The sequence below is a fragment of the Triticum aestivum genome, chromosome 3D (genome assembly GCF_018294505.1).
Source record: "Triticum aestivum cultivar Chinese Spring chromosome 3D, IWGSC CS RefSeq v2.1, whole genome shotgun sequence".
NCBI lineage: Eukaryota > Viridiplantae > Streptophyta > Magnoliopsida > Poales > Poaceae > Triticum > Triticum aestivum.
In genome coordinates this window covers 16,409,288-16,481,376 of record NC_057802.1, presented here as the reverse complement: position 1 = coordinate 16,481,376, position 72,089 = coordinate 16,409,288, and the positions used below count along the sequence as shown (strand labels likewise).

Here is a 72,089-nt window from a genome sequence, read left to right as displayed (position 1 = left end):
CCCTGGACGAACACGAGGCACTACAGGCTCCGTTGCATGGAGGGTTGCGTTTTCCCGGCGCAGGCGGTTACAAAACCCGGGAGAGGAAGAAGAAACTGGAGCAGAGCGAAATGCAGAAGCTAAATGCAAGAGTACAAAAGCTAGAGGAACAAGTTGAGAGCTACCGAGCTGCCAGAGCTACCCCAGAAGCTACCCCGCCATATTAGCGGAGAAGCAGCGTGGCTTCCACCGAGCTCGTTCAGCAGCCTAACTTCATGGCTCCTAGCTACCCCATGGTGTTGGGGAACGTAGTGTTTTAAAAAAAAATCCTACGATCACACAAGATCTATCTAGGAGAAGCATAGCAACGAGCGGGGAGACTCTGTCCATGTACACTCGTAGACCGAAAGCAGAAGCGTTTAGTAACGAGGGTTGATGTAGTCGAACGTCTTCGCGATCCAACCGATCAAGTACCGAACGCACGACACCTCCGCGATCTGCACACGTTCAGCTCGGTGACGTCCCTTGAACTCTTGATCCAGTTGAGGCAGAGGGAGAGTACCGCCAGTACGACGGCGTGGTGACGGTGATGATGAAATTACCGGCGCAGGGCTTCGCCTAAGCACTATGATGATATGACCGAGGTGTGTAACTGTGGAGGGGGGCACCGCACACGGCTAAAATATCAACTTGTGTGTCTATGGGGTGCCCCCTGGCCACGTATATAAAGGAGGGGGGAAGAGGAGGCCGGCCTAGGAGGGGCGCGCCTATAGGGGGAGTCCAACTAGGATTCCCAATCCTAGTTGGAGTCCCCTTCCTTTTCCAAGAGGGGAGAGAGGGAAGGAGTAGGAGAGGGAGAAGGAAAGAGGGGGGCGCCGCCCCCTCCCTAGTCCAATTCGGACCAGCCCATGGGGAGCGCGCGGCCTCCCCTTGTGGCCTTTCTCTCCTTTCCACTAAGGCCCATGAAGGCCCAATACTTCCCCTGGCGAATTCCCGTAACTCTTGGGTACTCCGAAAAATACCGGAACCACTCAGAACCTTTCTGATGTCCAAATATAGCCTTCCAATATATCGATCTTTACGTCTCGACCATTTCGAGACTCCTCGTCATGCCGTGATCTCATCCGGGACATGGAACAAACTTCGGTCATCAAATCACATAACTCATAATACAAATCGTCATCGAACGTTAAGCATGCGGACCCTACGGGTTCGAGAACTCTGTAGACATGACCGAGACACATCTCCGGTCAATAACCAATAGCGGAACCTGGATGCTCATATTGGCTCCTACATATTCTACGAAGATCTTTATCGGTCAAACCGCACAACAACATACGTTGTTTCCTTTGTCATCGTATGTTACTTGCCCGAGATTCGATCGTCGGTATCACCATACCTAGTTCAATCTTGTTACCGACAAGTCTCTTTACTCGTTTCGTAATGCATCATCCTGCAACTAACTCATTAGTCACATTGCTTGCAAGGCTTATAGTGATGTGTATTACCGAGAGGGCCCAGAGATACCTCTCCGTCAATCGGAGTGACAAATCCTAATCTCGATCTATGCCAACTCAACAAACACCATCGGAGACACCTGTAGAGCATCTTTATAATCACCCAGTTACGTTGTGATGTTTGATAGCACACTAAGTGTTCCTCTGTCGGGGGTGTCGTGCGACATATGCCAAAGGATGGTTTATCATGGTGGGGGAGAGTAAGACATCGCCGGTGCCTGGAAACGTGATAAGGCGTAGAAATGTACGCCGACGCATCTTACCCAGGTTCAGGGCTCTCCTAGGAGATAACACCCCTAGTCCTGCTCTGCGGGGTCTCCGCATGATCACTATCTCAACAATGGTGGCTACAAGCTCGCTCCTTGAGCTGTTTCTCTAGAGGAGGAAGGAGAACAAGGCTAGCCCTAGCTTCACTCTCTCTATATGTGTGTATGGTCTCTAAGAGGCTGAACCCTTTGCATGGGTGCCGTGGGGGGTTTATATAGGCCTACCCCCCAGGGGTACAATGGTAATTTGGCCGGGTGTAGGACCCGGCTGTCAGTGTCTATGGTCGCCGGCTTCTCCGCCGGCCGCTAGGGCCCGCCGCCTGGTGGGTCCCGCTGGCTGTGCAGTACCTCACCGACAGGCCGCGCCCGCCGCTTGCGGGTCCTGCCGGCTGCTAAGTACAATGGCCGTGCCACTGATGATGCATGCTTTGTCAGGGAGAGCATGGCTACAGTGCCGCCGCCTGGTGGGCGTTCACTGTAGCCACTCCCCGTCTCTTCTAATTAATGGCGCACGAACTCCGAGGGAAGGGGAGGGCCGCCTGGTGGGGAGTCGGCCTCCCCTGTGCCGACTGGTCAGGAGTCGGTCTCTCACGGACAAGTAGGGCCCGCCACCTGCGGGCCGTACTGACAGTCCATAGTGGGAGCATGGCCTCCTCTGCCATGGGTGATGTTATGGGCTACGTGGCAATAGTGCCGCGCCGGGCGAGGGATGTCCGCCCAGTACGCTGCACTGTGGCCACGCTCTGCCCTGGATTCAGGGGTGGCAGACTGCAGTGTAGCCACGCCCTGTCTCGTCGTTATAATGTGGTGTGAACTTCAAGGGAGCGGATGGGGGCCGCCTGCTAGGAGCCGGCCTATCTGGAGCCCGCCTGTTAGGAGTCGGCCCACCTCATGGCTGTCTTCTGGGAACTGCCGCCCTCTAGCAGCCGTCCGGTTGGACCAGCCGGCCCTGAGAAGGCGGCTCTTCGTCTTCGAGGCTTGAGGGGCGCAGCCGGCCCCGATGTCTTGAATCGCCACGGGGAGCAGATGAGGCTACTAGTGGTCATTTACTCCGACAGTAGTCCCCGAAGCTGGTGGGGCGCCGCGGCTGAAGAGGCGAGGAGCTTCAGCAGCTTCCTACTCCGAGTGGTCTGATGATGTTGCTTCGTCCGTCTTCCGAAGCGCCGACTGGGAGGAGCCAGCCGCGACCAGGCGGGCCACCTGATGATTTCGAAACGTCGTGGCGGGAGCCAGGTGGCGCGCCAGCCAGGCGCCAGGCCCGCTGCCCGCTGCCTACGCACCACGCGGCGCTAGCCAGCCGGGCCGGCCTGCTAGCCCACGCGCGCGACGGGACGTTGCCGCAGGCTGGGGCCCGCCACTACCGGGCCTCGGCGTGCGTGCAGATCCGGTGCGGCCGAGGCTAATGGTTGGGATTCCATGGCGCAGTAACTACACGTCGTTACTGCGTGGTTAATGCGGGGTCGTGGGGTCATGGGCGCAGTTAATCCCACGACCCCCCACGTTCTCGCCCCCTCGGCTTCGCTGCCTGGGGCTATAAGTAGGGGGAGGAGGGGGCGGCAGACTCACGCGCGCCCTCCTCTCCCTTCTCCTTTCTTCTTTTTGCTACTGCTGCCGCACTCCCGCATCTTGCCGAAGTGCTCCTGTAGCCCCATAGTCTCCGAGACCATCTTTCCTGCAGCGTCGCTGCTCCGCCGCGAGCTCGTGCGCTCGTTGCTGCGCCGCGCCACCGTCGGGCCCAAGCTTCCATGGCGCGCGAATGAGCCGGCGCCTGGGACGGCTCCAACGTCCACGAGGATCACCTCACCTTCCTCCGCCAGACGCGGCGGCTGCTCGGCTTGAACTATGTGCGGGTACGTCCTCCGCCCGAAACAGACATCTCGCCGGCGGCGGAGGACGGCGAAAGCGTCGTCTTCGGGTCGCATTTCCTCCGCGGCTTTGGCCTGCTGGCAAGCAGCTTCTTCCGCTCCTTTCTTAAGTTCTATCGGCTCCAGCCGCACCACCTTACGCCAAACACGTTGGTGTTGCTGTCCGCCTTCGTCACGCTCTGCGAGGGTTACCTCGGCATTCTCCCCACCCTCGAGCTCTGGGGGGAGTTCTTCTACACCAAGCTCGGCACCGCCATCAAGAAGGAGGCGGCTCAGTGCGGAGCCTTCGTCGCGGTGCGGCGTCCGGGTGCCGGGAACTGCTTCCCGACCATCAACTTGTCATAGTCGGTTAAGCTGTGGCAAAAATCTTACTTCTACGTCAAGAACGTCCATCCGACCTCCGACTTCGTCAACCTGCCGGCTTACAAAGCCGGCCCGCCGGCTGAGCCCCGCACCAATTGGACCTTCAAGCCGAGGATGCCGTCGGCCGCCTCCACTGCCGCCATCGCCCGGCTCAAGGTGATGACAGAGTCGGAGGGCCTCAAGGCCTCGGACCTGCTGACCGCCTTTATGGTGCGCCGGGTGCTCCCTCTTCAGGGCCGGCCTCACATGATCAGCCGGATGAGCGGGCATCGAGACCCGTGCTGGATGTGCACCAAGGAGATGCCGGACACGGAGGTGGCCCGGCTGGTGAACTACATTTCGAACTGCAAGCTCTCGGAGGGGGAGTGGCTGTTCGGCAAGCGACCATACTCCCGCGTAGACCCGCCGCCCGCGGTGAGTCCTTAACTCTTTTTTCTCTTTACTTGCCGGGTTCTTCTTTTGCCGCCTCATCAGTCGGCCACAATGCAGATCCTCACACTCCAACCGGCAGTTGACGCCTTGGAGCAAGGTCAGGAGTACCTGCCGGACCGGTCGGTGAGCGACATGGACGACCCCGACTTGGGGGCGGCCGCCATGGAGGAGGACGATGCCACATGTGGTGGTGGCGGAGGAGGCGGCGTCGAGGACTGGCCAGACAACGAGGAGGACGAGGCCGAGCCGCACCGCCCGCCTGGCACCGACAAGACGGGCGCGGGCTCCTCAGCTGCGCCGACAGCACCAGGCGGTGCGCAGAAGCGCCGAGCTGGCCCACCGCAGTTCGGCAGCCGTCCGAAGAAGCCCAGGAACACGGCCGCCGCGACCAGGTGGCAGGAGGGCCCCGAAGCAGCCGCCGACGGCGTCTGCATAAGTTTTTGTTTTCTCTTGCTTTTTTCCTTTGCCTTTCTTGCATTCTTTTTCCTGAGTTTCCTCTTATCTTGGTTGAACAGGGCCCCGCTTAATCTTGAGCGGGCTGCCTCCGCCTCCGTGATCGGGGTGGCGGAGGGCGCCACCAACACCCGTCGCGTGGACCCACATGCCGAGCTCCAGGCGGCGACGGAGCGGAACGCGCAGGAGGCGCGCAAGGAGCGGGAGGAGGCGGAGCGGCAGAGGGTCGAGGCAGCCAAGGCGGCGTAGGCGGAGGCGGACGCCGCGGCCAAGGCCCAGGCCGACGCCGCGGCCAAGGCCCAGGCCGACGCCGCGGCTAAGGCCCAGGCGGACGCCGTGACCAAGGCGCAAGCAGAGGAGGTCGCACGCGGCCGGACTCTGCAACTCGTCACCCCTCTGCGCTCCGCGCCGCCCGCGCTCGAGATCCCGGCGCCGACTGGAGGAGCCGGCAACGACCAGCCGGTCATGGAGAGGGGAGGGGGCGACGTCATCATCCTGGGGGCGGAGGTGCCCCCGCAAGTGCCGACTGCCGACGCGCAGAGCAGTCGGCCTGAAGTGCCACCGGCGCCACCAGCTGGCAATGACTTGGTGGTGGCCTCGACTCCGGTGGTCCGCACTCCGGGGCGCCGTCGCTCGTAGAAGGCGGCGTCAGCGCCGAGGCCGCTGGACTTCGGGGTCGCAAGCTCTTCAGCCCCTGACGTCGAGGCCAACAGCGCCGCCCCACCAGAGTGGACTCCTGGGGGCGGGACGAGCGTGCTGAATCGGGCGGCAAATGACATCCAGACCCATCTTCGAGCCCAAGGCGACACCCGCCAGCAGTACACAAAGGAGTTCTTGGCGACGCATACAGCCATCCGGGTATGTCTCTTGATCGCTTGTTTTTTATTCTTGCAATCTTCTTGAAATCTTCCGTGGGGGCGCGCCAGTGCACCCACTGGGTGTAGCCCCCGAGTTCCGGGCCGGCTGCTGAGCAGACGGCTCGGAACTTAAAGATAAGTTCTGAGTGCTACCTTTTCTTTTTCTTCCGTTGTCTTCGTTGCAGGACTACCACAACATCCGTGCGACCGCTTTCAACTCCCATGTCCGGGAGCTGGCCAAGCGGACTGCTGACTTGGCTGACAGCCGGAGTAAGCATTCTGTCCTTATTCTCGCGGGGGCATGCCAGCGCACCCACGGGGTGTAGCCCCCGAGATTCGGGCCGACTGCTGAGCAGTCGGGCCGGATCTTCCAGCAACTACTTCTTTCTATTGTTGACTTGCTGACTGTCTTTTCTTTCTTGTCTTCTGCAGGAGCCAACGCCACCTTGCAACAGTAGCTGGGCGAAGCTCAAACCGCACTGCGCGCCAAGGAGGAGGAGTGCAGCAAGGCAGCACAGGAGCGTGAGCACCTGGTCAAGGAATTGGCGGACCAGACGGACCAGCACATGGCGGAGCTCAAGAAGCTCAAGGAGGCGGAAGACTCCCTCATGGATGAGTTCGAGACTCAGCGCTCGAACTGGGCCGAGAGGGAGGCGATCCTCACTGCTGGCTACGGCGAGATTGAGGACATGATCGACGGTAGACTTCTTTTCCTTTGGACTAGCCGCCGAATGCCTCAAGAGTCGGCTTCCGACTTCTAATCTTTGTTCTTCTTTGCGCAGACTTCTTTCCTGGACACGCCGTCGCCGCCAGCCGGGCCATCGAGGCTCGCCGTGACGAGCGCATGAGCGAAGGAGTGGAGATCCCGCCCAACACGCCCCGAAACATGAACGAGCAACTTCTCGCTGTCAGGGCGCGCCTGCAGCCGGCTCACCGTATGCTCCACCGCCTTCAGCATGCCGGGTCCCAGCTGATTTCCGCCCTCTGGCCAGATGTCTAGGCTCCACGCACCCCCAGTCGGACCGCCAACTGGTTAGAGGTGGCAATCAACCACCTCGAGGCTTGGAAAGGCTCCTATGCTCGAGCAGGCACCCGGAGAGCCTTGGAATTCGTCAAGGCGTGGTATCCTGGGCTGGACTTAGCCCAGTTGGCCACGTTCCGGCTAGAGTCCCGTGAAGAGGTGGCGGCGGTGGGGCCTGCGCTCACCCGACGTGCGGCGGCGATTGCTGAGTACATTGATACCAGTGTCTTCCTCCCTGAGTTGGACGAGGAGGGCGCCGAGGCGCCGCCGAACTGGTTCGGGCTGAACCCGAACGACAACGAGGACTCGATGGAGGAAATCGCCTCCAGCGACGAAGGCGAGGACGAGGAGGGCGAGGATGGTGAAGACGACGTGCCGGAGGATGTAGCGGATGGCCAGCCTCAGCTCGACCGTGCCTCGAGCAACGAGCCACGTGCGAGTGCGCCGACTACTCCACCAACCGGCGCAGCCGACTCCACCAACCTGCCGGACCCGCCTGCTGCTCCTCTGGCCTAGGCGGCCAGTTTTAACTTTTCCTGCTTTTGTAGTTGCTCGAACAAACTTTGTTAAATTTGCGCAGTTCCACCCGCTGGGGGTGTATTCAAACTCTGTTAAATGCTGGCCGAGGGCCTTTTGCTATGTAAATTAATTTCGCCGAGTTCTAACTTGCCTTGCTTTTTGTTCTTTTGGCTTTTTCCTTTGCCGCCTTCCCTTGGTTGCCGCCTTGCCAGCCAGACAGCCGCTCTGCGGTCTGTGGCTAGGTCAAGTACTTGGCCATTTTTGGGAAGGCAAGTACTTTTGGCCGTTTTAGAACGTAGCAAGTTGAGTAAGAAGCCGACCGGCCGGCTGCTGAGCAGCCGGTCGGTGAGGCGAGGAGCCGGCTTGGGCTATGTGAGTGCTTTGGTCCTTAGACATTTTTCATGTGGGCATCCTTTCCTGCCTTTAACTCTTGCTAGTCGGACAGTCGCTCTACAAGCTGCGGCTTATAGCAAGAGAGGGCTTAGATGCCGGCACATTACTTGTCCGACTGCAGGTAGCACCGACATAGTACAAGGCGGCAAGCCCCCGGGTCGACTGGTCGAACCCGGTGCCAGGCAGAAGAATAGAATAACACATTCATAGGCATAGAACTTATCATATAGATAAAAAGGGTAGCCCCCGAGTGCTCCTCGAGGGACCCGATGTCTTAGTGCTTAATACGAAAGGTAGCATGGTACATACTGCATCAACTGTAAAATCTTCGGAGGAGGTTTGCATTCCATGGACGCTCCAATTCCTTGCCCGAGTCATCTCTCTTGCGTGCTCTGGGCTTCTGTGCGTCGATGAGGTAGTAGGAGTCATTGCCCAAAGCTTTGCTGATGACGAAGGGGCCTTCCCAAGGGGCCGAGATCTTGTGCTGGCCAGCTGTTCGCTGGATCCGCCGGAGCACAAGGTCTCCCTCTTGGAAGGATCTTGGCTTGACCTTCCGACTATGGTATCGGCGCAAGCTCTGCTGGTAGATGGCGAACCGGGTGAGTGCTAACAGTCGACCCTCTTCCAGCAGATCGACGCTGTCTTCTCGTGCTTCCTTTGCCTCCGCCTCCGTGTACATGGTGACGCGAGGTGAGTTAAACTCAATGTCAGTTGGGATGATGGCCTCGGCACCGTACACGAGAAAGAATGGAGTGAAGCCGGTTGACTTGTTCGGAGTGGTGCGGAGGCTCCAGAGGACGGCCGGCAGCTCGTCGATCCAGCAGCCGGCCGACCGCTCCAATGGCTCGACCAGTCGGGGCTTGATGCCGGAGAGGATGAGGCCGTTTGCTCGCTCGACTTGGCCGTTTGACTGCGGATGGGAAACGGACGCTAAGTCCAGTCGGATGCCCTGCGTCGCGCAGAAACGGTCCAAGGCTCCTTTGGCAAAGTTTGTGCCATTGTCGGTGATGATGGTGTGCGGTACACCGTATCGGACGGTGATATCTGCGATGAAGGTCACAGCAATCGGACCGTTTAGTTTCTTGATTGGCTTTGCTTCAATCCACTCGGTGAATTTGCCCACGGCGGCAAGCAGATGGGTCATGCCGCCGCGTGCTGTATTGCATGGTCCCACCATGTCCACCCCCACACGGCAAAGGGCCAAGTGAGGGGGATGGTCTTGGGTGCAGAAGCCGGCAGATGTTGCTTAGAGATGAATTTCTGGCACCCCTTGCAATGCTTGACCAGAAGAAACCATGGCGGAAAGCTTTGGCGACAAGGGATCTGGAGGCCGCGTGGTGGCCGCACTCGCCTTGGTGGATATCTTTGAGGATTGCTTGGCCCTTCTCTGGTTCTATGCAGCGCTGGAAGACCCCAGTCACGCTGCATCTGACAAGCTCTCTGGTTACTATCGTGTAGGCTCCTGCTCGGCGCTGCACTTGCTGGGCCGAGATCTCATCAGCCGGTAGCTCTCTGTTTACCAGGAATTTGGGGATGGGCTGCGCCCATGATGGTGCTTCGACTTCATGTACTGCTATCACGGCCACTTGGACTAGGGCGGTTGGGTTGGGAGGCGGCGGGTTGGAGTTGGTTGCCGCTTCCTGCATCGTTGGAGTCCCCGGGCCGACTGCTGCAGCCCCCGGGCCGGGTTGTGAAGTCCCCGGACCGGGTGCGACTGCTGCAGTCCCCAAGCCGCTTGGTGAAGTCCCCGGGCCGGCTGCTGCAGCCCCCGGGCCGGGTTGTGAAGTCCCCGGGCTGGGTGCGACTGATGCAGTCCCCGTGCTGCCTGCCGAAGTCCCCGGGCCGGCTGCTGCATCCCCCAAGTCGGATCCGACTGCTTCGGGAGCAGCCGGTCCAGGAGCTTCTTCTCAGCAGGAATCACAAGGGACTCGGCCAGCCGGCTGCTGGCTGCAGCACAGGCGGACGACTTCTCATAGTCTCCATTGATCGTGATAATGCCCTTGGTTCCTGGCATCTTCATCTTGAGGTAGGCATAATGAGGCACCGCCATGAACTTGGCTAGAGCGGGCCGGCCTAGGAGCACATGGTAAGGACTCTCCAGGTCAACCACCTCAAACCAAATTGCTTCACGGCGGAAATGATCCTTGTCTCCGAAGAGGACGTCTATCTTGATCTTGCCGATTGGTGAGCAGGAAAGGCCGGGCACAATGCCATGAAAGACAGTCCGACTGGGCTGGAGCTGCTTCTGCTTGATGAACAACTTCTCCATGGTATCGCGGTAAAGAATGTTGATGCTGCTACCGCCATCTATCAGGATCCGGGAGAAATGAGCAGCTCGCCTCTCCGTTGCAAGGGTAGCATCCAACACCAGGGCATATGAACCCGGAGAAGGCATCACTTTCGGGTGGTCTACACGGCTCCAGCTGATAGGCTTCTTAGACCAGTGCATGAACTCTGGGGCCTTTGAAGCAACGGCGTTCACTTCGCGGTGCTGCTGACGTCGGCTGTGTCTGTCGTTGGCCACGCTGGTGAAGACGACGTAAGCACCATGTTCTTCAAGGTAGTCATCTTGGATCACGCCGACTGCTAGGCGGGCTGCCGGCTGCTAGGGAGGCGGAGCAGGCGGAGGAGGCAATCCTTCTCCCTTGGCAATGCGGACGAGCCAGTGGCATTTCCGAGTTGTATGGTTGGACGGCTTCGCGCCGCTGTGGAACTTGCAGGGAGCATCGAGGATCTGCTCAAAGGAGAAAGCAGGCAACCAAGCTGGTTTTCCGCCCTTCTAACGCTTGGGGCCGGGTTGTCCTTCAGGCTGCTGGTCTTCAACTGTTGCCACCTGCCGGCTGGTGGAAGCTGGCTGCGGGGCCTTGCGCTTGTTGTTGTTCGGCTGCTGCCGCCGGCTGTTGTCAGCAGCCGGCGTCCTAGGAGCCGGAGGGAGCACCTTTCCGGAAGCGTCCACTCGGAGCTCCGACTTCATGGAAGAGTCGGCAGTGGCGTACTTGTCTGCTATGTGTCGGAGTAATGGGCCACGGGTAGGCTCACCCGAGACCCAGAGCCTTTCAAGACATCGGGGCTGGCTGCGCCCCTCAAGGCATCAAGACAAAGTGCCGCCTTCTGGTGGCCGGCTGGAGGAATAGCCGGCTGCCCGTAGACGGCCGAGTTCCAGAAGCCGACTCCTAGTGGGCGGCTTCTAGAGAAGCCGGCCCCTAGCAGTCGGCCCGTGGTGCCCGCGAAGTCTGCACCCTCATCAAGAAAGACAGGACAAGGAGTGGCTACAGTGTAGCCCATCCCTCCCAGATCCAGGGCCGGGCGTGGCCACAGTGCTCCGCATAGGCGGAGATCTCCGCCCGGCGCGGCACTGTTGCCACTCCACCCCTGACATCATCCCTGTCAGGCGAAGCCCTGCTCCCACGACCGCCTGTCGGTACGGCCCGAAGACGGCGGGCCCTGCCAGGCAGCGGGAGCCCGGAAGGCGGAGGAAGCCGGACTAGCCGGACCTGAGGATGGCCGAGTTCCAGCAGGCAGCCAACTCCCCCCTCAGGACCCGTGTGCCATTAACCAGACAAGATGTAGAATGGCTACAGTGATTGTCCGCCAAGCGGCGGGATTGTAGCCACGCTCACCCGACCAAGCCTGCATCATTAGCATCACGGCTACAGTGATCAGCAGCCGGCAAGACCCGCGAGCGGCGGGAGCGGCCTGTCGGCTCCGTACCAGACCAGTCGGCGGGGCCCACCAGTCGGTGGGCCCCAGCAACCAGCGGAGAAGCCGGAGGTCGGAGACGCTGACAGCCGGGTCCTACACTCGGCAAGATTACCAATGTACCCCTGGGGGGTAGGTGAAAGATCGTGGATGTCGCCTAGAGGGGGGGGTGAATAGGCGCTTTAAAATAATTACGGTTGAGGCTTGAACAAATGCGGAATAAACCTAACGGTTAATTTGACAAGCACAAAACCTAAAACAACTAGGCTCACCTATGTGCACCAACAACTTATGCTAAGCAAGGTAAACAACTAAGTGATAGCAAGATATATGACAAGAAACAATATGGCTATCACAAAGTAAAGGGCTCGGGTAAGAGATAACCGAGGCACGCGGAGACGACGATGTATCCCGAAGTTCACACCCTTGCGGATGCTAATCTCCGTTTGGAGCGGTGTGGAGGCACAATGCTCCCCAAGAAGCCACTAGGGCCACCGTAATCTCCTCACGCCCTCGCACAATGCAAGATGCCGTGATTCCAGTAAGGGACCCTTGAGGGCGGTCACCGAACCCGTACAAATGGCAACCCTTGGGGGCGGTCACCGAACCCGTACACTTTGGCAACCCTTGGGGGTGGTCACCGGTACCCGTCAAATTGCTCGGGGCGATCTCCACAACCTAATTGGAGACCCCGACGCTTGCTTGGAGCTTTACACCACAATGATTGAGCTCCGAACACCACAAAGGTTGGGGCTATCTCCCCAACGACACCACGAAGCTTCACCACAATGGAATATGGCTCCGAGGTGACCTCAACCGTCTAGGGCGCCCAAGCACCCAAGAGGAACAAGCTCAAGGGTACCAAGCACCCAAGAGTAATAAGCTTCTCAACTTGTAACTTCCACGTATCACCGCGGAGAACTCAAACCGATGCACCAAATGCAATGGCAAGGGCACACGGAGTGCCCGAGTCCTTCTCTCTCAAATCCCACCGAAGCAACTAATGCTAGGGAGGAAAATGAGAGGAAGAACAAGAAGGAGAACACCAAGAACTCCAAGATCTAGATCCAATGGGTTCCCCTCACATAGAGGAGAAAGTGATTGGTGGAAATGTGGATCTAGATCTCCTCTCTCTTTTCCCTCAAAAACTAGCAAGAATCCATGGAGGGATTGAGAGTTACCAAGCTCGAAGAAGGTCAACAATGGGGGAAGAACACGAGCTCAAAGGATAAGGTTGAATGGGGAAGAAGACCCCCTTTTATAGGAGCTCCTGAATCCAACCGTTATGTGCTCAGTCCGCGCACGAGCGGTACTACCGCTCAGGGGAGCGGTACTACCGCCCGGGCGGTAGAACACGGAGAGCGGAGCAAAACAGATGGCGAGGCAGAGCCGTATGAGCGGCACTACCGCTGGAGCCAGCGGTACTACCGTTGGCCGCAGCGGTACTACCGCTGGGACCGCGCACAGCGCCTACCACGAGCACAGGGAGAAGGAACAGAGAGGAGGGCCATTGAGCGGCACTAGGGGTGGTGGTAGCCGCGGTACTACCGCACATGAGCGGTACTACCGCTCCTACTGCCGCTGAACCCGACACGAGAAAACCACGTCTCGAGTCGAGGCGGTACCAGCGCGGAACCGGAGACGTACTACCGCTTATGGCCATGGGCGGTACTACCGCTGTGGGACAGCGGTACTACCTCTTGTGGCGATACCCGGTACTGCCGCTCCGGCCCAGCGGTACTACCGCTGGCGCCATCCTAAAGCCACTTCCATGAAAACAAGTATACTCCACGGAAAACCAGAACTACCATAACTTCTGCATATGAGCTCTGAATTGAGCAAACTCAAGCTTGTTGGACACAAGACGATGAGCAGCATCAAAATAGCAACCGAGAAGAGGCAGGGGAGGTATGCCTAATATATAGAGGAGAGAAAACTCCAACCGAGAAGAACCGGCAAAACCTCCAACATCGAAAACATCATAGAATATGCATGTTAACTCCGTTTTCGATGAACTCGAGCTTGTCATGAAGATGATCAAAAACTCCAAATCTCACAAGGAGAAAAACCAAACAAGAACCAATAAAGATGATGCAAGGATGCAATGGTTTGAGCTCTCTATGAATGATATGATCAATCTACTCATTGAGAGCCCCCCTTGATAGTACGGCAATCGATCCTATAACCCGGTCTCCCACAACTACCATGAGACCGGTAAAATAGAAAACCTATCAAGGGCAAACATTTGCCTTCCGCATAGTCCACTTGAGCTGGATGATGACGATCTTGACTCCCTCAAATTGGACCACCTTTCTTGATTGCGTTGGCTCGGCGAAGACTAGTGGATTGCTCCCCATACTCCACTATGGGTGAGCCACTCTTCGGCACATCTTCACAAGTCCATTGTCACCACAATGGACGGCAAGCTTCAAGCACTTGATCTCTTCGTGATGCTCCACTTGAACTTGCACACCGCAACCTAACCCCACAAAGAACTCTCATGAAGACCATGAGTTAGTACACAAAGCGTAATTAACAATGCTTACCATACCATGGGATCGCTTGAGCACTCTCGGTACATCTTCTATGCTTTGTGTGTTGATCAACTTGATTCACTCTATGACTTAGTCTTGATCAACCTTGAATCTTTCCAACTCTCTTCATTTGGATGATGTCTTGAAGGTAAACATGAATGATCACACACTCTTATTCTTCAAGACATGCTTGCAATAAGCTCAACACTCACATGACCAATCTTTGGATAAATCCTCGAATAGCACCTTGGTCGACACAAACTCTCCTTGAAACCAACACATGTACTCCAAGAAAAGCCTATGGACAAAACCTTCAAATATAACTCAAGGCAACCATTAGTCCATAGAGATTGTCATCAATTACCAAAACCAAACATGGGGGCACCGCATGTTCTTTCAGTAGGCCTATATAAACCCCCCAGGGCACCCATGCAAAGGGTTCCCAACCTGTTAGAACTAGACTCACCATAGAGAAAGGAGAGAGCTAGCCTTGCTTTCTTCCACCTCTAGCAAACAGCTCGAGGAGCACCATTGTACTCACTAGTGCCTTAGTGATCATGCGGAGACCCCGCAGAGCAGGACTAGGGGTGTTATCTCTTAGGAGAGCCCCGAACCTGGGTAAAGTGCGCCAGCGTTCGTGTCTACGCCTCATCCCGCTTCCAGGCACCGATGACGTTCTACTCGCTCCCACCATGATAAGCCATCCATTAGCATATATCGCACCCAACCCTCAACATTTGGCGCCCACTGTGGGGCGAGGTGCACCGTCGTCCGGAGACCTGTTCTGGACGGGAACCCTGTTCCTCCCTGGCGAGCGCAGCCAGCCCGGCACGCCAGACGGAGTCTGCGCCGACGTGCTGCATGGCGCGGAGGTCGCCTGCACGGCGAGCTGCCTCGCCGATCTTGTTGGCGAGGTTCGCCTCTCCGACGAGCCCGCGTCTGATGCGGGCACCGATGGCCCTGAGAGTCGCCTCGCGAGCCTCCTCGATCAGTTCCACGTCACCAGCGAGCCTGCTGTAGATTTGGAGTCTGTTGGCTCCACCGACCGGATGCTTGTCGACTCCGACACCGCGTCACTTGACGCGTTCCCCACCAACGTGGTGGTCTACGACGAGCCGCTTTGTCGTGCGAAGAGCGGCGGAAGCACCGTCACGGAGGTGCTTGTCATCGTCCACAGCGAGCACTCCGGCGGAGGTGCTCATGACCCGCTCGATGCGGCGTTGCAAGACCTGACGGTGCCCATTCCAGAAGACGCCGACGCCAAGATGCTGGAAGCGCGCCGCGCCCAGCTCATCGAGAGCGCCAAGAAGCTAGCCAACATGGGACGCCTATCGGAGGCCTACCAGCGCGAGATGGACCGCGCTGTGGGTGGCACGCCGGCTCCTGGTGGGCCTAGCCGCATCGGCACGGTCTAGCAACGCGGCGTGGCCATCGGCAGCCTGTTCGGGGCAGACCGCCCCGTCTACGCCACGCCCGCGGAAAACATACGAGCTGCACAGGCGGCAGCAGAAGAGCTGGACAAGTTCGAGGGCGAAGAGCGTCGCCAGATGGCGGAGCGCGTCCAGCGACTCCTCGACGCGGCTGCTGAGCAGCATGAGGCCGGCTGTCGTACTGAGGTGCCCAACCGGCAAAATGACAATCCGCCTCCCCGCCGAGACCAAGGCGCGACATCCCGGACGCCGACTGGTGGCGTCCGCAGAAGAAGAGACAAGGAGCCGGCTGCCAGCCGCGGCCGGACTCGCATCACTATCGAGCGCGACCAAGACGGCCGCCCAAGAGCAGTGGAACGACGGGATGACTGTCCGCCTCCTCCCCCCGCAGGGAGAGGCGTGTCTCCCCGCCGCCTGTTGAGCACCCGACACTCGGCGACCGCCTTGGCCGCCGAGAAGGAGTCGGAGAGAACGATGCCCGCCACCGGATCGACCGTCTCAACCGATCCCTGGCGTTTGAAGAAGAAGATGAGCTGGGTCCGCCTTGTTTCGGCCCCCGCATTCGAGATGAGCCCTTCCCCAAAGGGTTCACGCTCCCGAGAGACACGCCCAAATACACCGGCTCCGTAAAGCCGGAGTACTGGCTGGTCGACTACTCCACAACCGTCAGCATCGCAAACGGCAACAAGCGCGTTGCCGTGAAGTACGTTCCGCTCATGCTCCAGGGCATGGCCCGGACATGGATGAACAGCCTGAAGCCCCGCAGCACCAACAGTTGGGTCGACTTCACCGAAGCCTTCGTCCGCAACTTCACCAGCACTTACAAGCGGCCGCCCAAGCCCCGCCAGCTCTCCTTGTGTGTCCAAGGCCCCAATGAGTCGACTCATGACTACCTCACACGCTGGGCCGAGCTCCGCAACTCTTGCGAGGGCGTGCATGAGGTGCAGGCCATCGATTACTTCACCGCCGGGTGCCGAGAGGGCACCCTTCTCAAGCACAGGCTTCTCTGCGACGAGCCGGCGACCCTCGACGAGCTGCTGATCATAGCAGATAAATACGCCACAGCCGACTCCTCCATGAAGGCAGAGATCCAAGTTGATGCGACTGGCAAAGTGGCTCCTCCAGCTTCTCAGGCCCCGGCTGGGGACACCAGTCAGCGTCAACAACCCAACGAAAACAAACGCAAGGCCACGCAGCCGGCTTCCACAAGCCGGCAGGTGGCGATAGTCGAAGACCAGCAGCCAGAAGGGCAGCCTCCATCCAAGCGCCAGAAGGGCGGCAAGCCCAATTGGCTGCCCGCTTTCTCGTATGAGCAGACTCTTGATGCACCTTGCAAATTTCACAGTGGCACGAAGCCGTCCAACCACACCACTCGGAAGTGCCATTGGCTCACCAGGATCGCCAAGGGTGACGGCCTTCTGCTTCCTCCGCCTGCTGGGCAGCCGCCTCCTCCTCCACCCCAGCAGCTGGCAGTTCGACCAGTCGGAGCCATACAAGACGAGTATCCTGAAGAGCACGGAGCTTATGTCGTGTTCACCAGCGTGGCCGACGATAAGCACAGCAGACGGCAACAACAGCAAGAAGTAAATGCAGTAGCATCAGAGACCCCCGAGTTCATGCATTGGTCCGAGAAGCCCATCAGCTGGAGCAGAGCCGACCACCCGGAAGTAATGCCCAATCCCGGCTCCTATGCCCTGGTTCTGGATGCCACTTTTGCCACAGAGAGGCGAGCTGCTCGTTTTTCCCGAGTTCTGATAGATGGCGGCAGCAGCATCAACATCCTATACAAGGATACTATGGAGAAGTTAGGAATCAAACAAAGGCAACTTCAGCCCAGCCGAACTGTATTCCATGGCATAGTTCCTGGCCTTTCCTGCTCGCCAATCGGCAAGATCCAGATAGACGTCCTCTTTGGAGACAAAGATCACTTCCGCCGAGAGCCAGTCTGGTTTGAGGTGGTGGACCTTGAGAGCCCATACCATGCACTGCTTGGCCGGCCTGCTCTGGCCAAGTTCATGGCAGTCCCCACTATGCTTACCTCAAAATGAAGATGCCGAGTTCCAAGGGAATTCTGACCATAGCACGGGATTATAAGAAGTCGTCCGCCTGCGCAGCAGATAGCAGTCGGCTGGCCGAGTCCCTTCTGATCGCGGCTGAGAAGCGGCTCCTTGACCGGGTTGTGGCGATGGCAGGCAAGCAGCCGGAAATGCCACCCAACCCCAAGGAGTCGGAAGCCGAGGGCTCGTTCAAGCCGGCCAAAGAGACAAAGAAGATACCCCTGGACCCGGAGCACCCGGAGAGGTACGCTGTCATAGGTGCAAATCTTGACAGCAAATAGGAAGGCGAGCTCGTCGATTTCCTCCGTGAGAATCAGGATATCTTTGCATGGTCTCCCAAAGACATGCCGGGTGTCCCGACGGATTTCGCCGAGCACAAGTTACATGTCCGGTCTGATGCCAAGCCAGTCAGGCAGCCCTTGCGCCGCCTGTCAGAAGAGAAGAGAAGAGTCGTTGGAGAAGAGATAGCCCGGCTGCTGGCAGCCGGCTTCATCATGGAAGTGTTCTTTCCAGAGTGGCTGGCCAACCCAGTCCTTGTACTGAATAAAAACAAGTAGTGGCGTATGTGTATTGATTATACCAGCCTCAACAAAGCCTGCCCCAAAGACCCATTTGCTTTGCCGAGAATTGACCAAGTGATAGACTCCATAACCGGATGCGAGCTGTTGAGTTTTTTGGACGCATACTCAGGGTATCACCAGATCAAGCTGAACTCGGCCGACAGGCTGAAGACCGCCTTCATCACACCGTTTGGAGCCTTCTGCTACTTGACCATGACATTCGGCTTGAGGAATACCGGCGCCACGTTTCAACGTTGCATGCAGAAGTGCCTCCTCAAGCAGCTCGGCAGGAACACCCACGTTTATGTGGACGATGTTGTGGTGAAGACGGAGAAGCGTGGAACGTTGCTAGAAGACCTCAAGGAGACCTTTGAGAACTTGCGCCGATTTCAAATCAAGCTCAACCCGGAGAAATGCGTCTTTGGAGTACCAGCCAGTCAGCTTCTTGGTTTCCTGGTCTCAGAGCGCGACATAGAATGCAACCCCGTGAAAATCAAGGCCATTGAGAGGATGGAAGTGCCCACCCGACTGCTGGACGTGCAGAAATTCACCGGCTGCTTGCATCCATCAGCCGCTTCATCAGTCGGCTGGGCGAGAAGGCTCTTCCCCTGTACCAGCTCATGAAGAAGACCATTTTTTTCGAGTGGAACGACAAGGCGGATGAAGCTTTCTTTGGGAGACCATGGTGAAGCGGCGCGGTAAACCATGCGAACGGGCGGGTTGATGTAGACCGGGCTACAGGAGCGGCGTCTTGCGCACGTCCATTGAGCAACAATCAAGCGTGATCCCAGCAAGCTGATATAAACCGGGCCACAAGGGCGGCGTCTTGCGCACGCCCATTGGGCATCATGGTGCAGTATAATTTCACACGTGTAGTGGGTAATTTAACGTGCACATATAGAAATAATACAGGGGCGAGTAATCATGCTCGGATGAATCAAATACGGAATCAATAACTCCCGAACCTACCGCGTTTTACACTTTGAGCCCGAACGCTGAAATCGCCGTCCATCTTGTCTCCCGATTTTTAAAGCCACGAGTAGTGCCACGTCAGCCTGCTACCACCGTTCGTCCTGAATGAAGCTCGGCCCGAACGCCCCTCCCTCTCACTCTCTCAGCGGACCTTATCCTATCCGTTCCCCTCCCCACCTTGCTCGCCGCCGCACAAATCGACACCATAGCCGCCGCTAACCATGCGCCATATCCGGCCACCGCAATGCAACTGCGTGCCGTCGCCTTCGTACAACATCTCCCGCCCGACGACCATTGCCTCCGCCGCGCAGCAAGAAGCCACACAGTTCCCGCGGCGGCCTCGCGGGGAGGAGCACGGCAGGCCCTGGCGGCGGCCTCGTGTGCGGGTCAGGGCACCACACCAGGGAGACGGGTCTCGCCCTCCACGGGATCCCGATGCGGGGTGGAGTCGCGGTGGAGGTGCTGCTCGTGGGGGGAACGATGGCCTGCCTCGCGCGAGTGCGGTGGTGAGGATGTGGGATGGCTGCGGCGGGCGGCTACGTAGCGGGTGGCAATGGAAGCTGCCGAGTCGCGACACTAGAGGGGGAGGGAGCGGCTAGTGATGGGGGCGAGGGCTGGGGGTTCTCCTCGTCTCACGCGGTCGCTGAGGGAAGCCAGCGGCTACTTCTGTTTCCGTTGGCAGCCGCTCCCGTTTCTGATATGAGTGGATCCTGCTCCCGCTCGCCCCTGGTCAACCTCCTGCGTCGGCGCGCCACTGTCGCCTCCGCCGACTCCACCCATGGGTGGAGGAGATGGCCGAATCGGCCGCCGTGACGTGCAAGCGCGGCCTGCTCCTGCACAACCACCAGCGCCAGTGGAGGAGCTGCAGCGGGGAGGTGTTCATCTACTCATTTTTGTCACTGGAATAAGGTGCGCCTGTAATGACGTCTGATGATTTTGCTAGGAGTTAATCTACCTGCTAGATGATGAGTACGACCTGCTAGATGATGAGTACTATGAGCTTTTTGAACACAATTTGGCATGATGCTTGTGTATGAAACAGTCCCTAAAAATTGCCACGCTACACTAAAATCAGAGTAGCACACACTTTTGACGTGATTTAGTTACTAGATTTGCCTTGTGAGTAGTACAGAATTTTAGGATTTTGGTCTAATAATACATGGCAATTTCTAATCATGATGTTTAGCAAAACATGGCAAGTTCTTAGATTATTTACAAATTATCACAGCATGGCAACTTTATAATTTGTTAGTTCATTCACCAAACTAGAGAAAATGTACATATAGGTTTGCGAAACTATGATGTATTTTTGCCTCGGCCACTAAAAACGTACCGGCATGGTAGATTTGAGACCATGGGCACATGGCATATTTAAATTTGCTCTTCTCTACAACATGACAATTTCTGAAAGTTTCTAAAACATGCCAATCTTGATATACTTCAAATAGTTTGCCACCATTTCTCTTCAAATGTAAGTTAGTTTTTATTTCTCTAACATGGCAAACTTAGTATATGGACCATGGCACAATTAATTGATGGACCATGGCAAGTTTAATTCAAGTATCATGGAAAAATTATTTTCTCTAATATGGCAGACTTGCCATGTTTTTAGACACCTCTAAAATTGCCATGACAAAACCACTAAAACATGGCAAATTTTTAAATTTTTAAATCATGGCAAACTTGCCATCCTTCAAATAGTTTACCACCATTTTCTTTGAATGTAGATTATTTGTTATCTCTTTTTAACATGGCAAACTTATTTGATGGACCGTGGCAACATTAATATATTCGCCATGGCAAGTTTAATCCATGTACCATGGCAACTAACACAAAACTTACCACGGCAATTTAAGATGTGCTTTTGCCTTGGCAAATTAAGATGTGTTTTTTATGGTTTGTTTTGCCATAAAAAACTAACATAAATTCTGAAAGTTTCTAAAACATGGCAGTATTGCCATCCTTCAAGTAATTTGTCATCATTCTACTTTAAATGTATGCTAGTTTTCATTTTTCAAACACGGCAAACTTAATATATTGACCATGGCAAAATTAATTGATGTACCATGGCAAGTTTAATTGCAAGTATCATGGAAAAATTCTTTTGTCATATCACGGCCAAATTATTTTACAAATGACATTTTTCTTTATAGATTTTACATGGCAAGTTTAACTCAAGTATCATGTCTACATTTGCCATGTTTTTAGACATCTCTAAAATTGACATGACAAAACGATCACTAAAACATGGCAAGTTATGAAAGTTTTTAAATCATGGCAAACTTGCCATCTTTTGAATAGTTTTCCACCATTTTCTTGAAATGTGGATTATTTTTTTTTATCTCTTTTAACATGGCAAACTTATTTCATGGACCAGGGCAACATTAAATGACCAAGTTTAATCCATGTACCATGGCAACTAACATATACTCTTACCATGCCAATTTAAGATGTGTTTTTGCCATGGCAAATTAAGGTATGTTTTTAGGGTGTGTAAAATTTTGAAAGTTTCTAAAACCCGGGCAATCTTGCGGTCCTTCAAATAGGTTGCCACCATTTTCTTCAAATGTATGTTAGTTTTCATTCCTCTAACACGGCAAACTTACTATATGGACCATGGCAAAATTAATTGATGGACCATGGCAAGTTTAATTCAAGTACCATGGAATATTTATTTTGTCACATCGTGGCTATTTTTTTTACATAAATGACATTTTCCTTTATAGATTTTACATGGCAAGTTGGACTCAAGTATCATGTCTATTTTTTGTCCATGTTTTAGATTCCATGGCAAAACAATCACTAAAACATGACAAATTCTGAAAGTTTTTTAATCATGGCAAACTTGCCATCTTTCAAATAGTTAACCCATTTTTTCTTGAAATGCATGTTACCATGGTCCATATAGACATGGAAAATTTTCCATATTTTATTTATATATTTTTTAACATGGCAAACTTTTTTATGGACCATGGCAAAATTAATTTATGGATCATGGCAAGTTTAATCCAAGTACCATGGCAAATTCATACTCGATAACATGGCAAGTTTAATCCAAGTACCATGGCAAAAACTTTTAAATTTGCATGTTTTCTCATTTAATACCATGGCATTTTCTTGTGTATATGCTGTTTTTCTGTTTTTTTACCAGGTCCAATTTTATTTTCTATTCTACGGAAAATTCATCAAGTATACCATGGAAAACTTCTAATTGTGTCATGGCACTTTTTGTTCCTGTTTTTAATTTCTCTTGGTCGTGTGTAAGGAAAATGCAAGTAAATTTGTGTATTCAAAGATGTCAAAGTTAATAAATTTTGATCCATTTGACATGGGATTGCTCAGAATTTTTCTATACATGCCCAATGGCAATTTTTGTACAAGTCTTTTTTGTTCTATCTTATATGGTCATTTTTTTGTGTTTTCTTAATATTATCATATTATGGCAAAATTTCCATGCTCAATTTGTCATGAAGTGTGCATGAACATCATGTCAAATCATGAAAATTTCTGTAATATACCTTTTTTCATGATTATATGGTAGTTCTGTTTATTAAAGCATGGCAACTTTTTGTTCCTGGATATTTCAGGTAGTGTTTTTCTTGGTCCAGTACATTTTTAGGCCTTTTTTGTGTTTTCTCTATTGTTTGGGATACAAGCAGTTTTGGGCCTTCAATATTTTAGTTCTTTGTTTTTTTTATTATTGTAGGCAATGACGTTTCTGGGCTTGCCCCATTTTTGGGCTGGTCCGCTGGAGGGGAAGAGCCAGATCGTTGTCCCTGCTAGCGACAAGTTTATCTGAAGTGGGATGGTTCGGGCTAGAGGGGTACTTCTACCGAACGAGTTCGTTCGTTCCAGCGACTCTCCCAGCACGAACGACTCGTTCGGGCTGGGGTATCCTCAAGCCGATCGTTCGGCAGTTATCGATGTCCATCAAATATGTTTGCATAAAAGAACTAGGACAGATATCACCTGATTGTTTTTTGGGTAACCCGACGTGTGATAGATCCATGTGGCCTATTGATGCAAACCGACAGCGTGTTTCGCCCATGTTCATTTTTGTTTTTGCTTGGGGAAACGGGCCAGTGCAGTTTCACGTGGAGGAGGTCCTGGTGATGTGGAATCCGGCGGTTCAAGCATGAGGCCAGGGCGGCTTGGCGCGAACGGCTCGGAGGGTAGCGGAACGGTTCAGGGCCGGTTGACGGAGACTCGTCGGCAAGCATGCGGTGAAGATGGCGGGTTGAGGTCAGAGCTGCAGTAACGGCGGGTTGAAGTGTGGCGGTTCAAGGCCACAGCGGCGTACGGCTCGAGGTGACGGATTCCCGCGACTTGGCACGGGGCGGTTTAGCTTGGAAGGGTGACTTGAGAACCCTGGTGGAAGCGACTCGGACTCGCCGTGACTTGAAGCTCTGGCCAAAGCAAAACCGGCGGGTGGCTCTGGCCAAAGCAAAACCGGCGGGTGGCGGCTCGAAACCAAACCGCGGCCTTATCCGTTTCCGAGTCATGGTCTTCTTTCACTTTGGCTCCTCGTATTGGTACTAGTTGCTTGCTGGACAGATTTCTCCTCCTCCAAATCTGAGCTTTTACGTGGACAGCATTCAAATGCTTGATGAACCACTTTATACGAACAGCAGCACAAAAACAGTATGATCTTGACTACTAGATCGGTCTTGACTTGACGCCGACTCATATAATTTTTTGGCATGGACGGTAAGTGTATTAGATTAATCCTCGGAGTTGTCTGTCCGAACGCAGCGAGTAAATAACCGATTCAGCCTTTGCTTTATCAAAGGATGCCTTGACTTACTGATTGCTTCACATTGACGTGACTTGCCGACTGATTCTTCTGTGGACTAGTACTCCCTCTTGCATACGTGTATCCAGCTTGATCCATTGGAGGAAAAACAAAGGACTGCGGCGATTTAACCACGGCGCTGGATTGCTTCGCGTCGGTTTTGGTGCATCCGCCCCGTAACCCGAGTAGGAAAGGTGCAAACGGAAAGTTTATTCTCGGTCTCGACGATTCTTCTGGACAGCAGTTACGGCGCACACAACCCTAATCTCTCAATCTTCAAACTCGCATCTGCCAACCTCCAAATCGATCATAATTCTGAATGTAAACCGGTGAACGTGCTAGCTTTGTCCACGCCGGGTTATCTCGCGTGATTTTCATGCTGACGATTTTCATCTGACATACCACGAGCTTCTCAATCCCTTAAAGAGATCCCTCCAAAAACTCAACACCACCGTGCGCAGGCCCCACGATGGGCGCCAACTGTCGTGGAATTGTCACGGCAGATGTCCTATTGTGAGGACTTAGTCGTGAGGCCAACGCATCTATGTGGTAGCTTGAGAGGGGTTGAGCGGAATCGAGAGACGCAACACAAGACAAGGATTTAGACAGCTTCGGACCCCGGGAAACATCATCCGGTAACAACTCTACATGCTGTTTGTGGCTAGGTCTCATTATCATCATGAGAGAGTCGCCGGTAAACCGGCTCTTTGTGTTTAGCCCTAGAGATTGTTTCTTCTTGCTTGTTCCTCTTTGGGGAGCCCTGCCCCTCCTTATATATGTTGAAGGAGCGGTTTGCATGACTAGTCCTAGTTGGATTAGGATTACTCTATTACAAGTGGAGTCTTAGTCTTGCTTCCTTTATAAGGGAATACTCCTTATACTTTCCTCTTAAACCGGCCCACCATAACATGAACCGGCCTTCTGGGCATTGAGCCTAATCCTTTATCTGACCCGTCGTCGGGGTCATTCGTGAGTCGCCAGGCTCGTAAATCATCAGACCAGTGAACCGCCAGACCCATGAATCGCCAGTCCTCTGGCGGGTTATGATGAAGCGCCAAGTCCGGCCGGGTTATACTTCCGACCGGGTTACGCCGCGGGGTATATCCCCGGCAACCCGCAAACGCGATCTTCGTGAAACTGCAAACGCGTTTTGCGGGTCAAGTTTTTGCGGGGTCTGCTAGAGTTGCTCTTAAAACCATAAAACGCTAGCGCACAATATAGCCGTGATGGGAGGTAACTCATGCTGCCCCAATCAACCATTGTAGGCATAGAGTTGCAGTTTCAAGCATAGAAGAAAGAAAATGGACGACATGAATCACAAAATTGGCGCGAGTCAGTCGTAACGTAGGCTTGGGGGGTATTAGGAATTCCACATTGCACACGAAAGCCAAAGATTGGACAGCGGCTGAGGAAACTGCTGGTGTGTGGGTCAGCAACATGGAGAACTGTGCCCACCCTAGTGTTATGAATCCAAATTAACACACTCCGAGTCATGAGCTTGCTCTTGATTTCCTCTTTTCGTCTCAATTTGACAACGTAGAACTGGCGTACATATTACAAGAGGACTAGTACAAATGCCTGTGTGTTGTAACAGGCGAAAAAATTACAAAACCTGCTTCGTGTGCCACCTTGTGCCATTTATTTCTTATAACCAATTCTATAAATCTTGGTAATAAGGTTGTTTGGAGCATGAAGTGTGGACGTGAAGAACCAGCCTAACTTGCTTCGTCTAGTGAAAGAGTAGTGGTGCATGAAATAGTATGTGAATCGGTTATATGTTTTATTTTTTGAAAAAAAAACAAATATTTGTTTATTTTTTAAGAAATTTAAATTTTTTAATTAGAATTGGAACATATTTGAGGCCGAACATTTTATGAACGCATGATTTCTTTTGGAATTTATTTATTTATTTTGTGAACAATTATAAATGTTTTTTTAATTGGAACAATTTTTTGGTAATTTTCAGCATTTCCTAAAAGTGTGAACATATTTAAAATATGTATATATTTTTGAAACCAGGAACAATTAGAAACTCTCATTATCTTAAAAAATACACGCGCAGTGCCTGTAAATAAAAAATGATTCCTGGTGTCCGGACCATGGAGTATAGAGTTAGAGCATGGTTAATAGTATAGCCGACTATTAATCAGTGCCCGCTTCTCTTCTCTCTCCTCTTTTCCCTCCTCCAACTCATTAAAAATATAATATTTAAACCCTTACAACCCGTCTACATCATCCTATTGTACTTGCTCTTAAAGAAGTCGTAGTGGTGTCCTTTGATGGTGCCTCTTTCGGCTTAGCACTATCACTGGGTGGAAGAGTGGTGTATTTATTTTTAGTGGGTCATACAAACGTTAGAATGTTCTATACTAATTGAGAGTTTATTAACTAATTCAAAAGTTTTTTTTAGAATTTTCAAAAGATTTAAATTCAAACGGATATTTACTATGTTGGATTTTTAGAGGTAGTTGTTTGTTTGATTTGGAAGAGTTCAAATATGCACGTGCGTTGCAAAAGGAGGAAAGATTAATGTGTCCAACAAAACACCCATCATCATAGCATGGCAGGGGTAGGGAGGTGCATGCCGATATATTCGTCAGTTTCTCTTTAACCATGACAACCAACCTCTAGTTGGATTGGATGGTTTGGAGGGCGGTGGTACCCCAATACCAACAAGAATTAAAATCTACCTTGACGCTTTCATGTCTCACGAAGGCGAAATATTATTTTTATGGATGGCGATGTTCGTGTCGATAGCGAGACGCTTGTGGTGTGTTCATCAATCTCAAAACCCGTCCGGTCAGTCTCTCTAGGGGTTAGTGTATGTATGTGTTTGTGAGTCTGTGTTTTTACTGCATTTTTCGAAAGAAGGTTCCATCTAACTTTTGTATGCAGCAATTTAATGTGTCATGCGTCCCATCGGAAGGAGAAAATCAACGCACGATTTTAGTGTCTCATTCAGGTTGCCACTTTTCATGTTTGCCACCACCCTCAATGATGATATGATTTTTGGTGTTCACAATTCAGAAACTTGATGAACCCACATTCGTGTCCTTCGATGTTGCTTCAATCAGCGTGCATTGAAATGAGATTGTTTATATACAGTTATTTGTTAATATTCAAAAGCAGACATGTTTTTGCTATGTTGATTTTCTTTTTAGAAAATGTTGGTTGTTTGGTTTGCAATATTAAATTATGTTTCTTTTGTTTTGCACTTCTTGGACTTGGCCCAAACACAAGCTTCTCGTGTTGATTGTAGGCTCTTTCTCTAAAAAAACACGCACACTTTGTAGAGTCCAGAATCGCACACGTATCTCTTTCCATTCCAGATCACAATAAAAAAGGAAAGTTTCCTAGCACATAATCTTAGTGTGCATGTATCCAACGGCTTGAAAAGGTGTCTGAGACTCCTTTAAATCTCAGTCAACTGAGATTTAGCGAACCTTTTAAAATTAGTAGATTTTTGAGGGGTCTTTAAAATTAGTAGCTGAACTCATTAAAAAAACTAGCTAGCTCAAAGTAGAGGCAAAAGGCGATGATTGAATTTAAATGCATATTTTCTAATTAGTGCATCTAATTCAATTTTTTTTATAAATATATCATTTAGTCAAGCATATGCCTGTATGATCCTTCACGTTTGACAATATTTTTTTAAAGAAAACTTAGTCGGCTCTTTTGTACGAGATTACAATATTTCTTCTAGATAAACTATTGATGTCAAAATCCACAAATACGAATCATATGCATAGCATGCACAACAATCATTGCCTTTCAACTGACTACAGTCAAATCACGAGCACGATCATAAACTACTGATTGACCCGACACCACATGGGGCGCATCGTCGGCTTGTTTCTTGCATGTTTAAAACAATGTATATATGTACACACACACACCATATATGAGGTCTAGCTACGAACCTCTGGAGCATTTGGTACTGCTCCCATGCATGTACTACTGTAGTGCAGCCGACCAGGCGCTGTGCCCTAGAACCAGCGGGCTCCACTTACCCATGTTGTAGCTGTCGCAAGCGCTGATGCTTGCCTCCTTCATCTCGGTCTCAGAGACGCCACTGTTGCAGATGTTTGTGAACGCCCTCATGTGTTTCGTGCCATACTGAGTGAGTGATCCGCACTGGGACTCGAAAACTCGCACCTAACAGCAGTGATTGGCATCAGTAAACAGTAAACTTAAGCTCAACCGGAAACATAAAGAGTACTGCAGGGTGTTGCATATTTATGGGATTGTAAACAAGGAATTGTTACACTCACCATCGTCTTCAGACAATCCCAATAGTCTACTAATGGCTGGCCAGGGCCTTTAGTAGCCTCAAGCACCGAAGGCCCCTCAAATCCAAAGACAAGCTTCCCGATGAAATCGATACTGCTGTCGAGATGCTTCCTGTGTAACACAGTTTCTTTGACCTCCCTGAGAGCCCTCTGCTTCTCCTCTGATCCAACATTTAACTGCTCATGCTGAAAGCGAGAAGATACATTGTTAGCAGACAAATTTGGCAAAACAAAACACATGAAAATTAGTAGTAACAGAGAAGATGAGCTACACAAGAAATATATAACTGGGATTTTACCTTCTTCCACATGAAAAGAATATCAACATCTCTTTGATTGATTGCACCCTTGAGGCTGGGCGAAAGCAGGAACGAGGTGGTTAAAGCAAGAACGGCACCCCCAAATGACTCCAATATCGGTTCTCATGTCAGGGAGTATGGTGACAAGACATTCAAGGATGACAAGCTTTTCCTTTATCAAGGTTTCTATCCTGCGAAGTCACATGGTTCCAGCGGCATGAGCTTAATTGCACAAAAGGACCAACAAACCTAGCTCTCGATAAAAATATAAGCTCCAAAACATGTACAATTAATGAAACCTCTCTCTTCAACTTATCCTCTGAATTTTTTTTACCAATTTGTTTTATATTTTTTCTCAAGATGCTTATTGACTTAAGCTTTCCAAAGTAAAAAGAGTCACTCAATTCAGAGTTTACATGAGAGGGTCAATAAAATCTACAACCGATCTAAAAAATTGTGACAAACAGTTGTTCGAAACTTCGAAGGCCAAAAGATTGTTCGACAAAGAGCACATTGGCAAGCACATTTGAAATAGCAAAACAGAATGCTATGTGATAAGAAAAAATTCTGTTATTCACCTAGACATTAAAAAAAAATCTCAAGCCACTCTGATCCATTCCGTGTTATTCACTGCACTACAATTTATGCACAAACAAAATAAAGACCAAGAAGCAATGAATCTGGAGGTTCCTGACCTTGATGCAGCAAAGGAGACACGGCTATATGTGGTTCTGCTCGGTAGCCGATAAGTCATGAGATCCTTCTTATTGCTCCTGTACGTCGTCACATTGCAGATAACTGTAGCTACTAACATCAATCAACATTCCTTCCAAGCACTTGAATTCGGTAGACACTATCAATGCCTTGGAGTACATTGGATCTAAAGGCAGCCTAGCCATCTGTTTACCCACTGGATTTGACAGCTTACAATGATCAGTCAAATAATTTATCATAATAACCTGAATAACCCACATCATGTAAGTAATATGATATCTCAATTAGGGTGTGTGTGTGTGTGTGTGTGTGTGTGCCCGTGTAGCTGGTCTATTTGCAAATGAAACTGCTCCAAGAAAATTTCAATTAGAGCTAGGTGACAGTGACAGATTACTACATATATGTGAACCTGTATTATCGTACAGTCATACATACTTGAGCTAGCTGATAGTGACAGATTACTACATCTATGTGAACCTTTATTATCCTACTCTGCTTCTCTTGATCCTCTTTGAATTGCTATAAAGCTCAGATTTGGAAACTTAACCCTGAACTTACGAAACATGCTTTCAGTTTCCAAAAAGGAGGTAAATTTATTTGGCATGATCAAGCCAAATCAACCTCATCCATCTTGGTCCCTAGCTTAAATGATATAAAGTTGAGGCAACTGACCTTTTCCACTTTACAATCAGATTACGGTCTGCATAACCCTGGTCCAGGCAAAACACATACAGCTCATTTGATATATCCTTCCTTCTTCTATAGAAAAGATCATAAATGTAATGGCTTCTTGAAATGCGGAAAATTGGGTAGAGTGCTTCACACTTTCTCTTCCTGTCATGTGTATCATTTTCAGCTGTGCATGCAGATCATATTAGTACTCATCCTGTAGTACGAAATATCAATCGACATCTGAAAAGGTCACATCGATGGATAGCATGCTTGATAATATGCATACCTTCTCTAATTTTGGCATCCAGCTCACGGATTGTGGGTTCAATAAGAACCCACCCTTCAGTATATTCGACACGGCCTAACTTTATCTTAGGCATACTATCACAAGGGTTGTCCTAAGGCAGGCTTGGAATGCACAAACCTGAGAAACAATAGAACATATGCCTTGTCTGGGAATTGCAACTTATATAACTATTAAAAGGAACTATGACATACATAAACTAATCAGACCAGCAGGCACTCAATTGACTGAACAAAACACTTCCATTAAGTGATTAACTATCTCTTACGATATCTATGGTATAATAGAATAAACAAATCAGAAAAGCAATATATGATTACTGAAACTGGTTGTTTGCTATCAAGAAAAGTAGTGGTGTTGCAGCAAGATGATCTGAATGTAAATCAAATGGAGCTGAATTTTAACCGTGCTTCTTGCGGCTAGTTCGTCTAGCGATGGAATATGAGTAAACCCATCTAGCTTAACATAACTATTTAATAGGTTCAGTTTTTATTCCTGTCAAATCTGAATATAAATACCACAACAGTTACCAACTTCATGATGTGTGTATCAGGACCACATAAACATTCTGGAGTTTTCATGCTAATACTCCAATTCTGGAGTTTGCATACTGATACTCCAAAGTAAAAAAGGCACATCATACATTTTTCCGGAGTGTTGATCAAAATTTCCAAAAACAACAGCCCATTGATATTTGGAAAAGAGGTTGGAGCTGAACCATATCTTCAAGCAAGTTAATTCTCAATCATGTGTCAGGCGTACAACACATTACTTCCTCGGGGTCGCTAGAACTAAATTCAATAGTATGAATAGCATATGTAGGTGATTTCTGATGGTCATCACAATAAATCAAACCAAACAAATAGAACATCTTTGTGATGGCGAAATTATAGGAACTCAGTATGATTATATCTATATCAATCTACCAGAAGGTACAGGTTATAGTAAGCAACCGAAGAATATATAAAATCCTATCAAAACTCATGCTCTTTCAAATTTCAGTTTCAAAAGATTACAGTAAGCAACCGAAGAATATATAAAATCCTATCAAAACTCATGCTCTTTTCAAATTTCAGTTTCAAAAATATTCTGAAACATAACAAACATGTCGCAAAAAGCCATCAAAACTGTAAGTGCATCTAGTGCCACCCCTAGTTGGTTTTAGAGTATTGACGACAAACCTGGTTGAGGGACTAATGTGTTTATGAGAATTGCAGGATAACACAGGTAGTAGTCCCTCATTGATTCGGTTTACCTACCGGAGATGACCCCTAAAAATGTGTGAAGACATTGAAGACAATGATGGTATGTGAAGACAATCACATCGAAGCTTATGACTCGAGAAGACATTCACGTGAAGACTATGGAGTGCGAAGACATAGTTGTTTCGTAGTTTCCTTTTCTTCTTTATTGAGTCGTAGGAACCACCCTACTGTTAAGTGGGATCCAAGTGAACAAAGTCAGAGTGACTGAAGTGATGCTCAACCAAATCCTATGTCTTCGAGCGAAGACAATGAGAGCAAATCTTATCCAGAGCTGGATGAGTCAGCTTTACTTGTAGCCCAAGTCAAGCTGCCGCATGTGTTTGAAATCTGACCGTTGGAACACGTGTCAGTTCCTTAGTGACCCAGGGTCATTTCGGACAAATCAGGTCGGGTTGCCTAGTGGCTATAAATAGCCCACCCCCTACACCATAAATTGGTGGCTGCTCGGAGTTAGTGTACGGCTTTTGTCGTTTGAGAGCAACCCACCTCCGAAGCTTTTGAGAGAGAGAAATCCTTGCGAGGACAAAGCCCAAACACCCAGAGCCAAAGAGTGTTAGGAATCACTGAAGTCTTTCTGTCTGCGTGACCTGAAGACTTGTTACACTTGAGGACTGTGAATCCTCCAGCCGGTTAGGCGTCGCGTTCTGAGCATCCAAGAGTCATTGTGGATCGCCGGTGAACAAAGTCTGTGAAGGTTTGGAAGTCTACCTTGAAGACTTACTGGAGTGATTGGGCGAGGACTGGGTGTCCTTAGCTCAAGGGGAATAAGGTGAAGACACGGTCTTCTGAGTTAAATCTCAGCCTCCCTAACCAGACGTACAGTTGTCACAGCAACTGGAACTGGTCCAACAAATCCTTGTCCTCATCTGGTTCTATCTTCTCCCTCACTTTATTTACAGTTTCCCTTCGTGAAGTCATTGCCTGCTTGTGTTACCTGTTTGACTTCACTGTGAGACTTCTATTGTTGTTTGGCTTCACACTATCTTCCATCCTTATCATTACTACCTAGCTGCTATTAGTCTTCGTGCTTTTACTTCATTGAATACTTGTATGGCCTGCCTAGTGTAGTCTACCTTCCGCTGCATGTTAATAGGTTCATTTCTATCGTTTGTCTTTGAAACTCCCATGTTTTGAAGACTTTCATAAAAATCGCCTATTCAACCCCCCCCCTCTAGTCGATAACTAGCACTTTCAATTGGTATCAGAACAAGGTACTCCCTTGTTCTATGTGATTCGGTTTAACCACCTGGAGTTTTAGCTATGTCGACTGCAGGGATAATCAAAGTCTCCACTGCGTGCCCTGTCTTCGATGGAACTGAATATCCCTACTGGAAGAATAAGATGCGCATGCATCTTGAAGCCATTGATGTCGACCTCTGGTATGTCATCAAGAATGGCGTTCCCAAGACTGGTGAAGGTGTCACCCCTGCTGATGTCAAGAAGTTCATTCAACTGGATTCTACTGCCAAGAACATCATCTGTGGTCATCTGACCAAAGGACAGTGTGGCCGTGTGAGTGCTCTGGAAACATCGAAGCTAGTCTGGGACTGGCTCCCCAAGGTCAACGAAGGCGTCTCAACCCAGAGAGATCAAAGGATCAGTGTTCTTCGCAACCTCTTCAACTGCTTCAAGAGAAACGACAATGAGAATGCCCAGCTCACGTTTGATCGCCTCACTGACATCACAAATGAGCTTCGTGCTCTTGGCGACTGAAATCACCAAGCATGAAATCGTCAAGACACTCCTGAGATCACTTGACAGCTCGTTCGACACCCTTGCCCTGATGATACAAGAACGCCCTGACTTCAAGACACTCGACCCGTCTGACATACTTGAGAGGCTCAACACACATGAGTTTCAGCTATATGAGAAAAGAGATATCTATGGTCCCAACTATGGCCGAACTCGCGCTTTGAAGGCAAAGACTGTTTCCTCATCTGAAGAAGAATCTGACTGCAGTTCTGGTGATCCTGAAGATATTGAAAAGGAGCTTGCTATGCTTGTGAAGAAGTTCCAGAAGTTCACTAGAAAGAAAGGCTTTAGAAAGTCTTCACGATCCAGCTCAAGAAATGATGAAACTTCCACTCATGACCACAAGAAGAGAACATGTCACAAGTGCAAGAAACCTGGACACTACATCTCTGAGTGTCCCCAGTGGGACAATGAGAACAAGAACAAGAAGAGCAAGGAATATGATTCTAATGACAAGAAGAAGAAGAAATCCTCAAAGTCTTCATCCAAGTCTTCATCCAAGTCTTCATCCAAGTCTTCATCACATAAGAAGAGCTCATCTGGCAAGGCTCGTGCTTTTGTTGGCAAGGAAATGGATTCAGAGGAGGAGTCATCTTCTGAGGAGGCGGAGATGGAGTCTGAGGAGGAGTCCGACTCCGGCGTTGCAAGTCTGGCTCTAGCTATAGCCTACGTTACCAAGTCCATCTTCAACACTGAAGACAATGGCTCCGTCACCAACGCTGATGCTAATGACAAGGACGACTCCGCTCCCACCTACTGCTTCATGGCACGCGGTGCCAAGGTAAACTCACACGATGCTTACTTTCAAACATCAAGTGAAGATGACTCTGATTGTGAATCCAAACCCAGCTACAAAACACTTGCTAAAATTGCAACTGAACAACAGAAAGCTATGGAACATATTCAAAAACTGTTAGACAAAAGCGATGACCTGTTGGACGCGGAAATGACCCGATCTCAGTCCTTAATTGAAGACATAAAAAATCTTCATGTTAAGTACGAGGAACTTGAAAGTCGTCATGAAACGCTCTTGACAACTCATGAAAAGCTTTCCTATGATTATCTTCAAAGGAAGCAAGAACTTGAGAAATTAAGAGCAGCTCATGAAGATCTTCAAAAAGAGAATGAGTCACTTCGTGCTCAACAGATCAGTCCCGCTCAGGAAGGATTTGAACCACCATGTCTAAAATGCCTTGAGCGTGATAACGCTACTTCTGTTGCTGAATGCTCCACTGCTGCTAGTGTTGCAATATCTTCAACTGTTGATGTGGTAACTAACCCCTCTGCTGAGGATGCCACCACTATTGCTGATGAAAATGCTAGGTTCAAGACATTGCTTGAAACAGGGATGTACAAAAGTCTCGAAGGGCATCAGACACTGTGCGATGTCCTCAAAAAGCAGATTCTGAACCGAAACCCTAGGAAAGAGGGTGTTGGGTTCGAGAGGAAAATGAATGTTGATGGTTCGTACTGGAAACCTGAGCAGTACTCCAAAACCAAATGGGTTGCTGCAAGGGAACTTTCAGTGGATCCATCCACCTTATCTGGCTTCACTTGTGCTAACCTAGTTATCATTGATGAATCCTTTGATGCAAACTATAAGCTGTTTAAGAATCAGAATGGTGAAGTGTTTGCCAGGTATATTGGTACTAACTGCAGGAATGGGCCACCTATGAAGAAGATCTGGGTACCCAAAAGCTGTCTTGAGAATCTTCCTGTGAATGTCATCATGACAACACAAGGGAAGAAGACAATCCCCAGACCAAAGGCTTCATACAGACACATGACTCACCTGAGTTGCCCTAACGCCAATGTTTTGCAGGGAAATCATACTCAGATGTATGAATATGAGCGTGTTTCCTCAAACCGCTATGTTTATAAGACCAAGAACTTTTCTGCTTATTCATATGAGTATTATTCTCCTCTTGCAAGGCTATTTGCTAGGGCTCCAAAGCCGAAGTTCTCAGATGCTGCACTTAGACTCATTGCTTCTAAGCCACCCCTGAAGATGTGGGTGGTTAAGAAGAATTAACTTTCTTTTGCAGGGAAAGGTCTCCAGCCGGAAATCAAAGGCGTCCAATGCTATTGCTGGGGACCTAAAACATCTTGTAGGGCGCAAGATAAAATGCCCAAATGGTCTCACTATGTATTTTGTTCCTGAATCACTTGCCAAACATCCTATAAGTCCTAACCTTGATCTGAGCTTTGATAATTCTCTTGTCCGTCAAATGTTTATGCTTCACAATACTCTTGGTGAAGCCTATCCCCCTAACTGTACTGTAGGGTATGACACCAAAGTCTTCAGAATGGATTATGGACAGCGGATGCACCAATCATATGACTAGTGATCGAAGTCTTCTCATGGACTCAACCTTACGTCCATCTGACAAGAGTCACATCACATTTGCTGACACTGGTAAAAGCAATGTATTGGGTCTAGGTAAGAGTTGCAATCTCAAAGGATCAACACATGGATAAAGTGATGCTTGTTGCATCCCTTGGTTTCAACTTAATGTCTGTCTCAATGCTTTGTGACTTGAACATGATTGTGATATTTGGAAAATATCGTTGCCTTGTACTAATGGAATCTAACAAGTCTCTAGTCTTTGAAGGGTATCGGAAAGATGATTTGTACATGGTAGATTTCTCAACAGGACCACAGCTTGCAGTATGTCTTCTAGCAAAAGCTTCAGAGTGCTGGCTCTGGCATCGGAGGCTAGGGCATGCTGGCATGAGGAACTTGTACACTCTCGCGAAGAAGAAACACGTCATAGGCATCAAGGGAGTCAAGTTCAAGAAGGATCACTTGTGCGGTGCCTGCGAAGCTGGAAAGATGACAAGGGCCAATCATCCCTCGAAGACAATCATGACGACATCTCAACCCTTCGAGCTGCTACACATGGACCTATTTGGCCCTACTCACTAGTCTACTCTCACTATGGCTTCGTCATTGTTGATGATTATTCAAGATATACGTGGGTGCATATAATTGTCTACAAGACTGAAGTGCAGGATGTCTTCAGACGCTGCGCTAACAGTGCCATGAATAACTATGGCGTCAAGATCAAGCATATCAGAAGTGACAACGGCACAGAGTTCAAGAACACCGGCCTTGAACTTTACCTGGATACATTGGGCATCACTCATGAGTTCTCCGCTCCATATACACCTCAGCAGAATGGCATCGTGGAGCGCAAGAACAGAACACTCATTGAGATGGCTCGGACGATGCTCGATGAATACAAGACTCCAAGAAAGTTCTGGCGTGAAGCTATTGATACTGCATGTCATGTCATCAACCGTGTTTATCTTCACAAGCTTCTGAAGAAGACATCCTATGAACTCCTAACTGGTAAGAAGCCAAATGTAAGTAACTTCAGAGTATTTGGTGCTAGGTGCTAGATCAAGGATCCACATCACACTTCAAAATTTGCACCAAAAGATCATGGAGGTTTTATGCTTGGTTACGGAAAGGATTCGCACTCCTACAGAGTCTTCAACCTCTTTCACTATAAAGTGGTTGAAACTGTAGATGTGCGGTTCGATGAAACTAATGGCTCGCAAAGAGAGCACCTGCCAAATGTGATAGATGAAGTTCCACCTAGTGAATCCATCAAGCTTATGGGAACTGGAGAAATCATACCGTCTGAAGCTCAGGCTGAAGATGAACTTATCATTTCTGCACCTAATCAACCTGAAGACAATGCTCAGCCTGAAGACAATCCTCCTAATGATGACAATGATCAGCAAGAGCAAAATCTTCGTCCAGTTCATCCTCGTGTTGCAAATGAAGTACAGATTGAGAAGATAATTGATAGCATCAATGCACCTGGTCCACTCACCCGTTCAAGAGCAACACAGCTAGCAAATTTCTGTGGGCACTTTGCATTTGTCTCAATATCAGAACCCAAGAAAGTTGCTGAAGCCTTTATGGAACCTGAATGGATTCAAGCTATGGAAGGAGAGCTTCAACAGTTCAAGCTGAACAATGTGTGGGAACTAGTCAAGCGTCCTGATCCTCGCAAGCACAACATAATAGGCACCAAATGGATATATCGCAACAAGCAAGATGAGCATGGTCAAGTTGTCAGAAACAAGGCTCGTCTCGTTGCCCAAGGATACACTCAAGTTGAAGGGATTGACTTCGATGAAACATTTGCTCATGTGGCTAGGCTTGAAGCCATTCGCATACTGCTAGCCTATGCAAATCATCACAACATCCTTCTGTATCAAATGGATGTGAAGAGTGCGTTTCTCAATGGCAAGATTGAAGAAGAAGTATATGTTGCACAACCACCTGGCTTTGAAGATCCAAAACATCCTGATATGGTATACAAGCTCAACAAGGCATTGTATGGCCTCAAACAAGCACCTCGCGCTTGGTATGACACACTCAAAGACTTCCTGAAGAGCAAAGGCTTCAAACCTGGTTCTCTGGATCCCATACTCTTCACGAAGACATATGATGGTGAACTGTTTGTGTGCCAAATATATGTGGATGACATTATCTTCGGCTGCACTAACCAGAAATACAGTTATGAGTTTGGACACATGATGCAAGAGCAATATCAAATGTCCATGATGGGTGAGCTGAAATTCTTCCTTGGTCTTCAAATTCGTCAACAAAGCAACGACATCTTCATATCTCAAGAAAAATACCTCAAAGACTGCCTGAAGAAGTTTGGAATGCAAGACTGCAAAGGTTACACGACGCCAATGCCAACTAAAAGTCATCTGGGTCCTGACGCCAATGGTAAAGAGTTCGATCAAAAGGTATACCGCTCCATGATTGGTTCTTTACTTTATTTATGTGCATCTAGGCCAGATATAATGCTTAGTGTTTGCATGTGTGCCCCATTCCAAGCGGCACCAAAGGAATCGCATCACTTAGCTGTGAAGCGAATTCTTCGATATTTGGCTTACACCCCAACACTAGGATTATGGTATCCCAAGGGCTCAGAGTTTGATCTAGTTGGATTCTCGGATGCAGATTATGCTGGTGACAAGGTGGATCGCAAGTCTACATCAGGCACATGTCACTTTCTGGGACGATCACTTGTCTGTTGGTCTTCAAAGAAGCAGAACTGTGTATCTCTCTCCACTGCTGAATCTGAATACATTGCTGCTGGATCTTGCCGCGCTCAGCTTCTATGGATGAAGCAAACACTCAAGGACTATGGCATCCATCTGAAGCAAGTACCACTATACTTCGACAATGAAAGCGCCATCAAGATTGCCAACAACCCAGTTCAGCACTCGAAGACAAAGCACATTGAAATTCGTCATCACTTTCTCAAAGATCATGTCATGAAGGAAGATATTGATATCATTCACGTCAACACTGAAGAGCAACTGGCAGATATCTTCACAAAGCCCTTGTTGCAAGTTGCGGTGTGAGCTAAATATCTTGGAATCCTCGAATGTCCTGTGATTAGGCACACATCCTAACACTTATGCATGTTGATGACTTAGATGTGCAACACACGAAGTAACGTATATCTTCAATTAATGAAGACTTACACTCTAAGTGTGAATACATTAACGCGGAATTTGACTTCGGAGCACCACGATAATTGTGCGCCGTGTCTGGGTCTAATACTTCCTATACGGTGGGTAACGCCACCACCAAACTTTTGTTTGGAGTGTTTTCTGTTGGCGTTACATTTGCAAAGTCTTCGCATTTGGTTTGTCTTCAATATTGACATGACTTCATGTTTATCTGCACAATGTTGATTTGGTCTTATTCTGATATATACATATCTTAGTGTTCTGTCCTCTACAGCATTCACTTATAGCTATGTCTTCTCGTTTGAATCTTTTGAACTAAGTGAATGTGATCGGACCCTAACCTCTCTATGCTTCTACCTCAAACTCTATCTATCCAAATCATATGCATTCTGTTGAAACTATCGAATGTCTTCTCTACGTCCTTGTCAGCAGAAGATACAGAGACAAATATTAAATCTATTTTAAATGCTCAGTCCTAATTGCCTGAAACCCGGAGAAGACGGAACGACCACCCGACAGTCCAGGCGTGCGTGGAAACATGGAACAACTTCCAATGTGTTGCATGTTCGCCACGTGTCCCTCAGATGTGAACCGCCAGGGGCACCTGCGTAATTGCGCTGTGTTGTTCCTCTCCCTATAAATGCACATCACATCGCAGTCAAAATCTTTCTTCCACCTCTCCACCTAGACAAACCCTAGCGCCACCGCTAGCTCTCGACAACGCCGGCGATGAAGCGCTCAGCTGCCGCGTCCTCTCCAACGCTGTCGTCACGCCGGCCGCGGACCTCGTCTTCTCCGCCGCCGCCGTAGGTGTCCTCCGTCGCCAAGTTAGGGCACGGAAGATCGAACTGCTCGGCCTCCTTTTCTACTCCGTCTAGCAGTTCATCGTGTGGTAATTATAACTCTCTTCTTACTGTCTTTTTGATCCAATAGATTCATCCTTCTTCACCGAAAGTGGTTTCTGCCTCCACATATCTGGATCTATCCTGTTCTGCATCTCATATTATGCCTAGTATATTCACTTATGCTTCACACGTAGTTAGATTCCTCACTTGTACCTATTCTTGGATTCATACAAATCTGGAACCAAATCTCAACATATAAGTGAATGTCTTCGCGCTATGAGGTCAATGTCTTCTAAACTGATTTATCTTCAAAATCTTCTGAGAATGCATATGACCTCTTCCCCTTCCCTCGCATCTCTAATGCTGTCACAGGTACATGTCCGTGGGAGAATCCCTTGGTTCTCATAGTCTCCATTCATTTGCAGAATTCTTATAGCATCACATTAATTCTCCCGAAGCTAGTTCTTGTCTGACCAGCAGACGGAAGACTCTGACAGCGTTGAAGCCATTCAGTCTGAACTTCATGGCAACTGAAAAATCAGCAAGGAAGGGAGGCAGACAGCGCCGTGGGGGGACATCAAGGGATTTGCCACCAGATCTCTATGAGCTATACAAGACTGATCCAGAAGAGGATTACAATCAGCGCAAAACACGAATCCAATGGATTCGAAGATATTGGGCCGAGCAATGGTTCAAATACAGGTCCGTGACCCAGGAGTATGCTGAGAAGAATGCCATCAAGAGTCCTTGGGGAGATATTCTCTTTCGAAATCTTCAACCCAAGAACAGAGCTGAAGCCATTGCTCATGGTTTCTACCCTTGTATGGTCCGTGGACCACAGCCTGCCAATGCCGACCCATCATCATTGCTATGGTGTCGTGAAGATAATCTTTTCAAGCGCAATTTTCAGCATGCAAAGGCATCGGCCAAAGAGAACAAGAAGAGTCTCGGATGCGATTTCAACCCAGGGCCTTCTGCTCCGCGGGCTAATGGCACACGAGATGCCAATCCAAATGTCATCGGCCCCTTCGACAACTTTGATGGTCTCCTCTCCTACATCGCTGCTCAGAGGGCCACGGTGGATTAGTCTGGAGATGAAGCTGATTCTGATGAGGCTCCTGCTCCACCAAAGCCTCAAAAGAAGAAGAAGCCCAAGGCTTCAAAGCCCTCCTCTGCACCAAGAGCTTCGCGTGCGAAGCCTCTGGCCACTGCTCCTCCTGCACCTAGTGTGCATTCTAAAGATCTCTCTCGCATCTCCAAGACAGAGAAGAAGAAGAAGCCCATGCAAACTACTGGTCAAGCACTGACCCCAGCTGCCGTTCTGAGAAATAAGAACGAAGCCGTTGATCTGTCTAGTGACGACGATCTTGGCGATGATGCTATTGAGCTGCTGATAAAGAGCAAGCAAGAGGCGGAAATCTTCAACGATCTTCCCATTTTCGATGTGGACATCCTGAACAAGTTCATTGATGAATGGTTTGATAGCCCAAACCTCAGCTTTGATGATCTTCAGCTTCCTGTTGGCCTCAGTGTTTCATTCCATTGAGCCATTGCTCCTGAGCTGGCTCTAGCTCAAAGGATTGTTGAGCTAAAGAACAAAACTGACTATGAAAAGGCTCAGTTCAAGAAGCATATGGCCAAGCTCAGTATGACTGATGTCCAAAACTTCAAGCAAATGATGCATGAGCTCAAGGAGGCATTTCACAAGAAACGTGATGAAGCTAAAGGTTCACGCGAGCGCATGAAACTCCTTGCTGCCAAATGTGTTCAAGCTTACAATGAAGCTGAGAAGCGCAAGGCACTTGGGCGTCCTGGCATCGACCCCAAGATGGCTGCCAAGAAGAAGAAGAAGCCTGCTGCGGACCAAGCTGAAGCATCCAGGCGGGAGGAACCTTGCATTGTCTTCCCCGCTAGTATGACATGCGTGAAGCCAAAGGTCCCCACAGTGGCTTCAGATCTCAAGAAAACAAGGACAACCGAAGCTGAAGCCAGAAAGCGCAAGTCCAAGAACACCACTGATGAAGCTCCACCAACCAAGAAGAGAAAAACCAAGAAGAAAGATCGGGCTGCTCCCACAGAGCCCCTCGTCGTCGAGCCAATCTCAGTTGCTCGTCCTGCGTCTGCACACCAAGAGTGTCGGTTGATAGTTCATGAGCCTGCTACCACAGAGGCTCCTGAAACTGAAGAGATTCCAGCTGTTGACCCCACCGCAGCTGAAGACATTGGTCACCAAGACAATGTAAAAGATGATGAAGTCCTTCCTTAGATCGAGCACAACGTGGTATCATCGCCTGTTCTCACGAACAGCGAACTCATCAGCATTGGTCGTCCTTTGACGCCAATTGCTCAGGATGATTCATGGGCTGATCACCCTCAAGACTCCCCCCGTGAAGAAGAAACACCAACTACTCCCCCATGTCACCACTCCGGTACTTGAAGATGAAGACTTTGTGGCCCAGACAACTCCATCTCCACAAGCGTCGCCAGCGTTTCGCAGGCTTCGCAAAGGACCAAGGCCACAAGTCACTCTTTCGAGTGTTCCAGAAGGAGAAGAGCACCAATCAGTATCTCACCAAGTATTTCCTGAAGCCTCTCCAACTGTGAACATCTCCGAGTCTGAAGCCAAATCTGCTGAAGACATTCCGGCTGCATCAGCCGATGAACAAGAAGAAGAACGTGTTGCTACACCCCCATCCAACCCTGAAGTTGTTCTCAAGGAGAACGTGTCCGATCCTCCAGCTACTCAAGTGGAGGTTAACAATACTGAGGCGGCCACAAACAACACTACTGAAGCCGATGACGTTGTCATGGCTGAAGCTGATGAGGCGCCAGAAGTTAATGTGGTGCCAGAAGTTGTTGCACCTGAAGCCAATGCTGCACCTGAAGCAAATCTGTAGCCTGAAGTTAATGCCACTGCCATTGCCACTGCTCCTGTACCGCCTCCAAGGCCACACACCATCGAGCAAGCATTTGATCGTGTTCAGTTGGTTACTGTCAGATGGCCCATCCTGGTTCCTCCACCTCCTGCTGGTCCACAATTTGACTATCATGTAGAGCACAGGCCTCAGGTCCAGAAGCCTAAGCCAAGGTTGCCAAGGTTTCCAGGTACTGCAACTTCACCAGGATCTTTCAATGCAAATGGCTTCATTGCACACAATACCTTCTTTGATAGTGCCAAAAACCCCTACTTCAAGCCAAGAATATCATCTGATCTTCAAGACGATGGCTTCACCGAAAGATTCAAGTTTGACTCCACTCCTCCAAGGAATGTTGTCTTGCGTCGCACTCCCTCCCTTGAAAGACTCTAACTATTCCTCCTCAGCTGCAACTGTTAATGCCAGAGTCATAGATGACCAAGATGATGCAACTTCACCACCTCCAACTTCGGCGCGTATCGACACTGCACCAAGTTCTTCTGCACCACCAAACCTCAACAACGACCCTGCTACTTCACCACCTTCTCCTCATGGGAACGAGTAGAGGCTCTATGTCTTCAAACCTTTTTGGTCCTTACTGACAAAAGGGGGAGAAGCATATGAGTTGATAGTCTTCAAGCGGGTCCTTATGGGTGGTTGCTATACTTTTTGCCAAGTGCTTACAACTCTTGCTTTTGATACATTTGGTTCTTTGAGTTGTACCACTTAAACTTGATGGTCGTCTGCTATTTTTTTCTGCTATTCTATGATGCGATGATAAATGCCGCATGTGCGATGATAAATACCGCACGAAGTCATAATGCAGACGTCCATTTTTCATTATGCATGTCATTATCTTCGTTATATCTTATCGTGCATGATGAATTGCCTTCATAAGTTGAAGAGGATCTTCACAAGTACAACCTGCCATGTGCATTTGCATTCCAAAAGCAAACTACTTATATGCACATCTTCAGGGGGAGCCTTTTTGCTACTTATGAAGACATTACCTTAATCATTTACAATTTCACATACTTTTATCCCCGTTGAAAACTTCAACCAGTTTGTTATCAATCACCAAAAAGGGGGGGGTTGTAAGTGCATCTAGTGCCACCCCTAATTGGTTTTGGAGTATTGACGACAAACCTGGTTGAGGGACTAATGTGTTTGTGAGAATTGCAGGATAACACAAGTAGTAGTCCCTCATTGATTCGGTTTACCTACCGGAGATGACCCCTAAAAATGTGTGAAGACATTGAAGACAATGATGGTATGTGAAGACAATCACATCGAAGCTTATGACTCGAGAAGACATTCACGTGAAGACTATGGAGTGCGAAGACATAGTTGTTTCATAGTTTCCTTTTCTTCTTTATTGAGTCGTAGGAACCACCGTACTGTTAAGTGGGATCCAAGTGAACAAAGTCAGAGTGACTGAAGTGATGCTCAACCAAATCCTATGTCTTCGAGCGAAGACAATGAGAGCAAATCTTATCCAGAGCTGGATGAGTCAGCTTTACTTGTAGCCCAAGTCAAGCTGCCGCATGTGTTTGAAATCTGACCGTTGGAACACGTGTCAGTTCCTTAGAGACCCAGGGTCATTTCGGACAAATCAGGTCGGGTTGCCTAGTGGCTATAAATAGCCCACCCCCTACACCATAAATTGATGGCTGCTCGGAGTTAGTGTACGGCTTTTGTCGTTTGAGAGCAACCCACCTCCGAAGCTTTTGAGAGAGAGAAATCCTTGCGAGGACAAAGCCCAAACACCCAGAGCCAAAGAGTGTTAGGAATCACTGAAGTCTTTCTGTCTGCGTGACCTGAAGACTTGTTACACTTGAGGACTGTGAATCCTCCAGCCGGTTAGGCGTCGCGTTCTGAGCATCCAAGAGTCATTGTGGATCGCCGGTGAACGAAGTCTGTGAAGGTTTGGAAGTCTACCTTGAAGACTTACCGGAGTGATTGGGCGAGGACTGGGTGTCCTTAGCTCAAGGGGAATAAGGTGAAGACATGGTCTTCTGAGTTAAATCTCAGCCTCCCTAACCAGACGTATAGTTGTCACAGCAACTGGAACTTATCAAAAACAAATCCTTGTCCTCATCAATCGACTGGTTCTATCTTCTCCATCTCTTTATTTATAGTTTGTCTTCGTGAAGTCATTGCCTGCTTGTGTCACCTGTTTGACTTCTATTGTTGTTTGGCTTCACACTATCTTCCATCCTGATCATTACTACTTAGCTGCTATTAGTCTTCGTGCTTTCACTTCATTGAATACTTGACTATGGCCTGCCTAGTGTAGTCTATCTTCCGCTGCATGTTAATAGGTTCATTTCTATCGTTTGTCTTCGAAACTCCCATGTTTTGAAGACTTCCATAAAAATCGCTTATTCACCCCCTCTAGTCGATAACTAGCACTTTCAAAAACAAGCCGATCAATCAATTCAGATCAAATTCTACTGACACGTCCATCTCCCTTGTTCATCCAGAAGGAAGCAGAAATAGGCGTCCTGACAGTCAGCGACACCAAGATAACCACAGGTGGCATGGCCGTCAGCCCCACACCAAGATTCTGGCTCCCACGGTTGGTCAAGGTGGCTCTGATACAGGACAGCCACATGGGCGTCGCACTGACTCGAAGACCACATGCATGTGGAGCATGAGCGTGGTGGTAGACTCCGACGACCACGAGTGCAGCAACTCCGGCGGCCAACAAACTTGTGTATGTGCTAGGTACTGTTGTTAATAGAAGGAACTTGCAAGCTTGCTATGAATGTGAGGAAAAAATGGCCTTGTAGACATGTGATGTCCTGACTTGATTGAACTGGAAACAGAAAAGAAAAAATGGGAGGGAGATGAACAATTGTCGAGCTGAATGTTGTGTGCACTTGTATTAGTTAAAACTGATCCATTCGCTGTACGATTTTATCTTTGAAAGATGGTTGGAAGAGAAATCTTATTTACATGTAGGTTAATTCTGCAGATGACAGGTCATGGTTTTGCTTGTTTGCAACCTGCAGCATCTGAATTTCTTTACTTTGCACATGGAATATGTAGATGGATGGAATTTGACAGCATAACATCATCTATATATTACAAAATTTGATAGGCCCATACAATATGACAGCAATGTATTAGAAAACTCGGTTAACCAATGGTTTCTACAACTCAAGTACATGGGGAATGAGTGATTTCTGCAGTTCAAGAACATGGCGATTGAGGACCAGATCGTGGGGAATTAGGAAAAGAGAGGAGATGAATGGATTACCTGATGGTGATGTAGATTCGTACGCCACCCCTGGCCTGGTTGGTGTCGCCCGACCGGCCGGCTCTGAATCCCTCCGTCTCCAGCGCCCGTCCTCCGCCGCACGGCTCCGGCGAGCTCCTGCCTAGGACACCGCACCTCCCCTCCTTTCTTCCTTCTTCTCTCCCTTATCTCCATTCTTCTTTCTGCCCAGGAGCCGCGGATGCCATGGATCTGCCAGGGAAACCATGCTCCGGCCTTCCTCATCGTCACCGGCGACCCCTGCCTCGCCGCCCGCCTCCGAATCGGCCTCCCCAGGATCTGCCGCGCACGGATCCGGCCCCTACAAGCTGCAGCCGCCGGCGTCGTTCTGCATCGAGCAGCCGCCGCCCCCAGCCGCTCGTTATGCATGTTTTTTTTTTGCAACGTTTTCTCAGAGCCAGGATAGCGGGTTGAATACACCAGAATGCAGGGTCCTTTTTGTAAAAACAAAACGTTTTCTCTGGTAGCCACCTAAAATAGGAGTGCGGGTCTAATACACAAAAGCACAAGGACTTTTTGCGAAATTGCTGACGACGTACTACCAGAAGCAACCGCTGGTTTATTAGTAGGTAAAGATAGGTGAGAAGGAAGACAAACCAATATAATTAAGGAAAGAGAGGAGGGCATCTGTAAACTAATATATAAGAATGTTTATAGATCACTAAACATGATAAAGGGAGATTCAGAGATATAGGTTGAGGATAGATGGAGAGGCATAAACTGGGAAGAGATAGGTTTCTCCATTGCCTTCGATGCCCAGCTCATTGCCTCGTCCGCTGTATTTGTAGCGCATAGAACTCTAGATTTTTTGTTTACTTTTTTGAGATCCCGAACAACTCTTTTTACTGAACCGTATAACTTTTTCTTAGGCTAGCCACATCCTTTATTTATTGATCAATAATGTTTAGAGGAATACAATTGAGATCAGGAGGTTGTAGGAGCCAAACGTGATGGCCTACAAACAGAATAAGCGCATACTTAGCGAAGCTCTAAGGACATCATCTCAACGCCCCGTATGATATGAACATGCTTTGGTCCTCTGCCCTCTTTAACGCTGGTAACTACTTCCTTGCACTCGGATCCAATGAAAACATGTGTTTGAACTAGATCAGTCGCACCAAGCCTGGTGCTTCCCGACATGCCAAAGCTTCAAGAGTTGCCGGGTCGGTTACACTTGCAAAAACCACAGCAGAAGCACCCATACACTAGCCCCTCACCACTGACTGTCGTCTAGCCACACGTCAATGATGAATATTACCACAGATCGGCCACCACTGGCGCGTTAGTTATAAGCACTTCGGGGCTCGACTGGATGCTTATCACAGACCGGTCAGAATGGCCCATCTGTGACATGGTGATCCTTTGCGAAAAATTAACCAATATGTACCACTGATCGGCTGCTTTTCTTTGACCCGTCTAACTTACCCTATTAAGTCTAACGCTTCGTGTTTCCCACCTGTTGTCAGTGTTGTTGTTTACATGTGATGTTATATCCATTCTCCACTACCCGTCTATTGTAGAAAACCTCAGAGCCATCACCGAGCTTCGCCCAATTTAGTTTTCACTATCTCTTGCGACACATCTCAATTTTGACAGGCTCCATCAAGCATCCCAGGTGCCCTTCGACGACAAAAGGAGCAAATTCAGCCAGAGATAACCAGTGTCATTGACCATCTGACGGTACTGACCGGCTAAGTGGCCTGTCTATGTTGTACATGCCATCCCTGACTCCGAGACACTGGCGGGCCGAAACCACGTCATCATGATGCAATTTGTCCAGTCAGTGCTCTAGGGATCTATAGTAGTGGCTTGGGTTGATATATGCTTTGTTTGTTTGTTTGTTAGGAGGTTGGCCACAACGTGGTGGGAGGTTGCATGCCGGTGGATTCCGCTTCTATTAGCCTCTTTCGAGGCTGCTCATGGTGTTTCTTTCCGTTGGTGACCGACATGATACTGCCAAGGCAAATTTGGCAAGGGGTAGGGTTCCTCTCACGTGGTTACCACAATGAGTCGGCAGCGTTAGCTCGGAGCTGTTCTTTGTCGAATACGTGTCATCTCTCAGTAACATCTCTATTGTCACTCCTCTATTATTGCTTTGTCATCAACAACCTAGCTGTGTAGTTGCTTTTTCCTCGCTTGCATGTTCTTTGCCAGTGCGAAGTATCCGTTCGATGAGAGCGATGTAGCATGGTGGAGGGGTTCTGGTTTGCTTTTTAGGATTCCAATGGCACCGGTACACATCTTAGCTCTTGGCTGAGCATCCTCATCATTCAATGGATCGCCACCCTTCGTGCCATGGTGAGGGGCCAGGGAGCCCCCTTGGGACATGGAGGAGGTTGTCCCCGCGTCAGGCTAGGCCCATGGAGCTATCGAGGGCGTCTTTTCACATGTTGATTGTTCCTTCGACATAAGGTCCACTTGGTGTCTCCGCATTGTGGTCATCGTTTCAAGCTACAACTGAGCCTTAGCTTCTATATGTTTGCTCGTAGTTTGATTGAAGCTTGTTAGTTGTTTGGAAAATAGTTTGTATATCTTAATTGTTTTGTTTGATTCTATGTAAGTTGTTGGTTGATGTAATCTTCCCTGTTCGATGACTTTGTTGATTCATAGTCAGGCTCAACTTGAGCCCTCGTTGTAAAATAGCTAGCCTCTAATCACAGTCTGAGACACTTAATCCGACGTCCTTCAAGTATCCCTTTTCGAGTCATTTTACAGTACATCAGATTATTTTGGACATTTGAATTTTTTTGGTTCAATGGCCCAGATAGCAATACCACATCTAAATTTGTGCAGTAAATTCAGGTTTGAAGGGCATTTTGGGCACCACTCCCGTATATTTTCGCCATGTGCAGTATGCTGGCGCCGCTGCTCCTTTGCGCCCTTTCCCGGCGAGATGTCCATCAGCTAATATGTAGCTGGCTAGCCTCTAAAGGGATTGATTCAGCGGCTAGCCTCATAAATGAGTTTATCACAAGATCAAATAAACCTGCCCGGTTCCCTGCTACATATGTGTGTCTCTGGGTCAACCGCATCCGCGGAAGATTCATGACGTACAAATACAGCGGGAAGTACGGGGCCAAGCGAGCATGCCGTGATTGAGCTTGCGGCGCTCGTCGACGCGGCAGGCCGCCTTTGCCAGTTGCCATCACAACTGGTAGCAAGGGAAGTGGGCGGAGGCAGGCGGGCAGCTGCCTAGTGCACATCGTCGTCATGGCAAAAGACTAGGGAGGGTGCGCGGCTTGGTCATGGCGAAGGACTAAGGAGGATGCTGGGAGGCATGAGACGCAAACAACAGATGTACTGCTATGCGACTGCATTAATTAGAACTAGTAGTTGGGGCGCCACCCGGTGGCGCCGCCTAAGAGGAAGTTGTGCACACGTTCAAAAATACACACACACATATATATATAGCCACATATTTGCATGAGTACGGTGTTGGTGATCTACCGCCAATAATTAATGTATTTACTGGCAGGATACGCTTTGATTTTCATATATCTTCTTAGTTTTTTCTCTGGAATTTTAGTTTGTCATTGAAACATTGTACACACACATAAATCTAGCAAGCAAGCTATGTGGACAACAGAAACGAAATAGAAGAGAAACATTCTACTCCCAATGTCCATACTCGAGGTAGCAACTCGCCACCACAATGCAATGTATCGAACCATATCTAGGAAAAGGAGGCACCGGGAATTTGGGAGAAACTATCTGGTTGAACTTCGGATCTAATCATCCAGTAGGGACCTCTGTGCAACGGCATGGAGCCAAAGGCGCAAGTTACATGGGACAATGCGCTAAGCATAAATCCTGCCACGCAAGCTTGGACCCCTTAAAGCTGCTGGGCCGACCTCATTAGTCGAAGCGGGTTCAAGCGAGTTGTCTGCATCCTGCGATCGTCCCGCATCACCACATGTCCCGCGTTTCTCCATGTCCCAACCGTTAAAGGTGCACCTGTCTGTAGAACCCTCGACGATGGTGTCCTTCTCTGTAGGATCTTCGATGACGGTGCCGTTCACTCCGGGTACCAGTTCTAGCTGGCAGCAGCGTCAGGGTTTCTCCTCTCTCGATGTGAAGGAGACCCTCTGAAGCAAACAAAGAATGTAACAAATCGACCGTCTCTCCACCACCCCTCACGGGCCGCAGCTGTTGACCCTCCACTTGCTGCACACTGTGCTCGATGTTCCTTTTCCTTGACAAGTTTTTCCTTTGTCTGACTGAATTCTTGGCTGATTTAGTTGCACGTCATACATTGAATGTCCTCGCTAGCTTGCAGGTGTGTGAGGCATACGTTATATGGACCCCATTTGGCGGATGTGTGAGGCGTCCGGTTAGTGTAGCTTCTCTTGGCCATGCTTGCACATTGACTTCCTACACAATAGAGTTCAACCGTTCTATACCTCACATGGTATTGTAAAGGGCTAGCAAAAGGGTCCGTGCGTTACAACGAGATAATAAAATCATGGTCTTCAAATCATGTTAGAAATATCCCCGCTCCATGTATATACACGCACTTCAATATTTATGCACCAATCGGCGCGCATGCGGGCGTAAGACATGTGCATTCTAACATGCTCACACTGGATCAATGTTGGACTTGATCCTTGATGCAAGTAATACATCCTCAATGCGTGTATGAGAAGAAAAAGAAAAGGTCGGTCTTACTGGAGGGCCCTATGACGTACAAATAATTTGGATGAACCTCTTTTTTTCACTTTTACGGGAGGCAGAGTGGGTAACTTACTTCAAATTTTGGGACAGTTTCGGTGACAAAAATTCAGAGAAACAATTAACTAGGAGTTTTTTCACTTATGGGTAACATGGTGGGTAATTTATTTCAACTTCAAGGGTAGTTTCGATGACAAACTAAAATTTTAGAGAAGCAATTAACGTTTTTTTTCACTTACGGGGCGGGGTGGGTAATTTACTTTAACTTTAGGGACAATTTTTATGACAAACTAAAAATCAGATAAACAAGTAATGAAGATTTTTTTTTCACTTACAGGTGCATGGTGGGTAATTTACTTCAACATTAGGGACAGATTCAATGACAAACTAAAATTCCAGAGAAAAAATTAACAAAATATCTTTTTTCATCTACAGGTTGCATGGTGGATAATTTAGTTCAACTTTATGGGTAGCTTAGATAGGTGGACGGACCAAAAAATCAAAGAAACACACCGTCCTTTATAGGTAACTCAACTCCCAAAAGGGGAGTTGGTAGTCTGGCCTCACATTCGACCAACCCCTCGGCAAACCAATATTATGTCCGCGAGCATCTTATAAGCGACCTTTCGCTCAATTTTGGCCGATCCATTTGACACATGTATTAACTCAATGAAATCGGTATTTAAAAACAACAACATCATCCATTAACTCGTTCAAATCAAATCACTATACTTACCAAAAGATCAAACAACTATCTCTACCGGGGACTCCAAGTCGTTCGTTTGCACCTTCCCACCTCGCACGTACCTGCCCCTCCCACTGGTTTTATTGATATTTTTTCTATCCCGGTTTGGCCTCAGCTGTTGCAGGTCCTTTCCCTCTCCTGTCTCTCTTCTGCTTATTTTTTCACCGGGTAGGGTCCCTCCTCGCAAGACTCGTCTTCCCCCTGAACTAGGGTCTGTAAATCCTACACTACGGAGTTCCCTTCCGTGATCCATGCATCGGATCTTCTTGATGACGCCGTCGCCGTCGTGGCAGAAACGGCGAAGGTGAGCCGCCGGACCACAAGATCTGCGTCCGCTTACTTTCGCCAATTTTTGCTGGGAGTTGATGTGTTCCTCTGCTCTTCTCACTAGGTGCAGGAGCAGTGCGCTCGTGGTCGCCAGCTTGTCCCATGAAAACACCGATCTCCGGAAGGATCATGGCCTTTTTCCATATGTGGGTAATCATTGTTAATCGCGTGACACGTCTTCTTCTACTTCATGTATTGGTTCATTAACTCCGGCAAATTTTTGAAATAATTTTATTTAACCATGTAGATCGGAAGTCGGTACATCTCTTAACACTACTTCGTGGTCACTATGGTGAATTAGTTAGCAAATTGTGGAGCACCGATGCAGCAGGGCCGTGTTTCCTTGTATGAATCATTGCTCAAATCCCTCGATACATTCTATCCAGTTTGTTGTTATAATGCAATGATTTTCTATTTTTCTCGTGGTGCAACCATCTCTATTCAGTTAAAGTAGTTCTTTTTTTAAGGGACCGCACGTAGTTCTTGCTGTTGTGTGTGTTTGTGCTTGTGGTTGCGTGCGTGTGTGCTTGATGGCACTTTCCGTGTGATATATGGCCTCGTCTGGTACAAGAGGTTTGGAGGGGTTTTGAGGGTATGTTCCTCACGTGGCCCAGAAAACCCGCAAAACCTCGAGGGCCCATTTGGTACGCTCCAATCCCCTTCGATCCCCTCCTTTCCACGCGAACCCTCGCCTCCTACCTCGCGGAAGCACAGGCACAGGCACAGGCACAAAGCGAGACCGCACCGCACAGGCACAAAGGGTGACGGCGCCCCTCCTCCACGCCGACCGGAGACTTCGCCGTCCCCTACTGCGCCGCCCCCTACTGTCCCCTTTTCCCTGCTATACCCATCCGCGCCGCCCCCTACCACCCCCCTCTCCCCGGTTTGTTCAGATCTCGTTCCTCAAGACGGCAGCCGGATGCGATGTGCCCGGTCCGGAGAAGCTAGATGCCGCCGGAGAACCCATGCCCTCCTGCTGTCCGGAGGACCCCAAAGCTAGACCTAGCTTGTTCTATCTTCTGTCTTCGTTTTGATTCGATCGCCGGCCGGCGAGCCCTAGACTGGATCGATCCATCTCCTTTTAGTTGCTAGTGATTTTGCTGTTTATTGAATCCTGGTGGTTGAGTTATTGATCCATGTGTGGTTGAATTCTTGATCCATGGGTAGTTGAGTTGTATTTATCTGCCTGATGCGTGTGCATGTTTTGATTGAATAGAATGTAGTGTGGGTGTGCAAAGGATGTAGCTAGCTAACTCATCAGTACATGCATGTACTCATCGTTTCATTGTAGTCTGGATCCTCCATCTCCCCTTCTCTTGCTGGTTTGAACAGAATGTTCAACTTGGTTGTAAGTTGTAACTCATGTTCTGTAGCAAGTGAAAGATTGGATTTTTAACTGTTCTGCACCATGTCATCTCTATATGGCAAACCCTGTCAACCAAATGATTTTTGTATACAAAGGGGATTTTGGCTGGAGGGGGATTGGGGAATCAAGAGGATTGGGTGGAAGGGAGGGATTCACCAAATCCTCCAAAATCCCCTCCTCCCAAAACCTCTCAAATACTCCTCTACCAAACAAAGCCTAGGGTATAATGTACGGAAGCAAAGCCTCCAAAGATATTCTCAGACACTTAAACTAACTTCGGTCAAGTATTTTTTTTCTTCGCTCCTCATGTGCATACCCAAAAACACGAATATTCTTAAATTAGAATGGAATGATATTTTTCTGTGTGAAAACAGAAAAATTGACTTGCTTGCCGAGAAAGTTGCAGTCACATTGCTTCCAAGCAAAAATCTGAAATAAAAAACCACGTTTAGACAGTGTGCTGTATGGATACACATGGCAAATCAATCTCTTCATCTTGATGCACATGATATATTGTTGCTTCCATTAAAATGTTGTGGGACCAATCTTCTCAAATTTTGGTGCACCAACTTTCATTGACAAAGTAATTAACACAGATATATTGAAATTCCTGTATGCCACGCTAATAAATAAATGCATTAATTGGAGCTCTCCAAACCATACTCCTGCAGTGTGTGGCTATATATAGTCCATACATACATACATACATACATACATTGACGGCAACAGAAAAGGAAGAGAAATAGAATACAAACAAGTATGCAACCATTCATACTTGACGTAGGCCATTCATACTTGAAATCAAAATGCCCTCTGCAAGTGTGCACCTCCTCCCCACAGGCGCCTTGAGCACATGCTAAATTCACCGTTGTTCCTTTATATACTGCGGTGAGGGTGCATTGTTGCAGCTGAAGGAAAACATGTACATCACTTACATGCTAGGCCACTCACCTCCCATGGAAGCCGCACGGCACAGGCCCGCCTTGTTCATCAAGTCGTGCATGTACATAGGGCATGGCTGTTGCATATTGCATAGTAGTGTAGCACGCATAGTTCCACATTTCTTCTGCAGCTTCAACCAGCCACCATAAATTGGTTTAGGATGAATAAACAAACCACCATTTCAACTTGCAAGTCACCAGGAAATAATGCTTCGAGAACACTTCAAGGCAATACTTGCTCCACATTTTTATCGAGAAAGTTACATGACACAGATATGAAGGGAAAATCAAAACCTACTCAAAAATATTATACTTGACCTGATCAGAGTTTTTTCTTTTGATGAAATGCAGCGGAATGCTGTTTTCATTGTTTCCAGGAAGGGCGGAATAGGCGATCGAGTTGGGTCAAGCCTGGTTCCTGCCAGCATCGTACCTCATCAATAATCAAGCTGAGGACCTGCTGAACAGTGCTGCAAGTGCCGTTAAACACGTGGGTGTTGTGTTATTTCCACAGCAGGCAAGGCGTTGAGCTGCAGGCGCCAGAGCTCGTGCAGTGTCCCTGTCGATGTGCTGAGATCCTTCGAACTAAATGGAGTCATTGGTGTTGTCGTTTAGCTGCAGGTTCACTGTCAATTCCCACACCATGCAAAGATCGCCCGTTGTCAGATTCGGTTTCGGATACCACATCCAGTGATGTCGAGGACGCAAGCTCATGCGCCTCCACGTGCTGCAGATGTGCCTTCACCAATGATGACTGTTCTGGAGGCTCGGAATAGGGCGTCGGTGTTCTCGTCCGACGGCAGGATAAGATCTCGTCAGGGCTTCAACATGTCAGTCCAGCGAAGCCAGTGCCACCTGGTCCGCGCATTGTGTCTAAATGCACTAACGCCGAGACCTCCAAAATCTTTCAGGTTGCAAATGTCTTTCCACCGCACGGGAAAATATCCCGTACTTTTCGAGTAGATGATTTTTCATATAAAAAACTTTTTCATCCGAGTTCGTATGCAAAAATTATGACCATTTTATAAATTCCAGAGATATTTTGCAAATAAAGTCGAAATTCATATTTGTAAATTTTCCTAACTACTAGATCACATATCACATGGGAAACTTATTTTATTTTATTTTTTTGACATTTCCATCATTTTCTTTTGTTTTTTCTAAAACTGAAAAGGCGGTCCACCGGGGGGTAGAGTTTGAAAATGGGACCTTTAGTACCGGTTCATGGCCCATTAGTACCGGTTGGTGACACCAACCGGGACTAAAGGTCTAACCTTTAGTCCCGGTTGGTGCCACCAACCGGGACTAATGGGCATCGCACCCTTTAGTCTCGGTTCGTGGCACCAACCGGGACTAAAGGGCCCAGGTGAACCGGGACTAATGCCTTAGCCGCACGAACCGGGACGAATGCTCACATTAGTCCCGGTTCGTGACTGAACCGGAACTAATGTGAATACTGCCTTGTGACCAAAGCCTTGTTTTCTACTAGTGCCTGCTGGTCACAGCCGTTTGAAACATAAAGTAGGCACAAGATGCAAGCCGACAGCTCCACCCTTAGACATTTTCAAAAGCAACCCCCATGTTACTAGAGAATAAGTGTAACGTCCCAGTCACCTAGCTCGAAGATGCATTCCCCAATTTCGAACAGAAAAGAAACGCAAACAGACAGGGGCTTCCAGCTCCGGCGGCGGACCTCGCCGTGTGCAGCGCTGCGACGTCGGCCTACGAGATCGACATGGTGCGGACGTCCAGCGGCGAAGTCGCTCCATTTCCGCCTCGCTATCCACCTCGCCCCCCTCTCCCACGCCACCGGACCCGACCCAACCCGGCGCCTAGCTCCGCCGATCCGCCAACGCAAGGGATTGAGTGCTCTGATCTTCAGGTATGATGTTGGATGTCACACAATCTGTGCTTTTATTGTGCGTTCTGGCCTGATCCATGGCCCCTTTATGTTGATTTCATGAGATGTAGGCTGTAGCCACTTCAGTGTTTGCATTTTCCACAGGGCCAACTGAAGGAGCCGGTTCTTTAGTCTCCTCAAAATTGCTGACAGCACAGCTAAAGGAACAGAAGCTTCAGACTAGTATTCCTGAGAATAACAACAGGAAATCTATTGAACAACACTGGCTCGGCATTTGGTAAGCTACATGTTACAGTTCCCTTTTTATTGCTGCAAGCAAGATCCTTTGTATGGCCATATGTTGGTTTTGGATGATGAACATAGCCTTTAGTAATAGCATTTGATACTTTCTGTAAACTTGGCACAAAAAAAATCAGTGACCCAAACTGGATCTCACTTTTAGTACTACTTATATCAGGCTGCCCCTGGAACAACTTAGTCTGATCCTCTGTGAAGAACCCAAACAACTGACTAGCTGAATTACAGAAGAAATTACGATGAGAACAAATGACAAGCGGCAAAAAGAGCTGCAAGAGGACAATTCTAGCATGCATACCTTGCCAGTACTTGAAACTTGTTGGGGAATTGACATTCATGGCAGAGATGTGTACACTCACAACATTTTTGTTGCTTTCCAAAGTGAGGTGGTTGCTGCTAGGGATCGTCGTCATGTAAAAACTATTGAGCAGGTTGGCGATGTCCAAACCATGAGCATTGCTGACCTTAGCGGCAGGATAAGAGTAGTCCGCTACAACACTAGTACGAAGGCTGCACAATGTACTTGCCGAATGTTTGAAGCATTGGGCATCATGTGCTCTCACATCATTGGTGTTTTAAAGAATGATGGGTGTAATGAAATTCTTAGCCAATATGTGTTGCATAGGTGGTCTAAAATGGCTGCACGACATGTTTCTTGTGATGCTAATGGACATGAGCTAGAGGGGTCATCTACATCTCTTTCACCTACCATCAATAAACTGTACTCAGAAACATGCTTGATGTTCAGCTCGGCATTGCATACAGCTAAACATTGTGAGGACAAGATGTAATACTTTCACAAAATTATTTCTGATGCTCTTGCGCACTTGAGGCAGACGGTGCCGCTTCACGAGCAGAATAAAGTTCAAGAGTTGGAATCCTTCATTGGAACGACATTGCCGAGCATCATCAAAATTCATCCACCGGAGGATGCAAACACAAAGGGCAGTGGTAAGAGATTGAAGAGGGGTTCGGAGGAGGCCATGAACAAAAGGAAAAGGTAAATTAAATTGTAAGTAATATATATTTTATTAGGTTTTCGTAGATTGCAGCTAAGGGTTTTTCCTTCTTTGCAGAGGAAGTAGTGTCCAGAAAGGTCTAAGATCTGTAGATTGTTCTATTAATCAGGTTGGCCATGGCAGCTAAATGGTTTTTTATATCTTGCTCCCTTTCGAATAAAGCATGTTGATTGTTTTTGCAAATATTTGACTAGAATTTGTTTCATATTTTGTAGCACACCCAGCCCATGGGAGCGGATATTAACATTTGGTGCTAAAATCATGAATGAGAAATGCCTTTTGTTCATGTGCTATCCAATGTTGGAGACTTCTGCTACAACTTAAACACAAAGTTGAATATGTTGGTGCAATATGTGTACCTGCTACCTTGGGCTATAAATCACATCTGAGTTGCAACTCTAGTTATGCCCTTCATAGTAGATTTTATGTGTACTGTCATGAGTGCTGCTGAGAAAGCATTCATGATATTTTGTATAAAAAGGTGTGTAAGAGCATAATATTATTGTACTGTTAGCTTTTAAATGCCAAGATAGATTTGAAAGTGGTGGAATGCATTGCCAATGGATAGTGGTTTATGTGTTCCCTTATGATTTGAGAAAGGTGTCTACTACACTTGACGTTGGCTTCACAATTCTAGTGCAAAATTCACCAGTTCAAATTATTGTTCATGAACTTGTTTATTCTTCATTTCTTTTAAAGTAGCTTTACCTTGTTAAATCACGTTGCTGAATGTTCATGTTCTGGACCTCTAATGGAATATTTGTTCGTTCTTCTATATTATATCTTGGAAAATCCATGATACTGCTACCTGTAGCATATATTAGCTCATATCGAATTTATATAATATTGATGAAGCTGAAAGCGTCAGCATGAAACAATCATGTACGGGGGTACAAGATGTGTGTGTTCTTTCTGTTCCAAATCTGGGCCAGCAATTTTTTTTGAAGCTAGGTGATGACAACTTTACAGTAATACTATCATTACATGGGGTGTTCTTTGCAAAATTGGAAGGATGAGGCGTTCTACTTTAATCCTGTACCTACAAACTTCATCCAACGGATGTGCTCTGCAGGGTGCAGCCGGAGTACTCCATCCATTGGAGTACCTGATACGCTCTCTCCACCGCACAAGGCACTTGCCGCCAGGGGCATTAGACTTCTTGCCCAAAGGAATCACCTGTCGAATTTTATCAACCTTCTTGGAAAATCAGACGGGGGAGGGATCACCATTAATTGTTACAAGATCATAGCTGAGAAGACGGACCACACCAATTCGATGCGCCCCGCAGGGCGATATCCTTGGTCTATCACCCTAGCAGCCTCTTCTCCAACTTGTCAAACGCATGCTGGTATTCGTTGCGCCAGAGTCTATGTCGGATAAATGCATGCCGAGGTAACTGAAGGAAATATGCCCTAGAGGCAATAATAAAGTTGTTATTTATATTTCCTTATATCATGATAAATGTTTATTATTCATGCTAGAATTGTATTAACCGGAAACTTAGTACATGTGTGAATACATAGACAAACAGAGTGTCACTAGTATGCCTCTACTTGACTAGCCCGTTGAATCAAAGATGGTTAAGTTTCATAGCAATAGACATGAGTTGTCATTTGATTAACGTGATCACATCATTAGAGAATGATGTGATTGACTTGACCCATTCAGTTAGCTTAGCACTTGATCGTTTAGTATGTTGCTATTGCTTTCTTCATGACTTATACATGTTCCTATGACTATGAGATTATGCAACTCCCGAATACCGGAGGAACACCTTGTGTGCTATCAAACGTCACAACGTAACTGGGTGATTATAAAGGGCTCTACAGGTGTCTCCGATGGTACTTGTTGAGTTGGCATAGATCAATATTAGGATTTGTCACTCCGATTGTCGGAGAGGTATCTCTGGGCCCTCTCGGTAATGCACATCACTATAAGCCTTGCAAGCAATGTAACTAATGAGTTAGTTGCGGGATGACGCATTACGGAACGAGTAAAGAGACTTGCCGGTAACGAGATTGAACTACGTATTGAGATACCGACGATCGAATCTCGGGCAAGTAACATACCGATGACAAAGGGGACAACGTATGTTGTTATGCGGTTTGACCGATAAAGATCTTCGTAGAATATGTAGGAGCCAATATGAGCATCTAGGTCCCGCTATTTGTTATTGACCGGAGATGAGTCTCAGTCATGTCTACATAGTTCTCGAACCCGTAGGGTCCGCACGCTTAACGTTCGGTGATGGTCGGTATTACGAGTTTATGTGTTTTGATGTACCGAAGGTTGTTCGGAGTCCCGGATGAGATCAGGGACATGACAAGGAGTCTCAAATGTTCGAGACGTAAAGATTGATATATTGGAAGGCTATATTCGGACATCGGAAAGGTTCTGAGTGGTTCGGGTATTTATCGTTGTACCGGAGAGTTACAGGAATTCGCCGGGGAGTATATGGGCCTTATTGGGCTTTAGGGGAGAGAGAGAGGGGCTGCCTAGGGCAGGCCGCGCGCCCCCAAGGCCTAGTCCGAATTGGACTAGGGGGAGGGCGGCACCCCTTCCTTCCCTTCTCTCTTCCCCTTCCTTCTCTCCTACTCCTACTACTTGGAAAGGGGGGAATCCTACTCCCGGTGGGAGTAGGACTCCCCAGGGCGCGCCATAGTAGAGGGCCGCCCCCCCTCCACTCCTTTATATACGGGGAGGGGGGCACCCCATAGACACACAAGTTGATCATTGATCTCTTAGCCGTGTGCGGTGTCCCCCTCCACCATAATCCACCTCGGTCATATCGTCGTAGTGCTTAGGCGAAGCCCTGCGCCGGCAGCTTCATCATCACCGTCATCACGCCGTCGTGCTGACGAAGCTCCCCCTCGAAGCTCTACTGGATCGTGAGTTCGTGGGATGTCACCGAGCTGAACGTGTGCAGATCGCGGAGGTGTTGTACGTTCGCTACTATGATCGGTCGATCGTGAAGACGTATGACTATATCAACCGCATTGTCATAACACTTCCGCTTTCGGTCTACGAGGGTACGTGGACAATACTCTCCCCTCTCGTTGCTATGCATCACCATGATCTTGCGTGTGCGTAGGAATTTTTTTGAAATTACTACGTTCCCCAACAGTGGCATCCGAGCCAGGTTTATGAGTAGATGTTATATGCATGAGTAGAACACAAGTGAGTTGTGGGCGATACTAGTCATACTTCTTACCAGCATGTCATACTTCGATTCGAAGGTATTGTTGGATGAAGCGGCCCAGACCGACATTACGCGTACGCTTACGCGAGACTAGTTCTACCAACATGCTTTGCACACACAGGTGGCTGGCGGGTGTCTGTTTCTCCAACTTTAGTTGAATCGAGTATGGCTACGCCCGGTCCTTGTTGAAGGTTAAAACATCACATACTTGATGAAATATCGTTGTGGTTTTGATGCGTAGGTAAGAACGGTTCTTGCTCAGCCCGTAGCAGCCACGTAAAACTTGCAACAACAAAGTAGATGACGTCTAACTTGTTTTTGCAGGGCATGTTGTGATGTGATATGGTCAACACACGATGCTAAATTTTATTGTATGAGATGATCATGTTTTGTAACAGAGTTATCGGCAACTGGCAGGAGCCATATGGTTGTCGCTTTATTGTATGAAATGCAATCGCCCTGTAATTGCTTTACTTTATCACTAAGCGGTAGCGATAGTTGTAGAAGCAATAGTTGGCGAGATGACAATGATGCTACGATGGAGATCAAGGTGTCTTTGCCGGTGACGATGGTGATCATGACGGTGCTTTGGAGATGGAGATCAAAGGCACAAGATGATGATGGCCATATCATATCACTTATATTGGTTGCATGTGATGTTTATCCTTTATGCATCTTATTTTGCTTAGATCGACGGTAGCATTATAAGACGATCTCTCACTAAATTTCAAGATATAAGTGTTCTCCCTCAGTATGCACCGTTGCGAAAGTTCGTCGTGCCAAGACACCACGTGATGATCGGGTGTGATAAGCTCTACGTTCACATACAACGGGTGCAACCAGTTTTGCACATGCAGAATACTCGGGTTAAACTTGACGAGCCTAGCATATGCAGATATGGCCTCGGAACACTAAGACCGAAAGGTCGAGCATGAATCATATAGTAGATATGATCAACATAGTGATGTTCACCATTGAAAACTACTCCATCTCACGTGATGATCGGACATGGTTTAGTTGATATGGATCACGTGATCACTTAGATGATTAGAGGGATGTCTATCTAAGTGGGAGTTCTTAAGTAATATGATTAATTGAACTTTAATTTATCATGAACTTAGTCCTGATAGTATTAGCATATCTATGTTGTAGATCAATAGCTCGCGTTTAGCTCCCCTGTTTTATTTTTGATATGTTCCTAGAGAAAACTAAGTTGAAAGATATTAGTAGCAATGATGCGGATTGGATCCGTGATCTGAGAATTATCCTCATTGTTGCACAGAAGAATTATGTCCTTGATGCACCGCTAGGTAACAACCGATTGCAGGAGCAGATGCAGACGTTATGAATGTTTGGCAAGCTCGATATGATGACTACTTGATAGTTTAGTGCACCATGCTTTATGGCTTAGAATCGGGGCTTCAAAGACGTTTTTTAAACGCCACGAAGCATATGAGATGTTCCAAGAGTTGAAATTAGTATTTCAGACTCATGCCCATGTCGAAAGGTATGAGACCTTTGACAAGTAATTTGCCTACAAAATGGAGGAGAATAGCTCAGCTAGTGAGCATGTGCTCAGAATGTCTGAGTACTACAATCACTTGAATCAAGTGGGAGTTAATCTTCCAGATAAGATAGTGATTCACAGAGTTCTCTAGTCACTATCACCAAGTTACTAGAACTTCGTGATGAACTACAATATGCAAGGGATAACGGAACCGATTCACAAGATCTTCGTGATGCTGAAATCGACGAAGGTAGAAATCAAGAAAAGCATCAAGTGTTGATGGTTGACAAGACCACTAGTTTCAAGAAAAGGGCAAAGGGAAGAAGGGGAACTTCAAGAAGAATGGCAAGCAAGTTGCTGCTCAAGTGAAGAAGTCCAAGTCTGGACCTAAGCGTGAGACTAAGTGCTTCTACTGCAAAGGGACTGGTCACTGGAACCAGAACTGCCCCAAGTATTTGGCGGATAAGAAGGATGGCAAAGTGAACAAAGGTATATTTGATATACATGTTATTGAAGTGTACTTTACTAGTGTTTATAGCAACCCCTCAGTATTTGATACTAGTTCAGTTGCTAAGATTAGTAACTTGAAACGGGAGTTGCAGAATGAACTGAGACTAGTTAAGGGTGAAGTGACGATGTGTGTTGGAAGTGGTTCCAAGATTGATATGATCATCATCGCACACTCCCTATACTTTCGGGATTAGTGTTGAACCTAAAAAAATGTTATTTGGTGTTTGCGTTAAGCATGAATATGATTTGATCATGGTTATTGCAATACAGCTATTCATTTAAAGTCAGAGAATAATTGTTGTTCTGTTTACATGAATAAAACCTTCAATAGTCATACACCCAAGGTGAATGGTTTATTGAATCTCGATCGTAGTGATACACATATTCATAATATTGAAGCCAAAAGATGCAAAGTTAATAATGATAGTGCAACTTATTTGTGGCACTGCCGTTTAGGTCATATTGGTGTAAAGCGCATGAAGAAAATCCATACTGATGGGCTTTTGGAATCACTTGATTATGAATCAGTTGATGCTTGCGAGCCATGCCTCATGGGCAAGATGACTAAGACTCCGTTCTCCGAAACAATGGAGCGAGCAACAGACTTGTTGGAAATAATACATACTGATGTATGCAGTCCGATGAGTGTTGAGGCTCGCGGCAGGTATCGTTATTTCCTGACCTTCACAGATGATTTGAGCAGATATGGGTATATCTACTTGATGAAACATAAATCTGAAACATTTGAAAAGTTCAAATAATTTCAGAGTGAAGTGGAAAATAATCATAACAAGAAAATAAAGTTTCTACGATCTGATTGTGGAGGAGAATATTTGAGTTACAAGTTTGGTCTTCATTTGAAACAATGCGGAATATTTTCGCAACTCACGCCACCTGGAACACCACAGCGTAATGGTGTGTCCGAACATCATAACCGTACTTTATTAGATATGGTACAATCTATGATGTCTCTTACCAATTTACCACTATCGTTCTGGGGTTATGCATTAGAGACAGCTGCATTCACGTTAAATAGGGCACCATCAAAATCCGTTGAGATGACACCATATGAACTGTGGTTTGGCAAGAAACCAAAGTTCTCGTTTCTTAAAGTTTGGGGTTGCGATGCTTATGTGAAAAAGTTTCATCCTGATAAGCTCAAACCCAAATTGGAGAAATGTGTCTTCATAGGATACCCAAAGGAGACTGTTGGGTACACCTTCTATCACAGATCTGAAGGCAAGACATTCGTTGCTAAGAATGGATCCTTTCTAGAGAAGGAGTTTCTCTCGAAAGAAGTGAGTGGGAGGAAAGTAGAACTTGATGAGGTAACTATACCTACTCCCTTATTATAGACATATTTTAGAGTGTAGATTCATTATTTTTTTCTCCGTATGTAGACCGTAGTGAAATCTCTAAAAAGACTTATATTTAGGAATGGAGAGAGTATAAAGTGACTTATAGAATTCCAACGACAAGGTTTTCAGCTCAGCCGGATCCTCTATTAGTCTGCCCGTAATGGGAGAATCATAAGACTAGCCACAATGGGTAGTAACAAGCTATATATACAATTGAATTAAGTGCCATGGGAATTTCAATCTCTCATTATTTTCTACTGCTATGTTGCACCTATCGCTTTCCCAGTAATATTAGGGCCACTGAGGAGGGAAGAGATCAGCCAGGGTATTTATGTCTTTTTATTTTAACCTTAAGACATGAGGGAGCGCCCCCCACTAGAGTGAGACTCTATCGTAGTGCACCTCCTCGCTGCCAGACGACAGGGCTTCCAGATCGGTGACCCTCTGTCCCGGAGCCCGTCGGCGCATCATGTTGATTCCCGTTGTCCAGATCAGATCGGGGCTGACTGGTGGTCGTCGACATGATCTAGGGCTCACTCAAATCGGCCTCTTGTTGATTCCCCTTGTCCATCAAGCCAGGGAAGGCTGGAAGTCATCAACGTTGTCCGTTTCTACCTCAGATCCACCCATAGGAGATCGAGAAGGCGGCTTGGTATGGCGGTGAAGGGCGGGTGATTGGGTCCCAATGAGCACTTCTTAACAGTTCCGCCAACCCGAATGCTCGATGTCTTGTCCCGATGAGGGTTGTTTTCACTTCCTCATTCCTGTATGGATCCAGGAGAGTCTGGTTCATATGCTGTGTGACCTTCCGCAGCACATGATTAAGACCTTGTCCAGGCCCTGGACTGCTTCCACTGTACTCCCTCCGTTCCTAAATATAAGTCTTTCTAGGATTTCAATACAAACTACATACAGATGTATCTATAGTTTCCTGCAGGGTATTGATCCTCTGTCCGGCTTTTTCTTTCCGAACACCAGACAGTGTCTCAGGGGCTACTGTCTATATTGGGACTTTTTCTTTTGTGTCGCTTACCTCAAAGCCGGCCAGCAGACTGCTGCAGGCTTCGGTCAGTCCGCTCTTGACGGATTGAAACTTCTCAATCACCGTACCCATAAGGATACGATGTTCATCCACAATGGAAGCGCCTCGTACCGCTTCCAGCAGATTATCCGGTGCCCCTGGTTGGACAGTGGTCACCGACGGAACAGGCACACCTCCTCCTTTCGGGGAAGGTTGCTCGCTTGACTCCGGAGCTGTGTAGGTCTCCGGAATGGTATTCGGCTGGGGGCCGAATTGGACATGGCCCCCATTGCCAGTCTCCATGGGGGCTTTCCCCCCCATGTGTCCGGCGGCCAAGGAGTCATCCTCTGGCGCCGCCCTGACGGCCTCCTGAACCTCTCCCTGGCCGGAGAAGGTCCTTCGGGACATCACCTCGTTGTCATCCTTGGCCCGGTGAGAGTGAGCGGTCGGTGGTGACTCGCTGGCCATTGCCTTTGAATCCAGCGAACCCCCTGATGAGGATCGTTGAAAGCTGTCGTGGGCCGGACTGCAATAGCATAACTAAACATGTTAATACCATAAAGAGGAGAGGCTGGATACATGGACGTATACGAGTCTTTGGTGCTTACGATGCGGCCAGGGGCTTGTTTCGGGGGGTCGCTCTAGGCTGCTGTCGACGTCCCACGCGGAGTTATCCGCAAGGGGGACCTTCCCCTTCTTGGGCGCCCCCGCCTCCAGATTTGTGGAGGCCGCCCTCTTCCTCCTTCCCCCATCAGGGGGAGAGTGGCTTTCATCCTCCTCCTCATCGTCGTCTTCGACGGCGGAGGAGTGATCCTCGTCATCTTCGGACGTCACGTCCGAAGTACCCTTGCGGCGAGGGCCGCCTTTGGTCCCCTTGGCCTTCTTCTCCGGCGCCTTGTAGGGCGCCGGAACCAGCATCTTCGCCAGGAGCGGGATAACAGGCTCTTCGGGCAGCGGAGCCGGACATTGAATCCGCTCCGCCTTCTTTGCCCACACCTAAATAACAACATGTATATAGTCAAATTTGGATATCCTCCCTGAATAAGCAGGTAGAGGATACATCTCGGGAAGTGAAAGTCTTACCGCACTGGCGGGGTGGGCAAGATTGTGTCCGCGGTCCGAGTCTATGACCGGCGGCTTCTCATTGCCCTTAAAGAGCAGTTTACAGGCATCTTCGTGAGTGGTTCCGAAGAGCCTTTTCAGGGTTTGGTGCTTCGCCGGATCGAATTCCCATAAAGGGCAATCTCGGCTTTGGCAGGGGAGGATCGGGCGAACCAGCATCACCTGGATCACGTCGACGAGCTTGATGTTTTTATCGTCCATACTTTGGATGCGCGTTTGCAACGCTAACAGCTCGTCCGATGAAGACCAATTTGGGCCCTTCTCCATCCAGGAGGTAAGCCGCATTGGAGCTCTGGACTTGAATTCGGGAGCCGCGGCCCAGGCGGCGTCGCGTGGCTCTGTGACGTAGAACCACAGCTTCTGCCACTCCTTGACGGTCTCCACAAACATACCTTTGGGCCATGTGACATTGGGCAGCTTGCTCAGCATGGCGCCTCTGCACTCCGCCTGCTGGCCATCCACCACCTTCGGCTTCACGTTGAAGATCTTGAGCCATAGTCCAAAGTGGGGTTGGATGCGGAGGAAGGCCTCACACACGACAATGAATGCCGAGATGTTGAGGAAGGAGTTCGGGGCTAGATCATGGAAATCTAGCCTGTAATAGAACATCTGTCCGCGGACGAAAGGGTGGAGTGGAAACCCTAACCCGCGGATGAAATGGGGGATGAACACCAGCCTTTCGTTGGGCTTCGAGGTGGGGATGATTTGCCCCTTGGCTGGAAGACGGTGGGTGATTTCCTTCGCCAGGTACCTGGCCACCCGAAGCCCGGTGATGTCCTTCTCCTTGACGGAGGAGGCCATCCATTTACCTTGCCCTCCGGATCCGGACATGGTTGAATGCTTGCTTGAGGCGGAAAAGTTGAGAGCTTGGGCACTGGAGCTCAAGGATGGGGGGCAGAGGGAGAGAGAAGGCGTGGGTGAAGAACGGGAATCCTTACTCCCTTATAAAGGTAGTGAATATCAAGCGCCTCCCCACTCGCCTTAAAACTCGCCTATTCCCAAGGGTTGTGCAAACGGCACGGTTGGGTTACCCACGCCCGTATTGATGAGAATCTAGCAATAAGGGGACACAATCTCTGCTTTGACAAGACGTGCCAATGGAAACCGCATCTCGAAACGCGGAACGACAGAGGAAAACGGTTCGAAATAATGACCAGGTAGATGTGATGTCGCGTTGCAAAAACGTTGTCAGCGGATTAGGCTCGTGGAATATTATACTCTCTGCGGCTGTGTGTGGTGCTTGTGTTACAGGTCCGGATACATTCTTTGCGTCCGAAGACTATCTTGGAGTATTCGGAAAGGGGAACCCGCCTTGCAATGCCGAAGACAATCTGCGCGCCGGACACCTCGTCATTGAAGCCTGGTTCAGGGGCTACTGAGGGAGTCCTGGACTAAGGGGTCCTCGGGCGTCCAGCCTGTTAGCAATGGGCCGGATGATGGGCTGTGAAGATACGAAGACCGAAGACTCTACCCGTGTCCGGATGGGACTCTCCTTGGCGTGGAAGGCAAGCTTGGCGACCAAATATGAAGATTCCTTTCTCTGTAACCAACCTTATGTAACCCTAGATCTCTCCGGTGTCTATATAAACCGGAGAGCTTAGTCCGGATGAGGATACTCATAACCATAGTCATACAGGCTAGGCTTCTAGGGTTTAGCCATTACGATCTCGTGGTAGATCAACTCTTGTAATACTCATATTCATCATGATCAATCAAGCAGGAAGTAGGGTATTACCTCCATAGAGAGGGCCCGAACCTGGGTAAACATTGTGTCCCCCGTCTCGTGTTACCATCGATCCTAGACGCACAGTTCCGGATCCCCTACCCGAGATCCGCCGGTTTTGACACCGACAGCAGCCGCGTCGATGAGCTATTGAACGCGCTCTGTCATGCAGCGACGCTCGTCGCCCTCGAGGTGGTCCAGCTCGTCTGCTGCCGCGTGGGCAGCTTGTATGTTCTCCATGGGCGTGGCATAGACAGGGCGGTCAACCCCGAACATGCTGGCAACGGCGGCGCCGCGCTGTCGGACCATGCCTATGCGGCTGGGCCCGCCAGCAGCCGGCGTGCCACCAACAGCGCGGTCGATCTCGCGCTGGTAAGCCTCGGAGAGGTGTCTCATGGTGGCCAACTTCTTTGCGCTTTCGACGAGCGAGACGCGGCAGGCTTCTAGCGTCTCGGCATTGGCGTCTTCTGTGATGGGCGCAGACAGGTCCCGCAGGGCCGCTTGCAGCGGGTCCTGGGAAGCCCCACCAGAGGCTCCGTCGTGGCTGATGATGAGCACCTCCGTGACGGTGCTGCCGCCGCTGTCGGCGTGAGGGAGAGGGTCGTCGATGACTACCACGTTGGTGGGGAAGGCGTCAAGGGACGCCATGTCGGAGTCGACAAGCGTCGGGTCGGTGGAGCCGATCGACTCCAGGTCGGAGGCCGGCTCGTTGGCGATGTCGAGCTTGCCAAGGAGGTCAACGAGGCAGCTCTCGAAGCTGGCTGCTCCCGCGTCGGGTGCGGGCTTGTCAGAGAGGCGGATCTCGCCGAGGAGGTCAGCGAGGCAGCTCGCCGCGTAGGCGACCTCCGCGCCATGCAGCGCGTCGGTGCAAACGCCATCGGGCGTGTCGGGCTGGCTGCGCTCGCTAGGGAGAAAAAGGGTTCCCGTCCAGAACAGATCTCCGGACGATGGTACACCTAGCCCCACGGTGGGCGCCAAATGTCAGGGGTGTCGTGCGACATATGCCAAAGGATGGCTTATCATGGTGGGGGAGAGTAAGACATCGCCGGTGCCTGGAAACAGGATAAGGCGTAGACATGTACGCCGACGCATCTTACCCAGGTTCGGGGCTCTCCTAGGAGATAACACCCCTAGTCCTGCTCTGCGGGGTCTCCACTATCTCAACAATGGTGGCTACAAGCTTGCTCCTTGAGCTGTTTCTCTAGAGGAGGAAGAAGAACAAGGCTAGCCCTAGCTTCACTCTCTCTATATGTGTGTATGGTCTCTAAGAGGCTGAACCCTTTGCATGGGTGCCCTGGGGGGTTCATATAGGCCTACCCCCCAGGGGTAGAACGGTAATCTGGCTGGGTGTAGGACCCGGCTGTCAGTGTCTATGGTCGCAGGCTTCTCCGCCGGCCACTAGGGCCCGCCGCCTGGTGGGTCCCGCCGGCTGTCTCGTACCTCACCGACAGGCCGCGCCCGCTGCTTGCGGGTCCTGCCCGCTGCTAAGTAATGTGGTCGTACCACTGATGATGCATGCTTTGTCAGGGAGAGCATGGCTATAGTGCCGCCGCCTGGTGGGCGTTCACTGTAGCCACTCCCCGTCTCTTCTGATTAATGGTGCATGGACTCCGAGGGAAGGGGAGGGCCGCCTAGTGGGGAGTCGGCCTCCCCTATGCCGACTGGTCAAGAGTCGGCCTCTCACGGACAAGTAGGGCCCGCCGCCTGCGGGCCGTACCGACAGTCCGTAGTGGGAGCATGGCCTCCTCTGCCATGGGTGATGTCATGGGCTGTGTGGCAATAGTGTCGCGTCGGGCGAGGGATGTCCGCCTAGTACGCTGCACTGTGGCCACGCTCTACCCTGGATTCGAGGGTGGCAGGATGCACTGTAGCCACGCCCCGTCTCGTCGTTATAATGTGGTGCGAACTTGAAGGGAGCGGAGGGGGGCCGCCTGCTAGGAGCCGGCCTCTCTGGAGGCCGCCTACTACGAGTCGGCCCACCTCATGGCTGTCTTCTGGGAACTGCCGCCCTCTAGCAGCCGGCCGCTTGGACCAGCCAGCCCTGAAAAGGCGCCTCTTCGTCTCTGAGGCTTGAGGGGCGCAGCCGGCCGCGATGTCTTGAATCGCCAAGGGGAGCAGATGAGGCTACCCGTGGTCAGTTACTCCGACATCCTCCGGTATTCGGGAGTTGCATAATCTCATAGTCATAGGAACATGTATAAGTCATGAAGAAAGCAATAGCAATAAACTAAACGATCATAGTGCTAAGCTAACGGATGGGTCTTGTCCATCACATCATTCTCTAATGATGTGATCCCGTACATCAAATGACAACACATGTCTATGGCTAGGAAACTTAACCATCTTTGATTAACGAGCTAGTCTAGTAGAGGCATGCTAGGGACACTCTGTTTGTCTATGTATTCACACATGTACTAATTTTCCGGTTAATACAATTCTAGCATGAATAATAAACATTTATCATGATATAAGGAAATATAAATAACAACTTTATCATTGCCTCTAAGGCATATTTCCTCCAGTCTCCCACTTGCACTAGAGTCAATAATCTAGTTCACATCGTCATGTGATTTCGCACCAATAGTTCACATATTTATGTGATTAGTTCACATCTCCATGTGACTAATACCCAAACGGTTTACTAGAGTCAATAATCTAGTTCACATCTCTATGTGATTAATACCCAAAGAGGGATCATGTTTTGCTTGTGAGAGAAGTTAGTCAACGGGTCTGCCACATTCAGATCCGTATGTATTTTGCAAATACTATGTCTACAATGCTCTGCACGGAGCTACTCTAGCTAATTGCTCCCACTTTCAATATGTATCCAGATTGAGACTTAGAGTCATCTGGAACAGTGTCAAAGCTTGCATCGACGTAACCCTTTACGACGAACCTTTTTGTCACTTCCATAACCGAGAAACATATCCTTATTCCACTAAGGATAATTTTTGACCGCTGTCCAGTGAACCACTCCTGGATCACTATTGTACCCTCTTGCCAAACTCATGGCGAGGTACACAATAGGTCTGGTACACAGCATAGCATACTTCATAGAACCTATGACTGAGGCATAGGGAATGAATTTTCATTCTCTTTCTATTTTCTGCCGTGGTCGGGTATTGAGTCTTTACTCAATTTCACACCTTGCAACTCAGGCAAGAACTCCTTCTTTAACTGATCTATTTTGAACTCCATCAAAATCTTATCAAGGTATGTACTCATCAAAAGTCTTATCAAGCGTCTTGATCTATCTTTATAGATCTTGATGCCCAATATGTAAGTAGCTTCACTGAGGTCTTTCATTGAAAAACTCCTTTTAAACAATCCTTTATGCTTTCTAGAAAATTCTACATCATTTCCGATCAACAATATGTCATTCACATATACTTATCAGAAAGGCTGTAGTGCTCCCACTCACTTTCTTGTAAATACAGGCTTCTCCAAAAGTCTGTATAAAACCATATGCTTTGATCACACTATCAAAGAGTATATTCCAACTCCGAGATGCTTGCACCAGTCCATAGATGGATCGCTGGAGCTTGCAAACTTTGTTAGCACCTTTAGGATTGACAAAACCTTCTTGTTGCATCATATACAACTCTTCTTTAAGAAATCCATTAAGGAATGTAGTTTTTTACATCTATTTTCCAGATTTCATGAAATGTGCCAATTGCTAACATGATTCGGATCGACTTTAAGCATCGATACGAGTAAGAAAATCTCATCGTAGTCAACATTTTGAATTTGTCAAAAACCCTCTTCGACAAGTCGAGCTTTGTAGATAGTAACACTACTATCAGCGCCCGTCTTCCTCTTGAAGAACCATTTATTCTCAATGGCTCGCCGATCATCGGGAAAGTCAATCAAAGTCCATACTTTGTTCTCATACATGGATCCCATCTCAGATTTCATGGCCTTAAGCCATTTCGCGGAATCTGGGCTTGATAACCCACAAGTATAGGGGGTCAATTGTAGCCTCTTTCGATAAGTAAGAGTGTTGAACCCAACGAGGAGCTAAAGGTAGAACAAATATTCCCTCAAGTTCTATCGACCACTGATACAACTCTACGCACGCTTAACGTTCGCTTTACCTAGAACAAGTATGAAACTAGAAGTACTTTGTAGGTGTTTTTGGATAGGCTTGCAAGAAGATAAAGAGCGCGTAAATAAAAGGTAGGGGCTGTTTAGATGAAGACACAACTAAATTAGTTTTAGTAAAGAGCTTTTTGTCACGAGAAAGTTATTTGTCCCTAGGCAATCGATAACTAGACCGATAATCATTATTGCAATTTTATTTGAGGGAGAGGCATAAGCTAACATACTTTCTCTACTTGGATCATATGCACTTATGATTGGAACTCTAGCAAGCATCCGCAACTACTAAAGATCATTAAGGTAAAACCCAACCATAGCATTAAAGCATCAAGTCCTCTTTATCCCATACTCAAACAACCTACTTACTCGGGTCTGTGCTTCTGTCACTCACGCCACCCACCATAAGCAAATCATGAACATATTGCAAACCCTACAGCGGGAATCCCTCATGCTTGCGCGACAGGGAGAGCACCATAGGACATCACCAATAATAAAACATGCAACTCAAACCAATCTTGATCATCAAATAGCCCATAGGACAAAACGGATCTACTCAAACATCATAGGATAGCCATACATCATTGGGAAATAATATATAGCGTTGAGCACCATGTTTAAGTAGAGATTACAGTGGGTAAGAGAGAGGTTACACCGCTGCATAGAGGGGGGAAGAGTTGGTGATGATGGCGGTGAAGTTGTTGGTGAAGATTGTGGTGATGATGATGGGCACGGCGGCGTTCCGGCGCCACCGGAAGGGAAGGGGAGAGGGGGCCCC

General features: G+C 48.6%; 1 protein-coding gene and 2 long non-coding RNA genes across 6 annotated transcripts; 2 read left to right on the top strand and 1 right to left on the bottom strand.

Annotated features, from left to right (window-relative positions):
• The first annotated feature begins 18,909 nt into the window (after positions 1-18,909).
• LOC123076928 (uncharacterized) lies at positions 18,910-22,944 on the top strand. Of its 2 annotated transcripts, none has more exons than XR_006436294.1 (2): positions 18,910-19,826; positions 22,624-22,944. It is a non-coding gene; the product is annotated as an uncharacterized lncRNA (long non-coding RNA). The 2 variants fall into 2 exon arrangements; XR_006436295.1 differs by having other exon boundaries at positions 18,910-21,393.
• Positions 22,945-27,400: 4,456 nt separating this feature from the next.
• On the bottom strand, positions 27,401-31,307 carry LOC123076927 (vacuolar-processing enzyme beta-isozyme 1). Its single transcript, XM_044499081.1, has 5 exons — positions 29,684-31,307; positions 28,993-29,207; positions 28,298-28,488; positions 27,981-28,184; positions 27,401-27,864 (listed from the first exon to the last, which is right to left on the bottom strand). The coding sequence occupies exons 3-5, from the start codon at positions 28,307-28,309 to the stop codon at positions 27,664-27,666; spliced, it is 417 nt and encodes a 138-aa protein (XP_044355016.1). The 5' UTR covers positions 28,310-28,488; positions 28,993-29,207; positions 29,684-31,307; the 3' UTR covers positions 27,401-27,663.
• A 23,930-nt stretch (positions 31,308-55,237) lies between these two features.
• On the top strand, positions 55,238-57,473 carry LOC123073815 (uncharacterized). 3 transcript variants are annotated; one of them, XR_006435749.1, is made up of 5 exons: positions 55,238-55,481; positions 55,605-55,737; positions 56,594-56,757; positions 56,834-56,885; positions 56,992-57,473. It is a non-coding gene; the product is annotated as an uncharacterized lncRNA (long non-coding RNA). The 3 variants fall into 3 exon arrangements; XR_006435748.1 differs by having other exon boundaries at positions 55,918-56,757; XR_006435750.1 differs by having other exon boundaries at positions 55,587-55,737; positions 55,918-56,757.
• The last annotated feature ends 14,616 nt before the right edge of the window (positions 57,474-72,089 follow it).

Excerpts from the sequence above, each read along its gene's own strand:
- LOC123076927 (XM_044499081.1), bottom strand. Across the intron at positions 27,865-27,980 it reads GGGATTGTCTGAAGACGATG|GTGCGAGTTTTCGAGTCCCA; the intron begins GTGAGTGTAACA and ends CACTGCTGTTAG.